Source organism: Mobula hypostoma, chromosome 1 (assembly GCF_963921235.1).
Source record: "Mobula hypostoma chromosome 1, sMobHyp1.1, whole genome shotgun sequence".
In the NCBI taxonomy this organism is placed as follows: Eukaryota; Metazoa; Chordata; class Chondrichthyes; order Myliobatiformes; family Myliobatidae; genus Mobula; species Mobula hypostoma.
Genome location: NC_086097.1, coordinates 18,103,746 through 18,175,834, shown reverse-complemented (window position 1 = coordinate 18,175,834; position 72,089 = coordinate 18,103,746).

The following is a 72,089-nucleotide window of genomic DNA, read 5'->3' as shown; positions in this document are numbered from 1 at the left end:
GGGGAGGATAAGAAAAAAGGATCATCCATAATTGAATGGCAGAGCAGACTCGATGGGATGGGCCAGATGGCCTAATTCTGGTCTTATGGAACACCTGTAGTTACCAGTAGACAACCAGAAAAGTTTCCCTTTATTTCCACTCTTTGCCTCCTGCCAATCAGCCAAAGCTCTATCCATGCTAGTATCCTTCCTGTAATACCATGGGTTCTTAACTTGTTAATCAACCTAATCTGTGGCACATTATCAAAGGCCTTCTGAAAATCCAAGTACATAACATCCATCAATTCTACTTTGTCTATCCTGCTTGTTATTTCTTCAAAGAATTTCAACAGATTTGTCAGGGAAGATTTTTCCTCGAGGAAACTATGCTGACTTCAGCCTATTTTATCATTTAAGAATACCAGCTCACTGAGTTTAAATTGATTAAACACACTAGATTAGCTCTGAATATCAAAGACAGGCATTGATACACTTTTTAGTGACTGTGGGAAGTTCTTACGTTGCAGTCACTCTAGGATCCAAACCTGGTGTTGAATGCTTCAACCTACTGTTCAAAGTTCAAAATAAATTTATTATCAAAGTACGGACTCTATTTATCAGCATATCAAAGTCAAAGTCTGTCCCGAGCCTTGTGGCCCATCAGGCCGGTGCTTATGTCAGTTTCTGTGGCATGATTTATCAGCATATACCACGCTGAGATTCATTTCCTTGAAGGCATTTACACAGAAATAAAGAAATACTATAGAATTTATGAAAACTATAAATAACGATCAATATGTAAAGGAAGACAAATTGTGCAAATAATAAAAAAGTAAATATATAATGCTGAGGACATGAGTTGTAGAGTCCTTGAATGAGAGTCTGTATTTTGCATGCATCCCTCAATCCCATTGCACAATACTGCAGAAAGTAGCTATATGATAGAAAAATTATCAGTTTGAATTGTGTAAAACATTGAGTAAAGTTCTGGTTGCCTCCATCTCAGGAGGCTTTTGAAAGGGTACAAAAGAGGTTTAGCATGAGACCGTGTGGGTAGAAGCAATTGAGTTTAATTTGGCATTGTGTTTGACAAGCAAAGATGCAAGCAAAGGGGTCGCCGTTTAAAGTCCTGGTAGTGCTAAATGGCGACTCCTTCGCTTGCATCTTCAGAAACAGCTCTATTTCTATCTTTGATATCTCTTTTTTTTCAAGTTTCTTTTGAAGACCCTTATGTGGAGTTACACTCTGGCTTTGGTTTATTGAGGGAATAGGACCTGCTCTCAGGGCCTCATGATCAGCCGCTTTTTGATATCCCAAGGACACGGCCTGGAAGACTAACTCGCCGTCAGGGTGCCAGATTTTCATGGCTGTGGAGGCAGACTAATTCTAGGCCAGTGCCCTAGACTGAGGTGTCGGGGGAGAACACGGAACATCGGGAGCAGCAGGTTAGCTGCTGTCTGTGTGTCCAGAGACTGGAACTCCCTGAGCACTGAGCTCGGAAAAAGCGACACAACAAACTTTTAACACCATAAATCAGCAAATTGTTTGTTATGTCTCCCCTCTCGCTGTGAAATGGGGACATCTCTTTTTCCCTTATTAGGGAGAGAGATAGCCTGTGGTATATCGAATTACAAATAGTCTTTGGTGTACCGCAAGTCTGTGTCTTTATTGATGCTTTGCTGCACTTTTGAGTACTCAGTGGAGGGCGCCGTTGTTTTTTTTGCTGGTGGGGTTGCGGGGGGGGGTCGTTGCCTTGCTGCTGCTTGTACGTGGGAGGGGGGAGCTGGCAGGCCTTTGGGGTTCTAATGTTTAACTATCATTCATTCTTTGGGGCACTCCTCTGTTTTCGTGGATGTTTGGGAAAAAAAAGGAATTTCAGGATGTATATTGTATACATTTCTCTGACGTTAAATGTACCTAGTGAACCCACTGAACCTATTGCCAAAGACATTGTGGGCCGAAGGGAATGGTCCTGTGCTGTACTGTTCCATGCTCTTTGTTCCTGAAGTCCACAAGGCCATCAGTTCTACCATTGCAGCACTGGGTAAGTTACCTGCTTAGGAGGCCTCCTGTGAAATGGCAGCAAACTCGGCTGAGGTTCGATCAATTTAGGTGCCAAGCCGAATCGGAAAGGTTGGGGACGGACCGAATCGAGGTGTGGGCATCCTGGCCCCACAGCATATCAAAGCGACTGAACCCGATATGGGCGATGACTCAGGTACTGGGCCAGATTGAAAAGGCCAGGGTGTCAGGTCCCGAGGTGAGGGATGGGCCGGTTCAGCTCACTGCTCCACACTTACTCAGCTCTGCACTGAAGTATGGGTCTCGGACTCTCCTTGCAGGCTTCAGTTAAGAACACCATTTGCCTACCGTCATTGTTTGCATGATTTTGTTTCTGTCTACGCATTGGATGTTCGACGGTCTTTTTTTATATGGGTTCTTCTGGATTTCTTTGCTTCTTGGCTGCCCAAATAGGAGAAAAATCTCAAGATTGAATAATGTATACATACTTTGATAGTAAATGTACTTTGAACTTGAACTTTAAATTCCCGCCGCTGTCTGTAAGGAGTTTGTACGTTATGCCCGTGGCTGCATGTGTTTTTTCCGGGTGCTCTGGTTTCCGCCCACAATCCAAAAATACACAGATTAGTGTTAATAAGTTGTGGGCACACTTCGTGGTGCTGAAAGCATAGCAGCACTTATGGGCTTCCCCCAGTACATCCTCGTACAGTGTTGATCATTGGATCAAATGACACATTGCAATTTATGTTTCAGAGTTTTGATGTACATGTGACAATTAAAGCTAATCTTTAATCTACCTCTTTAAAGTAGGCCACTTGTCTCCTCAAACCTGCACCCTGCCATTCAACATAATCATGGCCAATCAGCTCCAAGCATCAATTGCTCTTTGGTGCCACTTTCCCCATCACCCTCAAGTCCCTAATTTTCCAAAAATATGTAAGCCTCCTCTTTATGCTTTGCCCTCCATGGGGCGGAGAACTCCTAGTCTAAGGGCAGGCATTAACTGGGGTTTTGAACACCAGACTGACAGCATTGCCTGCTCATTCACGTGAAGCTTCTGTTCTCTACATAATTCAGTAGAGGTAGTGTCATCACTCGAGTCGGGTATGATGTTTTCCTGAACGGTTGTTTGTTGGTGCATCTTCAGTTGGCTGTGGAGGCCAATCCAGGATCCACATCATCCGGGATGTTAGCATGCATTCCCTTAATGGAGAACACATGTATGTGATTTATTTTCAATATGGGGAGGCTGGTGCAGGTGCAGCCACCACACAGTGCACAGTTCAGAGCCAGGATTCAGGGGCATGGAATGCAAGATGTTTGGGACCCTTCACTATTGCAGCCTTCCTCTGCCTTCACTGCCATTGCGATATGTCATCATCTTCCACCAGCTCCATTGGTGAGGTCTTGGTTGGATCACTCTTCATCTGGAACCTCCCGCTTGACCTTACTGCCTTGGATGCCCTACCAGAAGCTTAGTGACATACAGCTAAACTCCAGGCTGCATCGCTTTCAGCATCTCAAGAACTCTCCCGTCTCTGCAACACGACAGCATAACCATCCTTGGAGAATTCAGAAGGTCTTTAATGACACACGTATCTGTGCTCTCCCTGATGCAGAATCCAATGCAACATGCACCACATCCATGCCCTATTTGGGCACCATTTTGATGGCCACACAGAATCCACTGTACCCAAATGAATAATGCAGACTTAACAGCAATTCGCTGAGTCACATCATTATCAACTGAAATGGATTTTTCCGCAGAGATTTCATCAGAATTAACTATGGCTGGAAAACCGGCAAGACCAATCAATTTTCTGACAGTGGTTTAGTTCCACAATAAAGTCTGAATCTGTATGTTGTATGTTGTATTTTTACACTAACGAAGAACATAGCACAGGAACAGGCCCTTCATCCTATGATATTTGTACAGAACGCAATGCTAAACTTTTAAACATGCTGAACGTTTGAACTTTGAAATTACCCTAAATCTATTTTGCGTGTACATTGCCCATATCCCTCCATTTCTTGCCACTATCGCATCTTCTTCTACTACTACTCCCTGACAGCCTGTTCTAGGCACCTACCATTCTCTGTGTGAAAAAAAACCTGCCCCACACATCTTTGAACTCAAACTTAGAATACATGTCCCCTAGGGCTTGACATCTCTACCTTGGAGAAAAAAAGATCCTGACTATCTAAGCCGCTCACAATTTTACAAACTTCTATCAAGTCTCTCCTCAGCCTCTGGCACTCTGGAGAAAACAATAGAAGCGTGTCCAGACTTTTAGGTTTCACCTTCTAACCCAGGCAGCATCCTAGTGAACCTTTTCTACATTCTTTCCAAAGCCTCCATATTTTTCCTGTAATGGGGTGGCAGGAATTCCACACAATACATGTGCGGCCTAACTGAAGTTTTATTGAGCTAAGGAGAGATTAAAAATGATTAGCTTTATTTGTCGCATGTACATTGAAATTTGGAATGGTGAAAATGTGTCATTTGTGTCAAAGCCCGACACAGTGCAAGGATGTGCTGGGGGCAGCCCGCAAGTGTTACCGTGCTTCAGGCACCAATATAACATGCCCACAATTTAAGACCCCTAACCCGTACAGCCGCTAAGCTACAGTGCCACCCTGTAGCATGAGGCCCTTACTCTTATGATCAATGCCCCAACCAATGAAGGCAAGATGCCATATGCCTTCTAAACCATGTTACCCACTTGTGTGGCCACTTTCAGTGACTTTTGGACCCCAACATCCCTCTATACGTCAATACTAATAACGGTCCTGTCATAACTGTATACTTTCCCCTTGCATTAGATTTCCCAAATTGCAACAATTCACACCTTCTCAGATTCAACCAAATCAGCCATTTCACCACCATATCTGTAATTGATCTATATACTGCTTCATCCATTAACAGCCCTCTGGAAAGGAAAGGTATGTGGCATCCGGAATTTTCCATTTAGCGGGAAATTTCCTTCCACGCGGCTCTGACGTATTGGGAAATCATGTACGAGGAACAGTACAGCAGTGGTTTGCCATTACCTTCTGCCGGGTGAGTTTTTTTAAAATATATCACCAGCTCTTAACCCAGCACAGATGGAGAGCGTGCAAGGGTGCTGGCTGGATTCGAACTTGGGACCTCTCGCCCCGAAGTCCAGCACTGATACCACTGCACCTCTACAGCATCTAAAACTCCACAAATTTTATGTCGTCTGTGGAGGGGTGAACAATTCCACTCACCACAACAGGCCTGCAGCACAGCATAACAATCCTTGGCCGATACAAATCATTCCTAGCAGTGAGTAAAGTCTGTCAGTGTGAAATAAAATTATAATTCACAACTGCTGAAGCACTTATTAATGTTTGAATTATTAATGCTCATTTATTTCAATAGTCAAAATGAGTGCTGTCAGATGTGAATGCTGAGCCAGATCAGATTGACCATAAATAATTCAGTATCAGGTTTGCTACAATCAACCAAAGTATTAACAAGGGGCTCAAAGGCAGATTGTTTATTTTTGATTCCTGAAATTAACTCCACAGCTACAGTATCTAGTCCCTTTGATTACTGTTTGGAGGACATTGGGGGATGACTTATTTACTTTACTTATAGGGATGTCTACTTAAGTCCCTTCTCATAACACTTTTTTGAAGATTACTTGATTATTAACTTAATTGTGAATCTGAGTAGGTTTCCAATTAAACCTTTAAACCAATACAATTTATCATTTTACTCCAGAATGTGAGGAGGGATTAAATGACTACTGTGGAGAGAAGATGCAGGTTTCAGCCCGAAACGTCAACTGTACTCTTTTCCTAGAAGCTGCCTGGCCTGCTGAGCTCCACCGAGATGCAGCACAGAGCGCCATAGGAAGTCATTCCTGCCTGTGGCCATCAAACTTTACAACTCCTCCCTTGGAGGGTCAGACACCCCGAGCCAATAGGCTGGTCCTGGACTTATTTCATAATTTACTGGCATAATTTACATATTACTATTTAACTATTTATGGTTCTATTGCTATTTATTATTTATGGTGCAACTGTAACGAAAACCAATTTCCCCCAGGATCAATAAAGTATGACTATGACTATGCTATGACTATGAGTTCCTCCAGTATTTTGTGTGTGTTGCTTGGATTTCCAGCAACTGCAGATTTTCTCTTGTTTGTGCTTTCTTCTGTTGGACACGAGTCAGGAATTTCCTTAAACCTATACAATGATCTTAGTAAACTTCTAATCCTGGAAGTTTCAAACACAAGAGATTCTGCAGATGCTGGACACAGAGGGGGGAGACTGAGGACCATGCTGTTATGGGATTTCCTGTTAGCCACACTTTCCATTCTCATTTCAGCGTGTTGGTCCATGGTCTCACGTTTAGACCACACTCAAGTTGGAGGTGCAAAACCTCATATTCTGCCTGTGTAGCCTTCAACTTGATGCATGAACATCAATTTCTCTAACTTCCGATAACTCCTCTTCCCCTTCAGTCTTTTTCTATTCCACATTCTGTCTCACCTCTTACCCCTTCTCTTCTCTTCACCTGCCCATCACCTCCCTCTAGTGTCCCACCTCCTTCCCTTTCTCCCATGCTCCAATGTCCTCTCCTATCAGATAACTTCTTTTTCAACATTCACCTAATCCAGCTATCACCTCCCAGCTTCTTTCTTCATCTCCCCTCCCCTACCTACCTTACCCCTCTCCTGGTCTCCCCTGCCAGCTTCTACTCCTTCCCCTCCTCCTCCTTTTTATTCTGGCTTCTGCTCCTTTCCTTCCCAGTCCTGGCGAAGGGCCTGAAACATCAATTGTTTATTCCTTTCAGAATCAGGTTTATTATCACCAGCATGTGTCATGAAATTTGTTCACTTAGCAGCCGGCAGTTCAATCCAATACATAATATAGAAGAAAAAGATGAAAATAAATAAGTACATCAATTATTGTATATGTATATTGCATAGATTAAAAATCATACAAAAACAGAAATAATACACATTAAAAAAGTGAGATAGTATTCATGGGTTCAATGTCCATTTAGGAATCGGATGGCAGAGCCGTGAAGCTGTTCCTGAATCTGAGTGTGTGCCTTCAGGCTTCTGTACCTCCTGCTTGATGGTAACAGTGAGAAAAGGGCATGCCCTGGGTGCTGGAGGTCCTTAGTAATGGATGCTGCCTTTCTGAGACACTGCTTCTTGAAGATGTCCTGGGTACATTGTAGAACAGTACCCAAGATGGAGCTGACTAAACTTACAACCCTCTGCAGCTTCTTTCGGTCCTGTGCAGTAGCCTCCCCCCCACCCCTCCCTCCCTGTACCAGACAGTGATGCAGCCTGTCAGAATGCTCTCCACCATACATCTATGGAAGTTTTTGAGTGCTTTTGTTGACATCCCAAACCTCTTCAAACTCCTAATGGAGCATAGTCACTGTCTTGACTCCTTTATAGCTGCATCGATATGTTGGGACTGGGTTAGGTCCTCAGAGATCTTGATACCCAGGAACTTGAAACTGCTCGCTCTCTCTCCACTTCTGATCCCTCTATGAGGATTGGTATGTGTTCCTTCATCTTAACCTTCCTGAAGTCCACAATCAGCTCTTTTGTCTTACTGACGTTGAATGCCAGGTTGTTGCTGTGACACCACTCCACTAGTTGGTATATCTCACTCCTGTACGCCCTCTCATCTCCATCTGAGATTCTACCAACCATGGTTGTATCATCAGCAAATTTATAGAGGTATTTGAACTATGCCTAGCTACACAGTCATGGGTAGAGAGAGAGAGTAGAGCAGTGGGCTAAGCACACACCCCTGAGGTGCACCAGTGTTGATCGTCAGCAAGGAGGAGATATTATCACCAATCTGCACAGATTGTGGTCTTCCGGTTATAAAGTCGAGAATCCAATTGCAGAGGGAGGTTCAGAGGCTCAGGTTCTGTAACTTACCAATCAGGATTGTAACTTATCCTCAGGTTCTGTAACTTATCAATCAGGATTGTGTGAATGATGGTGTCATTCCATAAATACTGCCTGACCTGCTGAGATCCTCCAGTGCTTTGTGTGTGTTCCCCATAAAACAGAAGGCACCTGAAAGCTTAGTGTTCAATGAGAAAGTGGTCTGAAGGAAAAGCTTGACCAGAACATGGAATAATCAGTGAAGTAGATAGACTGCAGCCATCAGCATTGCTGAGAAAGACTACAATGCTGTGAGACAGGAGCATCAAGAATAATCATAAGACCATAAGACACAGGAGCAGAATTAGGCCATTTGGCCCATTAAGCCTGCTCCACCATTCAATCATAGCTGATCCCTTTTTTTTTATCCCTCCTCAGCCCCATTCCCCAGCCTTCCTCCCATAACCTTAGCTGTTGTGTCCAATCAAGAACCTATCAGTCTCTGCCTTAAATACACCCAACGACCTGGCCTCCACAGCTGCCTGTGGTAATAACTTCCATAAACTCACCACCCTCTAACTAAAGAAATTTCTCCGCATCTCTGTTTTAAATCTTTGTTCTATCCTGAGGCTGTGCCCTCTTGTTCTAGACTCCCCCACCACAGGCAACATCCTTTCCACATCTACTCTGTCTAGGCCTTTCAACATTTGAAAGGTTTCAGTGTGATCCCCAGTCATCCATCTAAATTCCAGAGAGTACAGACCCAGACCCAGACCCATCAAACAAACATGGTCATGGATTAGACTATGATCTCCCACGATATACGATATGGCATGTAATGAACAGTGATCAAAAGCAAGAAGGCACTTGTTTAAGGAAGAAGGTAGAGGAAGGAATTTGAAAGGGATTTTTGAGGTGAAGTGTTTTACATAGAGAGTGCTTGACATCTGGAACTCACTGTCAAGGGAGATGGTGTAGTCAGATACAATCACTACGTTTAAGGCATTTAAATATGCAAGGTCTAGAAGGATACAGACTTACTGCAGGATGGGCATAGATGGGTAAAAAGGTCAGCATGGATATAATGGGCTGAAGAGCCTGTTTCCATTTTGTAAAAGTCTGTTGTGCAATGACTTTAATCTCTCACAAAAGAAAACATCTCCATAATAAATCCAAAAGACTATAAAACCATAACATATAGGAGCAGAACTAGGCCATTCAGCCCATTGAGTCTGCTCTGCCATTCCATCATTTTCGCTCTTAACCATATTCTCCTGCCTTCTCCCCGTATCCTTTCATGCCCTGACTAATAAAGAACCTACCAACCTCCGCTTTAAATATATCCAATGACTTGACCTCCACAGTCATCAGTAGCAATGAATTCCATAAACTCCTGCCAAATCCTGCCAAAACCCTTGTAACCTTATGTGTTCAATAATATCACTTTCCTCTTGTGCTTGACACAACGTCAGGATATCTCAGAGTAGTCTACAGATTTCTGATAGGCGACTATTCACAGACAGTAATGATAGATGTAATAACATGGCAGGGAGCAAGGAACAATGTAATAATCAGCAGATTATTTATTTCGAGTGAAGGAAGAAAAGAACGTGCAGTTCATGCAATTTTTGTGGAAAGAGAAATAGAATTAATGTTCCAGCATTTCCAGTTCTAATTTTAGATTTCAAACATCTGTGGCTCTTTTTAAAAAATTTCCATCTATTTTTAGTGATGTTGATTGGGAATTAAATACTGACTAGGAAATTTAACTATCTCTCTCTGAATTTTTTTGAAAACCGTGCCATGGCATCTTTTTCATCTACCTGCCTGATGCTGTCTCATTTCAAAGACAGAGCTTCCAACACAATGGCACTTGAAAGTCAAAATGGAGTTTATTGTCATATGTACAAGTACATGTAGATATTGAAGAGCTCACTTGCTGCAACATCACAGGCACATAGCATCGTCTAAGCAGCAGTCACAGGGAAAAATATAAATTAAACAGATTGTACTGGACAACAAAGATTTTGCTTCATGAATACTTTTGGGTGTATCTTACGGATTTTGGGCTGCTGATTATGAAAATCAGCTTGAAATTTCTCTATTGCACCCTATTGTTTTGAAATCACTGATATTTGTTACTTCAATTTCTAATTCAAGTCAATTAAAATGTTGCTCACAATGTAAATGTAAGCTGAATTTTTTTTCTATCTTGTCCAAGCATACCTGGGTATGCTTAGGCAGAGCGATTGCTGCATGGCAGGCAGGCTTTAGAAAGACTATAAATTTCCGTGAAGAGTTTCAATTTTTGAGACAGATGTTTCCCAGAATAACTGATGCTAAGATTAAGGAAGGCATTTTTATTGGTTCACAAATCAAACCATCAGTGACGGGCAATTCAAAGAACTTCTAGTGGGACCGGAGAAAATCACATGGAAGACATTCAAGGCTATTGTTGAAAATTTTCTTGGCAGCTGCAGAGCACCAGACTAGGTGCAGATGTTTGACAATATGCCTTAAGCATACAAAACCATGAAGTGCAACATGTCACTAAAGATTCATTTTCTGCATTCCCATTTAGATGACTTCCCTGTAACCTTTGGCACTGTCAATGACGAAAATGGTGAAAGGTTTCACTAGGACATTACTGACATGGAGAAATGGTATCAGCGCAACTGGAATCCATCAATGCTGGCTGATTATTGTTGGCACTTAAGCGAGAAGCCTCAAACACTGAGTACAAATGAAAATCATCATCAAAACATTTTTAGCTTAGTTATACCATTGCAAAGCATCTGCACCGTTATGCAATTAAACACATTATATTCAATAACAGTTCATTTCTTGATTCTCCGAACTCCTAGGTATTACAAGTAGGTTGAAATTGTATTTGTGATGAACTTCAAGCTGTCTATCAGAAGCAAAAAGAAAAAGCTGTGGAAGCAACACTTATGAAAATGTGTTGTCCATTGTTAAACAGTTTTTACAAGAAAGAAGGCAATTAGAATAAAACAAAGTCCATTTTAGTGCAAATGGTCAGAACGTTGCTAAAGTCCAATCATTAGAGTTCTTCTGGTTAGTTCAAGAATCAAATGGTTGAAGTATCTGTTCTTGAACTTGGTGGTGTGAGACTTTAAAACTCCTGCCTGATGGTAGGAGTCTAAAGTGCCACACCACCAAGATGATTGGCTTGAATACTGAGGATCTTTAAGGATGCATGTTGCCTTCTTGAGGCAGAGAGTCCTGTTGGTTCTACTGCTGGTTTAGAATATAAGCCTAAATTATCAGTCTTTGAAGAGGTACTTGAAGCCACAAACATCCAGAGGGCGAGTGTACTTACAAATGTGGCTGAAACTCCAATGCAGAAAAGAGAAATGGACTTTTTTTTATGGGATAATACAATGGATTGGTTTTATTAAAGTGGAAATCAAAAACATTTTCCATTGATGAAACAGAAGAATTTTGATGCAGTGATGCGGTGCCAAGGGACTGCAGCATTGCAAATAGGCTAATGAGAAAGTGAGTGAAATCTCTATAGATTGGATCTGCTTCCCAATGCAATTTGTTGCCATCTTGTTCACTGATTTAAAATAAGTTTTGAGAGAGATATACAGTATATGGAAGAAGATTTGAATGTAATGTACTACCTTGGCAGGTGCAGAATTGTAAATTGTTGTCTTAGTTTCAGCTATTGCTAGTTTCAGAATTAACAGTATTTTTCACTCTAACCTGGTTTGAAAAGATGTAAAGTAGATGCTGAAGAATTTGACCAAATGATGAATTTGAAAATAAAGTGTACAACTTTTAATTACTATTGAAGCAGGAATGTGACAACCACACAGAGAAGTTACTTAGTCCTTCCTCCAAGTTTACTTTAATACAATCGTTTGCCCTCTTCTGTTATTATGTGCATACATGATAACGAACTTCAGTGCTCAGTGTGCAAAGCAGAAGTGACATTGGGACATTGTGTTCAGGTCAAGCTAAATCCATGACTGGAGTGTCCTGTAAATAAATATGTTAGTGTTTTTACCCATGCTGTTTGCCTTTATTAAGAACAAACATAGTAAATGTACTAGCAGTGATTAAGAAAAAGACGCTAGTTCTGACAGAGAGAAGCTGCCACCCAAAGAGCACCTTGTGCCCAAAGCTGCCGTTGTTCACTGAATTCACCAGGAGAGATTCAGCTGAGAGCCCCGAATAGATAACTTAAGTCCTCCCGGACCTATGCAGTTTACCGACAATCTAACTGATAACTGGAAATGCTTCAAACCATGATTCTGTATATACTTAGCAACGACCAGAGCTGGCAGGGCAGAGGAAAATTTTAAATTGTCTATCTTTCTACACATAAATGGTGAAAATGTTTTCGACATCTACAACAGCTTTCAGTTTGATGAGACAATCTTGACATTGGACATTCTGATGAAAATATTTGAGTATTTTTTCTCCAAGTAAAAACATCACATTTGCAAGTTCTTTTCCTGTGACCAGAAACAAGGTGTTAGCTTCGACCAATACTTCGCAGAGCTACCCACTCTGAGTAAGTGCTGTGAGTTTGAGATTTGAGAGACTCACCAGTTAGAGACAAAATAATTTGCAGAACTTTAAATAATGAGCTCAGAGAACGATTGGTCTGTGAAAAAGGTTTAACGCTGGAAAAGGCTGTGAATGTGTAGGACAGCAGAAACCACAAGAGCACAAGCCAAGGAGCTGCACAGCGCTGACCCAACAGTGCTTGCTGTGAAAACGGAGGGGCAGAGCACAGGGTGTTTCCCAAAGCAAAGAGATAGGCTCAAAGAGCAAATACAGCAAATGAGGAGGTAGGCACGTCCCAAAGAAGTGTATTGCTTGTGGAACATCCTGCCACTAGTGTGGGAAGAAGAATCATTTTGCAAAGTGTTGCAAAGCTGGGGCTGCCAAGAGAAAGATACACAAGGTTGCTAAGGCAATGGAGGACGTTTTTCTAGATTCTCTACAGACCGCTGGTGCTGGTTGGACAAAACAGATTGTCCCAGTAACTCTGAATGAGACAGTAATTCCATTCAAGATTGACACCAGAACCCAGGTAAAAATGTTGTCTGCGGATGATTACAAGACTCCAAAACTAAAGAGCAAGATGTACCCAGCTAAGTTAACAGTGACAGACTTTATTGGAGAAAATGTTGCAGTAAAAGAGGGCTGTGTAGTGACTTTCAAGCATAAGGGGCAGCACCTAAAGGCACAGCTACTGATTGTTGAAAAGCAAATACAGCCAATATTCGGTCTGAGTGCACGTGGAAAGCTTAACCTGGTGAAAAGAGTTTTCATTGTGGCCTCACAGTCCAAAGATAACCACACTTCCCTCATGGAAGAGTACACAGATGTCGCTGAGGGGCTTGGATGTTTACCCGGGGTACACAAGATTTATATAGATGAGACAGTGGTTCTTGTTGTCCATGCATGCAGGAAAATTCTGTTTGCACTTGGAGACAATCTCAAACAAGAAGGAGCACACATGTAATGGATAAACATCAGATTGGGTGAGTTCCCTGGTCATCGTGCAAAAAGAGATGGAGCATTGTTGACATGTTTACACCCAAGAGATCTCAATAAACCCATCGAGAGAGAACACTTTAAATTGCCAGTGTGGGAGGAGGTCATGTCCTGGTTTGCAGGTGCTGAGTGGTTTAGCAAACACAACGCATCATCTGAATTTTGTCAGATGAAGCTTGATGAGGCAGTTTTAAGACTGCATACTTTTAGCACACCAGAGAGAAGATAATTGCTTTCTTCGTATACTGTGCCTGAACTCTGTCATAAATCTATCAACACAATATTTGAGGGCGTGCCTGGTGTCGAGACCATGATGGATGACATCATCTGGGGGCAGGTCCACCAATGACATGAAGAACATGATCCACGACTGAGACAGATGCTGAACACGACACAGAAGGTCAATTTGAAATTCAATAAAGAGAATTGTGAATTTGGTGTTAAGACATGACTTTCATAGGAGATGACATATCGAAGAGGTAGTGACGCCTGACCCAAGGAAGACATCAGCCATTGGGAAGATGGAGAGGCCCCAGAACAAAGAGGAAGTGAGACGTTCCTGGAGATGGTGACTTACCTATGGGATTTGGACTATGGGAGTAACGGATTTGTGGCTAAATTTGTCGATGATACAAAGATATGTGGAGGGGCAGGTAGTGTTGAGGAAACAGAGAACCTGCAGAGAGACTTGCAGAGTTTAGGGGAATGGGCAAAGAAGTGGCAAATGAAATACAATGTTGGAAAGTGTATGGTCATGCATTTTGGTGGAAGAAATAAATGGGCAGACTATTATTTAGATGGGGAGAGAATTCAAAATGCAGAGATGCAAAGGGACTTGGGAGTCCTCGTGCAGGATACCCTTAAAGTTAACCTCCAGGTTGAGTCAGTGGTGAAGAAGGTGAATGCAATGTTGGCACTTATTTCTAGAGGTGTAGAATATAAGAGCAGGGATGTGATGTTGAGGCTCTATAAAGCACTCGTAGACCACACTTGGAGTATTGTGTGCAGTTTGGGCTTCTTATTTTAGAAAAGATATACTGACATTGGAGAGGGTTCCAAAAAGTTTCACGAGAATGATTCCAGGAATGAAAGGGTTACTGTATGAGGAACATTTGGCAGCTCTTGGGCTGTTTTCCCAGGAGTTCAGGAGAATGAGGAGGAAATCTCAGAAACATTTTGAATATTAAAAGGCCTGAACAGATTAGATATGGCAAAGTTATTTCCCATGGTAGGGGAGTTAGGACAAGAGGGCATGACTTCAGGATTGAAGGACATCCATTTAGAACTGAGATGTGGAGAAATTACTTTAGTCAGAGGGTGGTAAGTTTGTGGAATTTGTTGCCACGAGCGGCTGTGGGGGCCAAGTCATTGGATGCATTTAAGGCAGAGATAACTAGGGCATCAAAGGGTTTGGGGAGACGGCAGAGGAGTGGGGATGACTGGAAGAATTAGATCAGTCCACGATTGAATAGCGGAGCTAACCACTATATCTTTTGGTCCTATCTTACCTGGCTAAGTTCATCCCTCAACTGTCTGTTGTGTCAGCACCACTTAGGTCACTCCTTGAGCAGGAAATGAGTGGATTTGGTCTCACGAGCAAGAAATGTGTTTCCTGAGCCTGAGAAGAATCCTAACTGAAGAGCCCGTGCTGAAGGTTTATGATCCAGAAAAGTGTTCTAGGATCTTGGCTAACAACAGGAATTCTGCAGATGCTGGAAATTCAAGCAACACACAAAGTTGCTGGTGAACGCAGCAGGCCAGGCAGCATCTCTAGGAGGAGGTACAGTCGACGTTTCAGGCTGAGACCCTTCGTCAGGACTAACTGAAGGACGAGTTAGTAAGAGACTTGAAAGTGGGAGGGGGAGGGGGAGATCCAAAATGATAGGAGAAGACAGGATGGGGAGGGATGGAGCCAAGAGCTGGACAGGTGATTGGCAAAGGGGATACGAGGGGATCATGGGACAGGAGATCCGGGGAGAAAGACAGGGGCGGGGGGGGAGAACCCAGAGGATGGGCAAGGGGTATATTCAGAGGGACAGAGGGAGAAAAAGGAGAGTGAGAGAAAGAATGTGTGTATAAAAATAAATAACGGATGGGGTACGAGGGGGAGGTGGGGCATTAGCGGAAGTTAGAGAAGTCAATGTTCATGCCATCAGGTTGGAGACTTATCCTTGTAAGCGGAACAAGTGCTACACACGCCCTTACACTTCCTCCCTTACCACCATTCAGGGCCCCAGACATTCCTTCCAGGTGAGGCGACACTTCACCTGTGAGTCGACTGGGGTGATATACTGCGTCCGGTGCTCCCGATGTGGCCTTCTATATATTGGCGAGACCCGACGCAGACTGGGAGACCGCTTTGCTGAACACCTACGCTCTGTCCGCCAGAGAAAGCAGGATCTCACAGTGGCCACACATTTTAATTCCACATCCCATTCTGACACGTCTATCCACGGCCTCCTCTACTGTAAAGATGAAGCCACACTCAGGTTGGAGGAACAACACCTTATATTCCGTCTGGGTAACCTCCAACCTGATGGCATGAACATCGACTTCTCTAACTTCCGCTAAGGCCCCACCTCCCCCTCGTACCCCATCCGTTATTTATTTTTATACACACATTCTTTCACTCTCCTTTTTCACCCTCTGTCCCTCTGACTATACCCCTTGCCCATTCTCTGGGTTTCCCCCTCCCTTTTCTTTCTCCCTGGGCCTCCTGTCCCATGATCCTCTCATATCCCTTTTGCCTATCACCTGTCCAGCTCTTGGCTCCATCCCTCCCCTCCTGTCTTCTCCTATCATTTTGGATTTCCCCCTCCCCCTCCCCCTTTCAAATCTCTTACTAACTCTTCCTTCAGTTAGTCCTGACGAAGGGTCTCAGCCTGAAACGTCGGCTGTACCTCCTCCTAGAGATGCTGCCTGGCCTGCTGTGTTCACCAGCAACTTTGATGTGTGTTGCTAGGATCTTGGCTGATGTGTCCTAGTGTGGCCTTGGAGCAGTACTACTGCAGCAGCATGATGATGACACATGGCAATCTGTGGCTGAAGCATCTAGGGCTTTAACAAATATGGAAGCTAACTATGCACAGACAAAGAAAGCTTCTTGATTCATACAAAAAGTTCCAATGGTACATATATGGACAAGCTTTTGAAGTGGAGACAGACCATAAACCACTGAAAAACTATCCCTCAAGGATACAGCTCATGTTGATAAGGCTTCAGAAATATGACAGGCAGATGAACTACACACCAGGAAAATATACATGTTTACTGCTGATGCATTGCCTCGAGCAGTCAACGAGAAAGGAGAGTGACCAAGAGATTGATGTTGACATACAAGCCTATGTTGACATGATTGTCACCTGCATTCCAGTATCTCCTGAGAGAACAGAGAAGATGAGGACAACTGCAGGGACAGATGAAACAATGAAAGTACTCAGACAATTCAGAAAGCATGGCCAGCAATTAAGAATAACTGTCCAATGTGTATTTGAGATTACTGGGCATGCAAAGCTGAACTGTCAGTGGTCAAAGAAATGGTCTTCAAAGGCAACAGATTTGTGATCCAGGTTTTGCTAAGCAAGGAAATGATCCCATGACGGGCATCTTGGTGAGGAGAAATGTAAACAAAGAGCTCATGAACTGATGTACTGGCCAAGAATGAACCAAGACATCAGCCGGACCATTGCTTCATGTGAAATATGCCTTACTTACAGACCTAAGCAGCAAGCTGAACTGCTTACACCACACCCTGTACCAGACAAGCCACAAAGTTGGAGTGGATTTGTTTGAATGTAATGGAAAGAGTCATATTGCTCTAACAGACTACTTTTCAAATTACCTGGAAGTTGCAACACTGCAATCAACATCCAGCAAAGCATTTATCACTTTGCTGAAAGTTGTGTTTGTGAGGCATGTGAAGTGGAATCAGACAATGGTCCACAGCTGTGAATTTGAGTCCTTTGCCAGCGATTGGGGATTCGACTTATAACTTCCAGCCCACATCACCCAAGATCTAAGGTAGTGAAGGGTGTCACAAAGAAAGCAAGATGGACGAGAGGACTTCCACAAACATCTGATGACTTACAGAAGTGTGCTACTGTAGAATGGCCTTTCACCAGCTCAGATGACGATGGGTCAACGTATACAAGCTAACCTTACAGTGCACAAAAACCTGTTCAAACCTAAAGGAGCGCACAAGGTCAAAATGATTAAAGAAAGGGGGAAAAAAACGAACAGTATAATGACAAGATTTCAAAATGCCTACCAGCCCTGAAACCTAGAGACTGAATGCAAATCAGAGATCACAATTCCGGCAATGGCCCATGCAAAGGTATGTGCAAGAGGAAGTTGCTCCACATTCCTTTATTAAAGACAAACATAAAACCTCCAATCTTCTCCTGGATGCATTGGATTTTTGACCAATTTTTTTATTCAGCCATCTGTAACTTAGCCAATACACAATACAATCATTCATATTTGTTTTGACAACAAATCCATATATTACCCTGGACATCACTTTCATGTCTGAAAGTGCACTCACTTGCTACCTAAATGCATATTTACAGTAAATTTTTGTATATAATTGTGTACATAAGTTATGTTTTCCTTATTAATGCTGCATAGATAATTTTTTGCCTGCAATGCTTCTCCAAGTTAGTTTTTCATTGCAGCTGTGTAAAACCCCTTTTACTGGGCATCTCTAGAAATGTGGCTTATTAGCCCCCCACTAACAGCCACTGAACTCTGCAGCGAGAACCCAACTTGTGTGTATACAACTTCAGTCCCACAAAATCTGTGAGGTTCGGAAGCCTTGCCCACCCAAACCCCGGTTTGTGTGACTGCTGTGTGATATACTGCCCCTGGCAATCGCCCATCAGCAGGAAGTAACAAATTGTACACTGCATCTAATTATAAAGGAGTATATTTAAGAATGTTAACTTAAGCAAACAGTTATTAAAGGAAGGAATGAAAAAAACCAAAAAGGGCCCATTATACTTAAACACCACAGTGCACATGTGATAGTTTAAATCTTTCAGAAGCCATTGATTTTGATGTACACACTGCACCAGCTCCCATGCCTGGTAAAAGTTTCACATTTCCAGAGACCCCTCTTGGGCTCTATTGGATCACACATTCCTGCCCAATCAAATCTTACAGCCAGTTCTATTGAGCTCCTTCTCTCTCCATCTCCCGCCAAAAAAGACCTCGACTTACCTCGGTGTTGGTCACAAAAACTGCTATGCCAGCGTTCTCTAGTACGTTCTCCCATTTCCACTCTCCTGATTGGATAACACATCCCTCATCATCAATGGTAAGCCAAGCACTGCCAGCAGAACACACTGCTTCTACAGAAAGACCATTACATGGAGTCCCTACAACACCAGCAGTAAAACCTTTACCAGGTGCTTATGCTTATAACAATGAACTTAACTTTGACTTTGGCATTAGCAACAGGAATAGCAATAGGAAGTGGTAGCCTTGAATGATATTTGAGCGGAATCATATCGCAGCTACCATCGGACATGGGGTACATAAGCCTGAAGTCCCACATCACAAGGTCCAAGAACAGCTACTTCCCAGCAACCATTCAGCTCATGAACAACCTGGCTAAACCCGAGCCACCATGGTTTAACAACACTATGACCTCAATGCACTAAAAGTACCTTGTTTTTGTTCCAATTGTGTTTCCTTGTAAAAAGTGTGAATAATACATATGACTAGTTTATGTTTTCAATCCTTCAGTCCTTGTTTTTTTTTATGTTTTAGATGGCTGAGAACTGACTCCAACCCAGAGAGAAGAGCGAAAGAGAGAAGTGAGGATAAACAGGTACCTTTACTTGGTCCCACTGCTCTACCTGGTGTTCTTCTAAACTCTAGAAGAGAGGTTCTCAACTTTTTTTTTTAAATGCCATGGACCCCCTTTGGCAGTCCGGTGGACCCCTTCTCAGAATAATGAAATTAAATAGATCAAATTATATACACAGGATTGCAACAAAACCAATTATATTGAAATAGAGCTATCAAATTATTTTTAAAACATACTTGTGATATAGTAATATATGTGCCTCATGGGCACGTGGCCAAGTGGTTAAGGCATTGGACTAGCGACCTGAAGGTCATGAGTTCGAGCCCCAGCCAAGGCAACATGTTGTGTCCTTTAGCAAGGCACTTAATCACACATTGCTCTGCGACGACACTGGTGCCAAGCTGTATGGGTCCTAATGCCCTTCCCTTGGACAACATTGGTGTCGTGGAGAGGGGAGACTTGCAGCATGGGCAACTGCCAGTCTTCCATACAACCTTGCCCAGGCCTGCGCCCTGGAGAGTGAAGACTTTCCAGGCGCAGATCCATGATCTCGCAAGACTAACGGATGCCTTAAATATATGTGCTTCTTTATTAACACATTAAATAACAAATACATTTAAAACTATACATTTAAAATATAGGTAAGTTAAAATTAAATTTTATTTCTTCAAAGGCATATCAGTGGGAAGGCTGTTGCTTAACTTGAATAAGAACATTAAACTGTTGGTGGTCTTTGACAAAGCAGCACATGTCATATTGGACATCTGATCAATTTTGATTTTTTGCTTTAATGGTTACGTGTAGAAAATCCTGATTCACAGATATATGGTGTTGCAAATTCGATTAAAGCTTCCATAGATCACTTTACAAGTCAAGGATAGGCTTCTCTCAAGGAACACCAGAATTCTCCAAAGCTTTTTGAGCTAAATTCCATTTGCTGTAAGCTGTATCCTAAGATCAATGAGTTCATCTTTGGCTGGATCAGCATTTGATACATAGTTTATATTCGAAAGAAAAGGATTGCAGATCCATGGTTCAATTTTAATGCCATCAAAATGGAAATAACTTTTGAAAGATTTCTGAAGTGTTTCCAGTGTTTGCAGATGTCTCTCTTCAAAGAAACTGACAGATAAGTTTGTATCTCAACTCCATCTTGTTTAAGTATTTCCTGCAGCATTTGAAAGTTTGCAAAGATGTTGGCCTCTACTTGCTTCTTTCATATCAGTAGCTTAGCCAAGAAAGCTTGTAATTTTTCAGTAGCATCCATAATGGTGACTTCAGAACCTTGAACTGAAAGATTTATTTCATTCATATAGTTAAATATATCTGCCAGGTAAGTCAACTCATGAATAGAGTCTTTTATTTCAAACTGTTCTAAGAGTAGATCTTTTTTTTCCAGAAAAAGGGAAACTTCTGTCCTTAGTTCAAACAAGTGCTTCAAGGTTTGTCCTCTTGCATGCCAGCAAACATGTGTGGTAGAGAAGTACTTCATATTCTGCACCCATTTTTTGACAAAGTCTTTTTAAAATGCAATTATTCAGAGAATGAAACATAGAAAACCTACAGCACAATACAGGCCCTTCGGCCCACAAAGTTGTGCCGAACATGTCCCTACGTTAGAAATTACTAGGCTTACCTATAGCCCTCTATTTTTCTAATGCTTCTAATATAGTTGATGACTTTTACAGCTGTTGACAAAATTTCTTTCCAGTTTGTTGGAAGAGCCTTGTTGCCTGTGCATGTCATGTTAAAAAAACAATGAGTGACAATGATGTGAGGAGCTTCCTTTTTCACTAAAAGTACAAAACCTGCAGTATTACGAAGCATCGGAGGAACTCCATCTGTGCAAACAGTATGAAGGTTTTCTTTCCAGTCAAAGATTTGTTTGGCAAAAAAAAATCCTTTTACCATTTCCAAAACTTCAACAGTCTTTGTAGTTTCCAAAAGAGACTCACAAACTAAGTTTTCCTTGATGGCATCAGCAAGTGCATAATGATCAAAAACAAGGAGCTGACTACATTGAGAGATGTCTGTAGTTTCATCCAGTTGCACACTGAATGGGAATTGCAAGGCTGCCAATTCCTCAATGACCTGCTTCAAAATGTTAAAAGAAATATCAACTATTCTGGAACGTATCACATCACTTTAATGGGGAACCACTTTCCAGTTTCTTCCTCAGTTCCTCATAAATCAACTTGACTATTTCCTGTGCACATAACTTTACTCAAGTGTGGGCCTTCCTTTGTTTGAAAATCCAGTAAGCAACTTTAAAGGATGTTTCTGAAAAAAAAATGGGTTTTGTGAAATGGTAAATCCAAGTTTAGGAAGTGTCTCAACTTTTTCCATCATACTTCCTTTTTTTTTGACTCGTCAACTTAAACTGGGTCTGCAAAAAGTATAAAATATTGTTACGTGCCTCAAGAAGATCTGGTTTTTCTTGTGAGAATGATGTAATGGTCTTTTGGAGGTCACCTGACGTAATTTTCCCGCCGATGTGAGGTCACATGACGACATGTGCACCACGGGTATATAAAGGGAAGATCACAGATGACGCAGGTAGTTTTTAAGATTTTAGATTTCCAGGTAGAGCGCACTGTCTCCCCGTTTCTGTTGTGTATTTGTTTTTTTGACGCAGTTTCATTTTTAAAACGGTTGTTACGTTCTGTTGCAAGATACAATATCATTGGACTGGAAATTTTTGCTAGATGTGCTGATTTACCCTATTCCAGCAGTAGAAGGGAGCGTGAAGACTTTATCGAAGTACAGGACCCGAAGGATTGAGAGGAGTCGGCATCGTTCGGCAGCTTAACAAAGGATCGACCTTATTGAGTCTTTGTTGAAGGAGTGGCGACCTGCATCGAGGATAACTCTTGCCAAAAGAGAAAAGAGTTCGTGCAAAGGTTTGCTCTCTCAAAGAAATTAAGGTCAGTTGTTTAAAACCGTTTATTTACTGCATCGTGAATCCTTTGGACAGAACCTGCAGGAAAGTCGCGTCTATGAAGAAATACTTCTCCAGAGAAGTCTCTCCCAATTGAACGTATAAATCTGTTGGACTTTCGAATTTACCATTTTAAGAACTATATCTGACTTTATCGCCTTAAAAACTGTTCTCGCATTTAACGCTTTAAGATCCAGTGCCAAGTGACGATTTGTTGAACGGCTGCATAATGGTTAACTTCCGGTTAAGGTCTTCATTTGTTTTTTTTCTCATCGTTTATCTGTGTTTAATAAATGTTTGGTTGTTTTTATATAACCTGTCTTGATTGATATTCATTGTTGCTGGTTACGTAACAATATATAAACCTAAAATAAAATATTTGACTCAACTGAGCAGAAACATGTTAAGATACACCGAGTTGGCCGTGGACACTAAGCAGTGTGGATGGAAGGTGCAGAGTTTCCCAGTAGCGGTTGGCTGCAGAGGAGTTGTGGCTATTTCCATGGTCAGATTGCTGAAGGGATTAGGAGTCTGAGGCCAGGGCCGGGGCAAGCTATAAAAGGAATCTTCGGAGGCAGCTGAGTGAAGCAGTCACTGGTTATGTATGAAGAGGAGTGATGGCAGCTGGGCCCTAAAATGTCCTATGGGTGGCCAGATGTGAAGAGGGGTGCACCTGGGATACCAGGTCGCACTGTTGAGCCCTCTGGAGATGTAAACATAGAAAATGTTGTGGGCTTAAGTTGACGAAACATCTAAGAAGGGGAGTGCCCACCTGATGACCCCTAGGAAGCATCTGCTACCCACCTCAAGATCTCTATGCTATGACCCAAGTTAGGATCTGCTTATCAAAAGGATTGAAACATCTAGTGCTACGAGCTTGAACTTTGAAACTCAACATTTTCATATTGATTTTAAGTAACTTGTTTGATAAGGAGTTATGTGGTGGCATCCGTTAGTCTCGCGAGACCATGGATCTACGCCTGGAAAGTCTTGCTTCAGACGGTGTTAGAGCGGTGTGTTGTGGCTGTAGAGTCCCACACAAGCGATGTACATAAAGGAAGTATGTAGAGAAAAACAAAAAAATAGAAAGAACCTTTGCTGCTCACCAAACTTACAACGCTTACAACAGCTATAATCAGAATCAGGTTTATTATAACCGGCATGTGTCGTGAAATTTGTTAATGTAGCAGCAGCAGTTCAATGCAATACATAATATAGAAAAAATAATAAGTAAATCAATTACAGTATATGTATATTGAATAGACAAAATCATGCAAAAAAAAACAGAAAATAATATATATTAAAAAAGTGAGGTAGTGTTCAAGGGTTCAATGTCCATTTAGGAATCGGATGGCAGAGGGGTAGAACCTGTTCCTGAATCACTGAGTGTGTGCCTTCAGCCTTCTGCATCTCTTGTCTGAAGGTAACAGTGAGAAAAGTTCATGCCCTGGGTGCTGGAGGTCCTTAATAATGGACACTGCCTTTCTGAGACACCGCTCCTTGAAGATGTCCTGGGCTACTTTGTAGACTAGTGCCCAACATGGAGCCCACTCAATTACAACCCCCTGAAGCTTCTTTCAGTCCTGTGCAGTAGCCCCCACCCCATACCAGACAGTGATGCAGCCTTAAAGTAATAAAATGTTACCTTAAATAACATACTTCAGCAGTTATCCCAACTGTCAAACATGTTTGAACTTCCCTGTTTCACACTCAGTGTGCATGCCTATCAGTATTACAAAGGGCTGTGTGGCATTTTGGAGAGTTAAGAATTCTCAATTGAATGGTCCAGTTTTGCAAAACTTTAACAAACAATAAAAGTGACTCACCTCCTACACGTTGATCAACAAGCAACTGGAGATAGAGAATGATGGAGAACAACGCAGATGTCTGGGTCACAAATGAGAGGACACACTTCACTGTTTGGTGGCTGAATGATAGGCTGTCCTATAGTTGGCCACCTGCATCATTCAAGGGTCTGCAGACAGGAGAACTGCGATCACGTTCAATCTAGCAGCAGGTCTAATAATTAGCATAATTCTGAAATAGTGATAAGGGTGCCATAAAGGACATTTTGAGGTACTTTTAATCACTGTAATATGATATGAAAATATCTGTGATTTCTATTGGTGACTAAGTCACAGGTACTACTAATACTACTGTGGTTTGTTGCCTAGATTCATAATTGAAGGAAATGCTAAATTTAAGTTAGAGGTTAGTGAAAATAAAGATGTAAATGTTTTTCCGTCCAAGTTCACAGATTCCCTGGAACCTATCCACAGAATCCCAAGGGCCTATGGACACCAGGTTAAGAACCCCTGCTCTGGAGAAGGCAGATCCATGATTCTTTCAGGCACTCATGTTAGGAACCAGAACACCATTGATTGAAATTGATCATTGGGAACGATTAGAGGAGGGGTTAAGAAAAGATTATTTCATTCAAGTGACTGGAGCTCAGTGACTGACAGGCTAATGGAGAAAGAAATCAGCATCATAATTAAAATGCAACTGAAAAGCCAGAACCTGCAGGGCCTTGACTACAGAAGACCTGGGAAGTGAGATAGACCTAAAGTTCATTTTGGCATCATAAAAATAATGGCTGAATTGCCTTCTTCAGAGGCATAAATTTCTATCATTGTATGCTCCCTGTTACTGGATAGGATTCCCATTGAATATAGAAGATGGTCACTTCAGTGTATCAAGTCTGCATTCTCACCCAGCCATCCTATTTTCAAACATATTTTCTCTGAGACTTATTTTCTTCAAATTGTCATCTCCCAGATTCCACCATTCATCACACACTAGAAGCAAGTTACAATTAACCTACAAACGCAGACTTCTTTGAGATGTAGAAGCAGGAAACCTACAGCGCAATACAGCCCCTTCGGCCCAAAATGCTGTGCTGAACATGTACTTACTTGAGAAATTACTTAGGGTTACCCATAGCCCTCTATTTTTCTAAGCTCCATGTACCTATCTAAGAGTGTCTTAAAAGACCCTATTGTATTTGCCTCCACCACTGTCGCCGGCAGCCCATTCCACATACTCACCACTCTCTGCGTAAAAAATTTACCCCGACATCTCCTCTGTACCTGTTTCCAAGCACCTTAAAACTGTGCCCTCTCATGTTAGCCATTTCAGCTCTGGAATAAAGCCTCTGACTATCCACACAATCAACATCTCTCATCATCTTATAACCCTTTATCAGGTCACCTCTCATCTTACGTCACTCCAAGGAGAAAAGGCCAAGTTTGCTCAACCTATTAGAACCTCAGAACACTACAGCACAGAAAACAGGCCATTCGGCCCTTCTAGTCTGTGCTGAAACTTTAATCTGCTAGTGCCATTGACCTGCACCCAGTCCATAACCCTCCAGACCTCTCCCATCCATGTATCTATCCAATTTATTCTTAAACTTGAGAGTGAGCCCACATTTATCATGTTAGATGGCAGCTCGTTCCACACTCCTACCACTCTGAGTGAAGTTTCCCTTAAACCTTTCCCCTATCATCCTAAAGCCATGTCCTCTCATATTTATCTCTCCTAATCTAAGTGGAAAGAGCCTACTCGCATTTATTCTGTCTATACCCCTTAATTTTGTAAACCTCTATCAAATCCCCCTTCATTCTTCTACACTCCAAGGAATAAAGTCCTAACCTGTCCAATCTTTCCCTGTAACTCAACTCCTGAAGACCCGGCAACATCCTAGTAAATCTTCTCTGCACTCTTTCAATCTTACTGATATCCTTCCTATAGTTAGGTGACCAGAACTGCACACAATACTCCAAATTTGGCCTCACCAATGTCTTATACAACCTCACCATAACATCCATACTCAATACTTTGATTTATGAATGCCAGGATTCCAAAAGTCTTCTTTACAATGCTGTCTACCTGTGACGCCATTTTCAGAGAATTATGTATCTGAACTCCCAGATCTCTTTGTTCCTCCGCACTCCTCAGTGCCCTACCATTTGCTGTGTATGCCCTACCTTGATTTGTCCTTCCAAAATGCAACACCTCACACTTGCCTGTATTAAATTCCATCTGCCATTTTTTTTCCCAGTTTTCCAGTTGGTCCCAATCCCTCTGCAAGCTTTGAAAGCCTTCCTCGCTGTCCATAATGCCTCCAATCTTAGTGTCATCAGCAAACTTGCTGATCCAATTTACTACATTGTTATCTAGATCATTGATATAGACAACAAACAACAATGGTCCCAGCACAGATCCCTGAGGCACACCACTAGTCACAGGCCTCCAGTCTGAGAAGCAATCATCCACTACCACTCTCTGCCTTCTCCCACACAGCCAATTTTGAAACCAGTTTACTTTACTTTGTCACCAAACAATTGATTCTAGAGCATACAATCATCACAGCGATATTTGATTCTGCGCTTCGCGCTCCCTGGATTACAAATCAATAGTAAATATTAAAAATTTAAATTATAAATCATAAATATAAAATAGAAAAGGGAAAGTAAGGTATGCGAAAAAAAAACGAGAGGCAGGTCCGGATATTTGGAGGGTATGGCCCAGATCCGGGTCAGGATCCATCCAGCAGTCTTATCACAGCTGGAAAGAAGCTGTTCCCAAATCTGGCTGTATGAGTCTTCAAGCTCCTGAGCCTTCTCCCGGAGGGAAGAGGAATGAAAAGTGTGTTGACTGGGTGGGTCGTGTCCTTGATTATCCTGGCAGCACTGCTCCGACAGCGTGCGGTGTAAAGTGAGTCCACGGACGGAAGATTGGTTTGTGTGATGTGCTGTGTTCATGATCTTCTGCAGCTTCTTCCGGTCTTGGACAGGACAACTTCCATACCAGGTTGTGATGCACTCTAGAAGAATGCTTTCTATGGTGCATCAATAAAAATTTGAGAGGGTTTTAGGGGACAGGCCAGATTTCTTCAGCTTTCTCAGGAAGGAAAGGCGCTGGTGGGCCTTCTTGGCAGTGGACTCTGCTTGGTTGGACAAAGTCAGGTCATTTGTGATATTGAATCCAGTTTACTACCTCTCCATGGATACCTAGTGTCTGAACCTTCTGAACTAACCTCCCGTGTGGGACCTTTTCAAAGGTCTTATTAAAGTCCGTGTAGACAACATCCACAGCCTTTCCTTCGTCTACTTTCTTGGTAACCTCCTTGAAAAAAATCGACAAGATTCGTTAAACATGATCTACCGCACACAAAGCCATGCTGACCATCCTTAATCAGCCCTTGGCTGTCCAAATACTTGTATGTCTGATCTCTCAGAGCACCTTCCAATAATTTACCTACTACTGATGTCAAGCTCACCAGCCTGTAATTACCTGGTTTACTATTGGAGCCTTTCTTAAACAACGGAACATGAGCTACCTTCCAATTCTCTGGCACCACACCTGTGGCTAAGGACATTTTAAATATTTCTGCCAGGGCCCCTGCAATTTCTACACTAGTCTCTCTCAAGATCCAAGGAAATATCATGTCAGGCCCGGGGGACTTATCTACCTTTATTCACTGTAAGGCAGCAAGCACCTCCTCCTCTTTAATCTCTGTATGTTCCATGACACCACTGCTTGTTTCCCTTCCTTCCATATACGCTATGCCAGTTTCCTGAGTAAATACTGATGCAAAAGAACTGTTTAAGATCTCCCCCATCTCGTGAGGCTTCACACATAGACGACCACGCTGATCTTCTAGGTGACCAATTTTGTCCCTTACTATCCTTTTACTCTTAATATACTTGGAGAAACCCTTCGGGTTTACCTTCACATTATCTGCCAAAGCAACCTCATGTCTTCTTTTTGCCTTCCTGATTTCCTTCTTTAGTATTTTCTTACATTTTCTATACTCTTCAAGTACCTCATTTGTTCTTTATTGCCTATACCTGCTATACACCTCTCTCTTTTTCTTAACCAAATATCCCTTGAAAACCAAGGTTCCCTATGCCTGTTAACTTTGCCTTTAATCCTGGCAGGAACATGCAAACTCTGCACTCTCAAAATTTCACCTTTGAAGCCTTTCCACTTACTGAACATATCCTTGCCAGAAAACAATTTATCCCAATCCACTCTTCCTAGATCCTTTCTCATTTCCACAAAATTGGCCCTTCTCCAATTTAGAACCTCAACTTGAGAACCAGACCTATCCTTATCTATAATTAACTTGAAACTAATGACATTATGGTCACTGGACCCAAAATATTTGCCTACACATACTTCTGTCATCTGACCTGTCTAGTTCCCTAATAGGAGATCAAGTATTGCATCCTCTCTCGTAGGTACCTCTACATATTGATTTAGAAAACTTTCCTGAACATATTTAACAAACTCCAAGCCATCTAGCCCTTTCAAAGTGTGGGAGTCCCAGTCAATATGTGGAAAGTTAAAATCCCCTACTATTACAACTTTGTCTTTTTTGCATCGGTCTGCTCTCTCTCTACAGGTTTGCTCCTCCAATTCTCTGACTATTGAGCGGTCGATAATACAACCCTATTAATGTGGTCACACCTTTCCTGTTCCTCAGCTCCACCCATATAAAGTGAGTCCACAGACGGAAGATTGGTTTGTGTGATGTGCTGCGCCGTGTTCACGATCTTCTGCAGCTTCTTTTGGTCTTGGACAGGACAACTTCCATACCAGGTTGTGATGCACCCTAGAAGAATGCTTTCCATGGTGCATCTATAAAAATTAGTGAGGGTTTTAGGGGACAGGCCAAATTTCTTTAGTTTTCTCAGGAAGTAAAGGCGCTGGTGGTCCTTCTTGGCAGTGAACTCTGCTTGGTGGGACCAAGTCAGGTCATTTGTGATCCATTTGCGCACCACTGATGTAAATTGGGTCATGCGGTCCACTATTCCTTCTGAAGTCAACAACCAATTCCTTCATCTTGCTGACGTTGAGGGATAGGTTATTGTCTTCACACCATGCCACCAGGTTCTTAATTTCCTCTCTGTACTCAAACTCATCATTACCCGAGATACGGCCTACAATTGTTGTGTCATCAGCAAACTGATTTAGTTGCATTATCTTCCTATTTCTAGCCTCACTAGCACATGGCACTGATAGCAATCCTGAGATTGCAACCCTGGAGGTCTTGTCCTTCAACTTTTCAGCTAACTCCCTAAACTCTTTGCAGGACCTCCTCCTCCTTCCTATCCACGTCATTGGTCCCTACGTAGACCACAACATCTGGCTGCTCACCCGCCCTCCTGAGAATACCAAGAACTCGATCCGAGATATGGCGGACCCTGGCACTAGGGAGGCAGCAGACCATCCAGGATTCTCAATCTCTCCCACAGAACCTCTTATCTGTTCCCCTAACTATCGAATCCCCTATCACTACTGCTCTCCTCTTTTCCATCCTTCCCTTCTGAGCTGAGGGTCCAGTCTCGGTGCCAGAGACGCGACCACTACAACTTGTCCCTGGTAGGTTGTCCCCACCAACTGTATTCAAAAGGGTATACTTATTGTTGATGGGAACAGCCACAGGGGTGCTCTGCTCTTTCTGTCTATTCCCCTTCCCTCTCCTGACAGTCACCCAGCTACCTGCCTTCTGACTTTTAGGGGTGACTGTCTCCCTGAAACTCCTGTCTATTTCTGCCTCATGAATGATCCAAACTTCATCCAGCTCCAGCTCCTGTTCCCCCAAATCGGTTTGTTAGGAGATGCAGCTGGATGCACCTTTTACAGGTGTAGTCATCAGGCCAATTGTGCTGTCCCTGACTTTCCACATCCTGCATATGGAGCACTCAGCCGCCCTAACTGCTGCCTCCATTACCTACTCCTAAGTTAATTAAATTAATTAAAGGTACTTACCCAGCCTTACCTCACTGGGAGCAAGCTCGTCCGCAACCTCTGCTCGCCAAAGCCTCAATGCTCCACTCGTACCCTGAGCCATTCACACACTGGCCACCCCTCTTCTTCTTCCATAGGCTACAAACTAACCCTTTCCAAACTACTAGGCTCCTCCACGCCAGAGTCCCCACCCACTCAATCAACGGCCCCAACTGGCAGTCTGGCCCAACACCCAGCCCTCCACAGGATGTATAATTAATTATAGAACTTCAAGGAACTCAAATTCTCAAATACAACCTAGTCTCACATATAAACTGAATAATAGACTCTTCAATCAGATGTTGATTCTCTTGATGGCCAAAGATTTAATAGAAAACCAAAATAAATTTAAGCCAGATAGCCTCTTGAACAACATGCTTCTTTCAATTTTGTATCGATTACAGCTCAGCAAAACATGTTGGACTGTTTCTGGACTACCACAGTCACATAATCCAGTAGGATGTTTTCCTATTATCTTTAAATAATAGTTTAGCCCACAATGCCCCAACCTAAGTCTTGTAAATTTCACCATATCTCTACGACTTAAAAGGTAACAGTCTGAGACCTTTTTAACTAGTGGGTGACTAGAAAAATAATGCCTGCCCCTTAATTCATTCTTCCAATCCTCCTGCCACTTCTTCTCTATACTTTTTTTAATCTTACTTCTCAATTCTGCTCTGCCTAGGGGAACTCTAATTTCTACCTGCCCGCTCTGCAAGGAAGATTTTGCAATGCCATCCACAATTTCATTTCCCTCCACCCCAGCATGCCCAGGTATCCATGAAAATCTAACTGCACAACCCATCTTCCCTACTCTAAACAATACTAAGAGAATCTCAATAACTATGTCAGGACAAGATTTTGATTTACTCCCTTTTATAGCCTCTAAGACAGCAGCAGAATCCGAACAGATGATAACCCTACATGGTCGAGAGTCTTCTATCCACCACAAGGCCCAGAGGATTGCTAATAATTCTGTTGCAAAGACAGAAACACCATCTGAAGCCCAGTGACCAATCTTAACTCCAAGTTGAGACACGTACATCCCAAATCCTGCCCTACTGCTCTCTGGGTCCACTGAGCCATCAGTAAAAATCTTCAGATAAGATCCTCATTTATTATTTAAATATTCATTTGTGATCAACGCTGATGAAATTGCACTGTTTCCTTGAAGCTGAAAAAGGAGGAATAGGTCTACTTCTGGTTCTAGAAAAAGCCAAAAAGGGACAGGTGGCAAGCAAATTTGGTCAACTATGTCTTCCTCAGTCAGTTTCAATTTCACAGCCCAGTTATTAACCCAATCTAAAAATGGGTATCTTAATTTTACCTTGGCGCTCCAACTTCCCCTGCAAAAGACACTTTGGTGGACAGCTGTTACTGAATCCATTTAGTTTTGCCCAATACTGCAGGCCCAACTGAATTCGTCTTAAATGCAGAGGAACTTCTCCCATCTCCACACATAATGCCGGGGCTGATACTGTTCTAAAAGCTCTGCAACAGAGTCTAAGTGCTTTGGACTGCACAGTGTCTAGTTTTCCAAGCACTGCCGTAGCAGCAGAACCATAAGCAATACAACCATAATCTATAACTGATCTAATCATAGCTAGACATATTAAGTACAAAGTTTCCCACCCTGCTCCACAGTCGCATCCAACAATACTTCTCATAATATTTAAAACTTTCTCACACTTTCCAATTGTTTTATCTATATGAACCCTCCAAGTAAGTCTTTCATCAAACCAGACACCTAAAAACTTGAATACCTTGACTTTTTCTAGTGGAGAATCACATAGACAATTCACAATCAGGAATCTTTCTTCTAAAGCCAAAAATCATATTTGGACTTAGAAGCAGAAATCCTGAAACCCCATTTATTAGCCCAGTTTTTAACTGATCTTAAAAAGCCTTTTGTACCTGACTTAATATATACTTGATGTTTCTTCCTCCTTTCCAGATTGCACCATCGTCTGCAAACAATGATTTACCAAATCCTGTCCCTACCTGATCAAAGATATCATTTATCATGACATTAAAAAGAACTGTACTAATGACACTTCCTTGAGCAGTACCATTACCTATTTTAACTGACTTGGAGCTTATTCCGCCTATTCTTACTTGAATTGTCCTTTCCTTAAGGAAATCTTTGATCCAATTAAACTTTCTACCTCTAATTCCCACATCATAGAGTTTAATTAATAAGCCATCCTTCCATGGTGAGTCATATGCTCTTTCAGTATCTAGAAATACACTTACCATTACTTCTCTATTTTGAAACACTTCATTAATATCATGATCTAAAAGGGCAACAGATTCCATTGTTGGTCTTCCAGTTCTAAAACAATTATGATAGGCAGCAAAATGTCCCTTATTTTCCAAAAAATAAACAAGTCTGTTGGTGACCATTCGTTCCATAATTTTACAAAGCACTGACGTTAAAGCTATAGGTCGATACGAGCTAGGACTAGACGCATCCTTACCTGGCTTTAAAGCTGGAACTACCACCGCATGCTTCCAGTCTACTGGTAATTTTCCTTCTTTCCACACTGAATTAAACAACGCTAGAATTTCTATTAATACAGAGTCATCTAAATGCTTAAGCAATTCATAACACAGTCCATCCCTACCAGAGCTGTTTGAACCTGATTGGACGGCTTCCTGCAATTCCTGAAGGGAGAAAAACAAATTTATGGAGCTATTATCATCCAAACTCCTGTCCAATTTCCAACTTTCCTTTAACATAATTTCCTTTCTCAAATCACCTAACTCTCCAGAACTGTGTAACGCTTGGAACACCTCTACAAACATATCAACCTTTTCCTTATTGGTTACAGCTTCAATATCTCCTTCCAGCAAAGCTGGGATAAATGGTTTCCTATATATCCCTGACATTCTGTGAATGATCGTCCATAGCTGCTTTATAGGTGTCTCAGGGCTCCACAAAATCTTCTCCAACTATCCCTCTTTGCATTTTTAATTACTCTCCTTGCTACTGCTCTTTCCTGTTTATACTCCATAACATTATCTAACACTGGGTACTTTCTTAATGTTCTGTAAGCTCTATTTCAGTTTCTTACTGCTATATCACAATTTTTATTCCACCATGGAACTAGTGCTCGAGCCTTAGGAACATTCCGTAGCAGAATCGTCAACTGAGCAACTTTATGAATTATAGAACAGAGGGATTCATTCCAATCATCTATAGAGCCCTCGCTATTAATCTCTTCTATTATATCCACAGCTTTCTCCTGGTACTCATCCCAATGGGCTAAAAAAAAATTATACCTAGCAGACCTCTCCTCAACTTCTACTATCAAGTTTCTACCAAATCTACATAATATAAGATAGTGATCACTTCCTAGCGTGCATCTGTCCATAACATCCCATTCCCCAACGCTAGCTAAGTTTGAGGAAGTGATAGATAAGTCTAAATGACTACAATTATTCTTTATAATATTAAACCTTGTAGGCCTTACATCATTTAGCAGTACCATTTTGTATTTATCTAGAAACTCCTCTACTACCACTCCATTACTATCTTTACTTTCACTACCCCATATAGGATTATGGGCATTGAAATCTCCAACCCAGATTACTGGGGATCTTACTTTATTCATAATTTCATCTAAATCTGATAACATCATATTACTTGGATTATAAAAGTTAATCAAAGTTATTCGACCACAAGAGCTCCAAACCTTCACAGCCACAATTTCAAGGTTAGATTTAAAATCAAGTCTTCTAAACTGGAGTCCTGTTTTTATGAAAGTTGCACACCCTCCACCAGATTTACCCATTCTGTGAGCTCTCAAACTATCATATCCGGGGATCACAAAATCTAAATGAGGCTTTAACCATGTCTCCTGTATACAGATCAAATCAGGCTTGTCTTTAAAAGTTCCAACAAATCTTTTTAATTCTTGACCATTTGCAGATAAACCTCTTGCATTCCATTGTAATATTAAAGACATCCAAATACTAATTATTGGCCTCTTCATCCACATAAAGTTCCTCCGTACTCTCTGATCCTGACAACTGGGAAGTACTCAGTGATTGTTTGCCTGTCAGATACTCATGTAATTTTTCCGGCAAAATCTGTTTTATATCAAGGAATCTCTCTGCAGCTCCAACAACTACTTTTATCATATCCGACCTCTTAGCTGTAGTTTTAGCCCCGACCAGTACATCAACAATAAACGCCAAAAAAAGACTCTTTAGTCATCAACATGCCTGAAGGAACCATAGTTGGAGAACTCAGAATGAACTGACTCCCCATCATTCCAATCTTTTCTTTACTTATCCTTTGCTCTCTATCAACTTTCTTTACTGCCTCAGCATATGATATTTTTTGCTGGATACTAACATCCTGAGTCTGCTTTGCCTTACTAAAATACTCACATCCTCTGAATGCCACTATATGGTCCCCTCCACAGTTATTGCATTTAGGCACCGCTGCTTTACATGCTTTAATATCATGATCCTCTCCACATTTCATACATCTTCTTTTACCTCGACATGAACCAGCAACATGTCCAAATGTCTGGCAATCATAGCAGCGTAAGGGAGGCTTTATGTATTCTCTAACTTGATAATACATGCACCCAAGATAGACTCTAGTTGGAAGAACATCACCTGCAAAAACCAGAAGAACAGGAGAATCCCAATTACCACCTTCTCTCAATTTTAATCATTTGGCTTCAATCACTCAACCACCTTCAATATTGTCCAAAATTTCCTTTTCAGTCATGCCAGACCAAATACCATACACTACCCCCTTAATTCCCTTCCTTTCTTTCAGAGTAATACACTCCACTTTCACAACCAATTTTCCCACCATTTTAGCACTGTTATATTGGTCAATATCTTTGCAACAAATTTTCAGCAATCCAGTAGACAAAACCTTGGCCTGGAATCCTTTACCTATTTGGTTCTCTGATGCTGCTGCCACTGTCAAAGGATTAAGGGCTCTAAATCCTCCTTCCCCTTCCTTCTGACCTTTAATTTTATACAGAACTATAAATTCCTCCAATTCACCCATTTTCCTCAATTTGTTGTCCCCCATTACTTCAGATCTTTCACTTGATGCACCCCTTTTTTGGCTACCCTTACTTCTGGAGTATTCCAGTCTCCCACCCTCCTCCTTCAATCTCAACCCCCCCTCTCCCTTTTGCAGCCATAGGCTACAAACTAACCCTTTCCAAACTACTAGGCTCCTCCACACCAAAGTCCCCACCCACTCAATCAATGGCCCCAAATGGCAGTCTGGCCCAACACCCAACCCTCCACAGGATGTATAATTGATTATAGAACTTCAAGGAACTCAAATTCTCAAATACAACCTAGTCTCACATATAATCTGAATAATACTCTTCAATCAGATGTTGATTCTCTTCCTGGCCAAACAAAGATTTAAATAGACAATAGGTGCAGGAATAGGCCATTCAGCCCTTCGAGCCAGCACCACCATTCACTGTGATCATGGCTGATCATCCACAATCAGTATCCAGTTCCTGCCTTATCCCCATAACCTTTGATTCCGCTATCTTTAAGAGCTCTATCCATCTCTTTCTTGAAAGCATCCAGAGACTTGGCCTCCACAGCCTTCTGGGGCAGAGCATTCCATATATCCACCACTCTCTGGGTGAAAAAGTTTTTCCTCAACTCCGTTCTAAATGGCCTACCCCTTATTCTTAAACTGTGGCCTCTGGTTCTGGACTCACCCATCAGCGGGAACATGCTTCCTGCCTCCAGCGTGTCCAATCCCTTAATAATCTTATGTTTCAATAAGATCCTCTCTCAGCCTTCTAAATTCCAAAGTATACAAGCCCAGTCGCTCCAATCTTTCAACATATGACAGTCCCGCCATCCCAGGAATTAACTTTGTGAACCTAAGCTGCACTCCCTCAATAGCAAGAATGTCCTTCCTCAAATTTGGAGACCAAAACTGCACACAGTACTCCAGGTGTGGTCTCACCAGGGCCCTGTACAGCTGCAGAAGGACCTCTTTACTCTTATACTCAATTCCCCTTGTTATGAAGGCCAGCATGCCATTAGCTTTCTTCACAGCCTGCTGTACTTGCATGCTTGTTTTCAGTGACTGATGTACAAGAACACTTAGATCTCATTGTACTTCCCATTTTCTTAACCTGACTCCATTTAGATAATAATCTGCCTTCCTGTTCTTACCACCAAAGTGGATAACCTCACATTTATCCACATTAAACTGCATCTGCCATGCATCTTCCCACTCACCCAGCCTGTCCAAGTCACCCTGCATTCTCATAACATCCTCCTCACATTTCACCACTTTTCACACTGCCACCCAGCTTTGTGTCATCGGCAAATTTGCTAATGTTACTTTTAATTCCCTCATCTAAATTATTAATGTATATTGAAAACAGCTGCGGTCCCAGCACTGAACCCTGCGGTACCCCACTGGTCACCGCCTGCCATTCCGAAAGGGACTCGTTAATCGCTACTCTTTGTTTTCTGTCAGCCAGCCAATTTTCAATCCATGTCAGTACTCTGCCTCCAATACCATGTGCCCTAATTTTGCCCACTAATCTCCTATGTGGGACTTTATCAAAGGCTTTCTGAAAGTCCAGGTACACTACATCCACTGGCTCTCCCTTGTCCATTTTCAGAGTTACATCCTCAAAAAATTCCAGATTAGTCAAGCACGATTTCCCCTTCGTAAATCTATGCTGACTTGGACCAATCCTGTTACTGCTATCCAGATGTGTCGTAATTTCATCTTTTATAATTGACTCCAGCATCTTTCCCACCACCGGCATCAGGCTAACCGGTCTATAGTTCCTTTTTCTCTCTTCCTCCCTTCTTGAAGAGAGGGACAACATTAACCACCCTCCAATCCACAGGAACTGATCCTGAATCTATAGAACATTGGAAAATGATTACCAATGCGTCCACGATTTCTAAAGCCACCTCCTTAAGTACCCTGGGATGCAGACCATCAGGTCCCGGGAACTTATCAGCCTTCAGACCCAACAGTCTATCCAACACCATTTCCTGCCTAATATAAATTTCCTTCAGTTCATCCATTACCCTAGGTCCTTTGGCCACTCTTATATCTGGGAGATTGTTTGTGTCTTCCCTAGTGAAGACAGATCCAAAGTACCTGTTCAATTCGTCTGCCATTTCCTTATTCCCCATAATAAATTCACCCGTTTGTCTTCAAGGGGCCAATTTTGGTCTTAACTATTTTTTTCCTTTTCACATACCTAAAGAAGCTTTTACTATCCTCCTTTATATTCTTGGCTAGTTTACCCTTGTACCTCATTTTTTCTCCGCATATTGCCTTTTTAGTTACCTTCTGTTGCTCTTTAAAAGTTTCCCAATCCTCCGGCTTCCCACTCATCTTTGCTATGTTATACTACTTCTCTTTTATTTTTATACTGTCCATTACTTCCCTTGTCAGCCATGGCCTCCCCTTACTCCCCTTAGAATCTTTCTTCCTCTTTGGAACGAACTGATCCTGCACCTTCCGCATTATTCCCAGAAACATTTGCCATTGCTGTTCCACTGTCATCCCTGCTAGGGTATTGTTCCATTGAACTTTGGCCAGCTCCTCCCTCATAGCACCATAGTTCCCTTTGTTAAACTGTAATACTGACACTTCCAAGTTTCCCTTCTCCCTCTCAAATTGTAGATTAAAGCTCATCATATTATGGTCACCACCTCCTAATGGCTCCTTTACCTCAAGGTCCCTGATCAAATCCAGTTCATTGCACAACACTAAATCTAGAATTGCATTCTCTCTGGTAGGCTCCAGTACAAGCTGTTCTAAGAATCCATCTCGGAGGGACGCCACAAACTCCCTTTCTTGGGGTCCAGCACCAACCTGATTCCTCCAGTCTACCTGCATGTTGAAATCCCCCATAACAACTGTAGCATTACCTTCGCTACATGCCAATTTTAACTCTTGATTCAACTTACACCCTACATCCAGACTACTATTTAGAAAACCAAAATAAATTTAAGCCATATAGCCTCTTGAACAACATGCTTCTTTCAATTTTGTATCGATTACAGCTCAACAAAACACGCTGGACTGTCTCTGAACTACCACAGTCACATAATCCAGTAGAACTGGCCACTCCTCTGTCTGTCTGTCTTTCTTGTTTTACGGTGGTCGGCATCCAGCTTAATGGTGCATTACCGCCACCCTCTGCTCCGGAATGTGCACTAGACATATAATCTAAATCCCTTCACCCAATCTCGCTCACGCACGCGCACACACACACACATACACCCCTACACTTTACCCTCCCATCTTTGACCATCCTAGTATCCTATTCCTGTTTATCCTTCATATCCTATAAAAAACCCCTGTACCCCTTAAGAACACTAAAAATACCCGGACCTGTGCTCTCTCACCCATGCCCAGCAACCCTTTTAATATGAATTCCTACACCCCCAACTCCCTTAGTTTAATTCTCATCATCTCTCTCTGTATCCCATACTTCCTGCAACACAAAACTACATGTTCTACTGACTCCTCTTCCTGACATTCCTCACACAATCCTGTCTGGTGTTTCCCTACCATTTTCAATGTTTTGTTTAATGCACAATGCCCCAGCCTTAACCTAGTCCACACAGTTTCCTCTCTTCTGTTTCCATTACCTACTCTTGTACCTGCAACACTTTTTTGTATTTGATATAAATGCCTCCCTTTTCCCTCCCTGTCCCATCTTTCTTGCCACATTCGGTTGACTATTTCCCAGATTACACACTTAACCTCTGCTTTACTGATACTAATGTGCATTTCTACATTCTCTTTCTTTAATACCCTCTTTGCCAACTCATCCACCCTCTCATTCCCCTTCACCCCTACATGTGCTGGAACCCATAGAAATTTTACCTGACCTCCCTGATTTGCAATTCTTGTAACTAACTGAAGGACTTCATAAAGTACATCTTGCCGACTGTTTGTGTGAAAAGGCCTTAAACTTGCTAGAACTGAGGATGAATCTGAACATATCAATGCTTTGACTTGTCTGGCTTTCTGCACCCATTGCAACGCAACCAACACTGCCAGCATCTCCACTGTAAACACCCCTAACTTATTAGATGTTCTTCTGCTGATTCCAATTTCTTTTGCTGGAATAACCATCCCAAACCCTGTACTTTTCCATCACATGGCAGTTAAATGCATTTACCAAATCTGTTTTATATCTTCCCTTCCTTTTTACCTCTAACAAATGCCAGTCTATGTCAGGCCATACAAGCTTCCATGGAGCTACAACCAGATAAACTACTGAAGGACTTATCCTTAGATCAAACACTCCACATTCTTTCGCGATATCATTCCCTACCTGACTAAAAGTATCCCTCTGAAACCTCCCATTTTCCCAGCACTCCTGCAACACTCCTTTAGCAGGGTGAGAATCATTATGCCCCTGCAAGTTAGCCCAGTAGTTTGCCATCAGTTGCATCCTTCTTAGTTCCAAAGGCATTATTCTCATTTCTACCTGTAGGGCTGACACTGGTGACGTTTTAAAAGCCCCACTGCACACTCTCAAGGCCTGAGCCTGAATCACATCCAGTTTCCTTATAAGAGACCTAGCTGCTGATCCATGTGCTATATTTCCATAGTCCAACAGATCTCACTAAAGCCACATATATTCTCTTCAATGCTGAACAACTTGCTCCCCATTCCCTACCAGTCAAACATCTCATCACATTTATTACTTTACATTTCTCCTCAACTTTCCTGATATGGTCTGCCCATGTTAATCATGAATCAAATACAACTCCCAGAAATTTAAATGATGCAACCCTTTCTAATTCAACCCCATACATCCTTAACTTCTTCCCTACCTCAACTCTTTTCCTAGTAAAAAATACAGTTTGAGTTTTTTCTACTGAAAATCTACATCCCCAATCATAACCCCACTCCACCACTTCATCAATTGCTTCTTGTAGTTTCCTGATTATATGGTCCATGTTCCTGCCTCTTTTCCACAAGGCCCCATCATCCGCAAACAGTGACCTACCTATATCCACTGGTACCTTTGTGAAGACATCATTGATCATAATGATGAAAAGTAACGGGCTAATCACACTACCTTGAGGTGTGCCATTTTCCACTATGTACTGTTTTGATAATTCTGATCCAATCCGAACTTGAATTTTTCTACCAGACAAAAAATCTTTAATCCAATTAAAAACTCTCCCACCAACCCCCATCTTGTGCAGTTTAATTAATAATCCTTCCTTCCACATCATATCATAGGCTTTTTCAATGTCAAAGAACACTGCCACTACTGACTCTCTATTTGCCTGGGCCTTCATTATTTCAGTCTCTAACATAATCACTGAGTCCATGGAATTCCTTCCCTTTCTAAAACCACTCTGATAACTTGCCAGCATTCCCCTTTTCTCAAGCTCATATGATAACCTTTCTGTTATCATCCTTTCCATTATCTTACATATACTTGATGTTAATGCAATTGGTCTGTAGCTAGTGGGTTTTGACGGATCCTTGCCAGGCTTCCTTATTGGAATTACTACTGCTTCTTTCCATGCACTTGGTAATCTTCCCTCCTCCCACACTCTGTTATAAAAATGCAGCAACTTCAAGAGCGCTCCTTCTCCTAGATTTTTTAGCATCACAGAGCATATCAGATCTTTCCCTGGGGAGGTTGGTCTCAATCTCTTTATTGCTCTCGCCATTTCTGCTAATGTAAACGGATCATCAATTATATCATCTGTTCCTTCCCTCCTGTTTAATACACCTGGGTGTTGGCTCATTATTCTTTCCCTTCTCCTTCTCCCTTCTTCAGACAGATTTTCTGAACTGTGTATCAGTACAAATGACTTGGCCATGACCTCAGCCTTATCCCTACTGGAGACTGCAGTTTCCTCCTCAGATATCATTACTGGATATTCCTATTCCCTTTTATCTCCTCCCATCCTCTTAATCATTCCCCACATCTCTCCCACAGGTGTTGTTCTTCCCACCTTGTCGCAAAAACTCCTCCAACTTGCCCTTTTAGCTTGACGTATAGTTCTTCTCACCACTGCCTGTGCTTTCTTATATTGAACCAAATGTTGCATATTATGGGTTCTTTTAACTAGCCTGAATGCTCTATTTCTGTTTTTTTACAGCCTGACAACATTCCTCTGTCCACCATGGTACCAGTTTTCTATTCATCCTATTTTTACTCCTAGGTATAGATCCTTCTGCTGCCATGATAATTGCTGAAGTCACCTGACTGTTTAATTCATCTACATTTCCAGAAATATCAATCTTTGTCAACCCTTCTTCACTCAACTTCTGGAACTTACCCCAATCAGCTTTTTCAAACACCCACTTTGGGGTTCCGCCACCTGGTCTTACTTCAACTCTTTCACCCACTGAACATAAAACTGGGTAGTGATCACTGCCTACTGTTGAAGCAGTCCAAACTCCCCAGTTACTAATGCCAGCCAAGGTATTAGACACTAACATAATATCTAACACTGACTCAGTTCCTGTTGTTATATCTATCCTTGTGCCGCTACCATCATTCATACACACCAAATCCCTTTCTTCCATCAAATCTTCAATTACCTTTCCATTTGGATCTGTAATCTGATCCCCCCCATATTGTGCTATGAGCACTGAAATCTGCACACCACACTACTTTATGTCTGTTTTGTCCTTGTATCTTTAATAGGCTGTCCAAATCCAACCTTTTACATGGATTGTAGTAGTTAATTATAACCACTCCCTCCCCTCTCTCCCACACTTCCACTATGTATTCCTGATCATCTCCTTTCTCCAGTACCCTATATGGTATACCTTGCTTGATTAACATAGCACAACCCCCTCCTCTCCCTAGATTTCTATCTTTCCTTATCATTGTATACCCATATACCACAAAGTCTAAAGTTGGTTTCAACCAAGTTTCCTGAATACACACTACATCCGGTTTTACAACCATTTCTTTAATAAAGTGCTTGAATTCCTGGCTATTGGCCAGTAAGCTCCTTGCATTCCATTGTAAAAGAATCACCATAATTAGTATTAACCAACACATGACACTTCCTGGCTTGACTGATTACTGAGATTCTCCCTCACTTCCTCCCATGTCAGTCCTACTAACCCTAAATGGTTTACTGCTGCTTTTACCACCAGCTGAATTTTGTCACTTTTTGACTTTACCTCAGCCGTACTATTAATCACTCCTGCAATGAATGTTACTAGAGCCTTTTTGTCTACATAAATCCTGTCATTTGTTCTTTGTTGCATCTCTTGTATCCCTATTGCTCCCTGTTCATTAGGAACATTATTCTGTTCTCTTGACATTCTTACAGCTTCTGCATAAGTGATCTTTCTTTTCACTCTTATTTCTTGAATTTTAGTCTCCCGTCTCACAACCTCACACCCACTATATGCAACATTATGAGCTCCTCCACAATTGCAGCATTTTGGTTGAACTCCTGTCCCGCACTTTCCACATTCATGATCACCCCCACATCTAGCACATCTCCTCTGCCTTTTACAGTTTTTAGCCACGTGTCCAAACCTTTGACAATTATAGCACCTCAGTGGCTTTGGCACATACACCCTTACTGGGTAACTCATGAAACCCAGGAACACCTTCCTTGGCACTCTTTCTTCTTCAAATTCAATCAATACTGATTCACTTTCCTTTTTCACTCCCTCCTTTGTTGTTTTCAGTCTTTGAACATTCATTACTTTCCCTCCTTTGATATTCCTCTTTATCTCCTCCATATTTATACTCATTGGTATCCCCATGATCACTCCTTTACAACAACTGTTTTGTGCTCCCACCCTCCCAGTGTATTCCACCTTGCATTTTCCTATCTCTTTTAGCTTGAGTGCTTTCTCAAGTTGTTCCTCATTCACACATCTTACCAATAAGTTGCCATCAAAGGACTTTTGCAAATACTATTTCTCCTATCTTATTTGTCAGAGTTGTTGTTAGCACAAATGGGTTAATTTTCTTCATATGTCCCTGAGCCTTCTCATTAAACCTAATTATGACAACACCTCCTCTCTGAGCTTGTTCATCTTCCTCACTTTCAGAGCTTTCTCCACTATCATTTCTTATTCTTTTATTCCCTTTGTCTTGGTTTTTATTCATCCAACCCCTCACTACCTCCTCATTCCCTTTATTTTTCCCTTCACAATAATCCACCTCTCCCCAGCTGCCTACCTCTGGTCCCAAGTCTCTATCCCTCTCCTTTTCCACTTTCTTTCCCTCAATCCCACCTCTTATCTTGTCCACCATTACCAGACCCACACAAACCCCTCCCAGCAATTTCCATTCCTTCCCCACTCTCTTTCCCTCCACAGGTTCCAAAACACACTCACACATCAAGCAAAACACAACCAGCTTCCAGTCAAGCCAACTCCCAACTCAACCTGGCCACTCCTCTTCAGTTACCCCTGCTTTTATTTGTCCCTGCCAGTTATCTCAAGTACTCAACTAATCCTCTAATCGACTAATCAACATTCTGTTTAACCCTTCAGTTGCCCTCCACGCTCCTTTTAAAGTACACTCACCTCAGCTCCTCAGCTACTTCCCAGCACTCAGCGCTCTCCTGAGCCCCTCGCTCCTCCTCCACGATCACACCGTGATTCTCACAAGGCATTCTCCTCAGTCCAGGCAACATCTTTGTAATTCTCTTCTGCACCCTTTTTATAGTCTCCGCATCCTTCCTGTAACGAGGTGACCAGAACTGAGCACAGTAGTCCAAGTGGGGTCTGACCAGGGTCCTCTATAACTGTAACATTACCTCTCAGCTCTTGAACTCAATCCCATGGTTGATGAAGGCTATCTGTCTTCTTAAGCACACAGTCAACCTGTGCAACAGCTTTGAGCGTCCTATGGACTCAGACCCCAAGATCCCTCTGATCCTCCACACTGCCAAGAGTCTTACCATTAATACTATATTCTGCCATCATATTTGACCTATCAAAATGAACCACCTCATACTTATCTGTGTTGAACTCCATCTGCCTCTTCTCAGCCCAGTTTTGCATCCTATCAATGTCCCGTTGCAACCTCTGACAGCTCTCCACACTATTCACAACACACCCAAGATGTGGGAGGAAACCAGAGCACCCAAAGGAAATCCATGCATCCACAGCAACAAGAAGTAAATTTATCACAGAGAACACCTGTGGGCTGGATTGAACCCACGACAGTGAAGGTGCGAGGCAGCAGCTGTGCCTCCCTGTTCAAATTCTATATCTACCTGATAGATACACTGGAGGCTGCAGTAAGACAAAGGACAACAGACAATAGGTGCAGGAGTAGGCCATTCGGCCCTTTGAGCCAGCACCACCATTCACTGTGATCATGGCTGATCATCCACAATCAGTACCCTTTTCCTGCCTTCTCCCCATATCCCTTCACTCTGCTATCTTTAAGAGCGCTATCTAACTCTTTTTTGAAGGAATCCAGAGAATTGGCCTCCACTGCCTTCTGAGGCAGAGCATTCCACAGAACCACAACCCTCTGTGTGAAAAAGTTTTTCCTCAACTCCATTCTAAATGGTCTACCCCTTATTCTTAAACTGTGGCCTCTGGTTCTGGACTCCCCCAACATCGGGAACATGTTTCCTGCCTCTAGCGTGTCCAATCCCTTAATAATCTTATATGTTTCAATCAAATCCCCTCTCATCCTTCTAAATTCCAGTGTATACAACCACAGTTGCTCCAATCTTTCAACATATGACAGTCCCGCCATCCTGGAATTTACCTCGTGAACCTACGCTACACTCCCTCAATAGCTAGAATGTCCTTCCTCAAATCTGGAGATTAAAACTGTACACAATATTCCAGGTGTGGTCTCACCAGGGCCCTGTACAACTGCAGAAGGACCTCTTTGCTCCCATACTTAATTCCCCTTGTTATGAAGGCCAACATGCCATTAGCTTTCTTCACTGCCTGCTGTACCTGCATGCTTACTTTCAGTGACTGATGAAAAAGGACACCTAGATCTCGTTGTACTTCCCCTTTTCCTAACTTGACACCATTCAGATAGTAATCTGCCTTCCTGTTCTTACCACCAAAGTGGATAACCTCACACTTATCCACATTAAACTGCATCTGCCATGCATCTGCCCACTCACCCAACCTGTCCAAGTCACCCCGCATTCTCATAACATCCTCCTCACATTTCACGCTGTCACCCAGCTATGTGTCATCTGCAAATTTGCTAATGTTACTTCTAATCCCTTCATCTAAATCATTAATATATATTGTAAATAGCTGCGGTCCCAGTACCGAGCCTTGCGGTACCCCACTAGTCAATGCCTGCCATTCTGAAAAGGACCCATTAATCCCTACTCTTTATTTCCTGTCTGCCAACCAATTTTCTATCCATGTCAGTACCCAACCCCCAATACCATGTGCTCTAATTTTACACACTAACCTCCCATGTGGGACCTTATCAAAGGCTTTCTGAAAGTCCAGGCACACTATATCCACTGGCTTTCCCATGTCCATTTTCATAGTCACATTCTCAAAAAATTCCAGAAGATTAGTCAAGCATGATTTCCCCTTCGTAAATCCATGCTGACTCGGACCTATCCTGCCACTGCTATCCAAATATGCCACTATTAGATCTTTTATAATTGATTCCAGCATCTTCCCCACCACTGATGTCAGACTCACCAGTCTATAATTGCCTGTTTTCTCTCTCCCTCCTTTCTTAAAAAGTGGAATAACATTAACTACCCTCCAATCCGCAGGAACTGATCCTGAATCTATAGAACATTGGAAAGTGATTACAATGTGTCCACGATTTCTAGAGCCAGCTCCTTATGGAAAATCTTGGCAATTCTGGACAATGTTTCTCACCCTCTTCATGCCACTTTGGCTAAACAGAGGAGTACTTTTAGTAAAAGACTAAGACAGCTGTGCTGCTCCAAAGTGCGCCAGGTGAGGTCATTCTTGCCCTCAGCCATTAGGCTCTATAATGAGTCAACCTAGAGCTGGGGAAGTGATGACCCCTCTTGTTAGACTCTTTGAGATGACTTATATTTTTATTCTTTCTTACTTCTCTTCTAGTATTTATATCTGTGTACTCGTAATGCTACTGTGACACTGCAATTTCCTTTGCAGTCAATAAAGTATCTATCTATAGAAAAGACAGGACCACATTTTAATGTCTCATCTACTGGAAGTCAAATTTTGGCAGGACATATAGAATATGAGGTACAAGCCAATATCCTACTGAAAGTGGGAATGCAAATAAACATGGTTGTGAAGAAAACTTTGGGTATGCTTGGTTTCATAAACTGAGGTACTGAGTATAAGACCTTAAGGTCAGAGTGGCACAAGAGATTACATCCTCTTGGTCCCCTCCTCTTTCCCTTTCTCCTATTGTCCACTCTCCTCTCCTATCAGATTCTTTCATCTCCAGCCCTTTCTCTTGCCCTTGCCCTTTCCCATCCACCGAACTTCACCTATCATCTCTTGACACCACCCCCCCCCCCGGCACCTTTTTATTCTGGCATCTTCCCCTCTCCTTCTCAGTCCTGATGAGGGGTCTCAGGCCCAATGTTGACTGTTGACTCTGTTCCATTGATGCTGCCTGACCTGCTGAGATTCACCAGGATGTTGCCTGGAATGGAGGGCTGTGCTTATAAGGATAGGTTGGATAGGCTGAGTTTATTTGCACCAAACTGCAAGATGCTGAGAGGTGATCTGATAGAGGATTATAAAATTATGACTGACATTGACAGGAAAAATAGTCAGCATGACTGTCCCATGGTAAGGGAGTCTACAATTAGAGTGCACAGGTTTAAGGTGAACAGGGTGAAATTTAAAGGAGATCTAAAGAATGGGTTTTCAGTACAAAATGTAGAGAATATCTGGAACAAGTTGCCAAAGGAGACAGTAGAGGCAGATACAATTCCAATATCTAAAAGGCATCTGGACGGGTATTTGAATTGGAAAGATGTTGAAAGAAACAGGCCTAATGTGGAAAATGGGATCAGTGTAGGAAGGCAATGCAGCCAACATGGCTGAGGAAGACCATAGGGGTCCATTTCTGGGCTGTGATTCTATGATCTACAATACTGTGCAAAAGTCTTAGGTGTATATATATATATATATATTTATATACCATCGCGAGTTTGGACGTCTGGCAGGAGCAAAGAATGTTGGGAATGGCAAGGGTGGGGTGCCACGTGGGGGGTGTGGGAGAGGTGGCAGAGATGGAGTGCCAGGGATAGGGGTGGTGATGCACTATCAGTTACTCCAAAAGTCTGGAAGTAGAGTAAATACTGAAAGGCTTTTATTAGCAGTAAAATGTGACCTCGACCATGCTGAGTATCTGCCCCTGGACTGAGGGAGGAGCAATGGCACAATCGCCTTTATTCAGGGGTCTGTGGGAGGAGCCACAGGAGCAGTCAGCAGAGGGGCGTGTCCAGACAGGTAACCCAGTTACAACATATATATATATATATGGTTTACCACAGGTGGGGGAGGTGGTGACATGTGTACAAACACACCCAGCCCTGAGACACCAGGCAAAGCCATTTGATTCCAAACATTTGGTTTATTGGTCATTACAAAATGTCCCTCTGGTGTTTCCCTCTTCCTTCCCCTTTTCCCAACCATAATTCCCCTCTCCCTGCTGCCTTCCCACTCTCAGTCCACGATAGAGACCCATGTCAGAATCAGGTATATCATCACTCACATATGTTGTGAAATTTGTTTTTTTTGTTGCAGCAGTATAGTGCAATAAATAAAATTACTACAGAACTGAGTAAAAGTGTTAGCTACTCTAGCTATAGATATGTATCTAAGAGTTTTGCACAGTATACCACAAGTATGAGAATACTACAAATCTGCATAGCAAGAGAAAGCATCACACTTGTGCAGTAAGTAATTTTGCATTGTAATCTAACAAGGTGATTTAATTTGTGTAGGACCTAAACTTAAGCTCTATGATCCCAGGATTGTTAAAACCACTGTTCCATTCTTTGGTGTGGTGTTAAAATGACTATTTAAAAAAAGGAGCATACTGCAGGTATAAATCTATTCACAATGTCATTAGGCATTTCTGCTTAAATGGTGCTCAATAATGTATCGGTTAAACCAGTTTGAGTTTATATTCCCAGAATTATTGTCATAATATTGTGTCAGATTCTACACTTAATGGCATTTGAAGCACGTTGATTGATCACTCATAGCGTAACAGAAACCATAGTTGGCAAGCAGCAAGAGTTAAAAAGAAACTATGCTACTATATTTAATCATGTTCCAAGAATATCATAGTGAGGATCTTACTTCAATGGTAAAATCAACACAGTTTCCCTCAGCCTCTGAATTACCGAGGCCTCTAATCAAACGAAGATAATGTAAGATCTGAAATTTATATTCTGACTGATGGGCATTCATCAAGCAAATAATCTCATTAATACTCCCCATCAACCACTCGGTCAATAATTTCCATCTTGTTATATAACTTCATGAAGAAAAAAAGATCATTATCAACTTTTAATTGGGTTGTTTCTGAAGTGCAAATGAATGCAGGTTGCAGAGAGAGAGCAAAATATTTCCACAGAGTTTTCTTAGTATCATTCCTTATTACTGTGCACAGGACCTCACTATAATAAAGTACACGATAACAAGGCCAAGGAGAAATACAATAGCAGATTTTAATTAGCAGATTATTAAATAAGAGTAGATATCCATTCAAGTTTCCCAGGAGATTGTCCACAAAGGAGTATGATAATTAAATCTGTTCAAGTGTAGAGCTTTAATAACATTAGTGGACAAAGATATATATAAATGAGTGTTCCTGCAAGAAAAAATGTTTTTTTCTATTTCTTTTCCCTTAAATTTAATTAGTTCCAATGGGAAAGAATCCAAATGTAATCAATATGAGAATAAATAACTATGCTAATGGTTATGGCACTCCATTCTTTTCGGATTTGGGTCAGGCAATGAGTTATGATGCAATCCTCTCTGTTTAAATGCTGTGCGATGCAATCGTTTATGGCCACATGCATAGCTGTCAGATACTCTGCATTTCAGTAGGCTATGGCACTGTCATAACCCAGGATACAGTATTACATAATATCTTCTATTCCCCACTCTAGCCTTTTACCTCTTCTTACCGGCCTATTACCTTCCCTTGGGTCCCCTCCTCCCTCCCTTTCTCCCACAGTCCAAGCTGCTCTCCTATCAGACTCCCTCTTCTCCAACCCTTTACCTCTCCCACACACCTGGCTTCATCTATCACCTTCCAGCTAGCTTCCTTCCCCTCCCCACACCTTTTTAATCTGCCATCTTCCCCCTTCCTTTCCAGTCCTGAAGAAGGGTCTCGGCCCAAAAGGTGACCGTTTATTCACTTCCATAGAGGCTGCCTAACCTGCTGAGTTCCTCCAGTATTTTGTGTGTGTTGCTTTGGATTTCCAGTATCTGCAGAATGTCTTCTGCTTGTTACCATCAGACCATAAGACCATAAGATATAGGAGCAGAAGTAGGCCATTCAGCCCATCGAGTCTGTTCCGCCATTCAGTCATGGGCTGATCCAATTCTTCCGGTCTTCCCCACTCCCCTGCCTACTCCCCATACCCTGTAATACCATTGGTTATGATACTACTCATTCTCTTGGGAATCTGCATTCTATTGGGGTTATGGCACTATCCTTAGGGCTCAGATAGGTAGAGCGTGTTACGTCACTAGGGTGCCATGGTAACGTAGCACTTAGTGCAACACTATTACAGCCCAGGGCATTCCTTAGTTCAAAGTTCAACCGCAATGCATCCTGTAAGGAGTTTGTACAAACCCTCCGTGAGCACGTGGATTTCCCCTGTGTGCTCTGATTTCCGCCCACAGCCCAAAGACATATCAGTGAGTAGATTAATTGGTCATTATAAATTGTCCCTGAGATTAGACTAGGGTTAAATAAGTGGTTTGCTGCCCGGTGCGGCTCGTTGGGCTTGAAGGGCCCGTTCTGCGCTGCGTCTCTAAATAAATAAATGCATAAAATAATGATCCACCCTCCTGGGAAGTTGTCAATGGGTTATGCCACTGTTCATATACCTGAGATTCTACATAATAGAGTGGGTTACAGCACTGTCCGTGTCTCTAGGAGACTATGTATTTCAATGATTTATGACACTAACCTCACACCTGACATACCACATAATACAAAGGGTTACAGTCCTGCCCATGTTCCTGGGTTGGCACGGTAGTGTAGTTGTTAGCACAACAGTTTACATATCAGCAACCCAGGTTCAATTCCAGCTGCTGTCTGTAAGGAGTTTGTACATTCTCCCCGTGACCGTGTGGGTTTCCACCTGGTGCTCCGGTTTCCTTCTGCAGTCCAAAGATGTACTGTTGATAGGGTAATTGGTCATTGTAAATTGTCCTGAGATTAGGCTAGGACTGAATCAGGGATTTCTGGGTGGTGCTGCTCGAAGGGCTGGTACAGCCTATTCTGCACAGTATCACAATAAACAAAACACTTTTTTTGGGGTAATTGCACTCTCAACCACCCCGTGATGTTGTGCAATGCAGTGTGTTATGGTACAAGTCTTTCTCTCTTACACAACACAGTGAATTACAGGATTGTCCCTTCTCATCTGAGTGGGTAAAAGATGTTGTTGTTAATCGCGAGCTATGGTCTGGAAAATAGTCGCTCAAACAGCTGTGGAAGCAGAATCAATCGTCATTTTTAAAAGGTAATTTTGCAGATACATGCAAGGGAATAATATTGCGGAGCTTGTGTGAAGGAGCAAGGTTGTTGCATAGACAATGCAATGGTGTAGCAGTCAAATCAAATCAGCAGGGATTGTGCTGGCCAGCTTGCAAGTGTCGCATGTTTCTGGTACTCACGTAACATGCACACAACGCATTAGCTCGAACCGGGTGTTTTTGGAAAGTGGGAGCACCCGGACGAAACCCACAAAGCTACAAACTCCTGACAGGCAGTGGCTGGAATTTTCAAAAAGGCAGCGTCCAATAATAAGGATCTCCATCACTCAAAATGGCGACATCAATAAGAATCCCCATCACCCAGCACATGCCTTCTTCTCATTGATGCCATCAGGGAGGAGGGACAGAAGCCTGAAGGCACATAGTCAAAGATTCAGGAACAGCTTCTTCCCCTCTGCCAGATATACACTTACTGTAATTTAAAGTTTTTATTATTTTGGGTAACTTAGAATCCGAATCAGGTTTAATATCATTGGCATACGTCATGAAATTTATTGTTACCCAGCAGCAGTACATGTGATATATAATAATAATAAAAAAACTTTAAATTAGTAAGTATATATACACTAGAACTGTAAAGCAATGTTCTAACTGCTATGTTGCAGGGCTGCAGTGGGTTTATGGCATTATCCTTGAGCTCCGAATATTACATATATAATGTAGTGGATTACATTTCTATCCACACTCCTGGGTAGTTGATTTATGAATAACTTCATCTGCTAATGCTATTAATGTTAATGGACAAACAACCTACCCTAAGGTGTACTTAGAATCAGAATCAGAATCAAGTCTAATATCACTGGCATATGTTGTGAAATTGTTATCTGGCAGCAGTACATTTTAATACGTAATAATAAATACTGTAAATTACAGTCGAAGTATATATATATTTAAAAGGTTAAATTAAATAATTAATGCAAAAAGAGAGAAAAAAAGTAGTGAGATAATGTTCATGGGTTCAATGTCCATTCAGAAATCAAATGGCAGAGTGGAGGAAGCTGTTCCTGAATCAGTGAGTATGTGTCTTCAGGCTTCTGTACCTCATCCCTGATGCTGGCAATGAGAAGAGGGCATGTCCTAGGTGATAGGGGCCTTTAATGAGAGATGAGAGATCACCTCTTGAAGATGTCCTAGATGCTGGGCGGGCTCGTGCCGATGCTGGAGCTGACAGAGTTCACAATTCTCGTGCAGTAGCCATCCCACAAACCAGACGGTGAGGTAACCAATATAGAATGCTTTCCGCAGTTCAGCTGTAGCCATTGTGAGTGTCTTTGGAAGCACACCCAATCTCCTCAAACTGCTAATGAAACGTAGTGTTATGACTTCTTTGTAACTCCTTCGATATGTTATGCCAAAGACAGATCCTCAGAGATGGTGACGCCCAGGAACATGAAATTGCTCACTCTTTCCTCTTCTGATCTCTCGATGTTCCCTCATCTTACCCTTTCTGAAGTCCACAATCAGCTCTTTTTTACTTGCTGTGCTGAGTGCGAGGTTGTTGCTGCTATACCAATTAACAAGCTGATATATCTCACTCATTACCATCTGAAATTCTGGCAACAATCGCTGTGTCATAAACAAATTTATCCATGGCATTTGAGTTGTGCCTAGCCATACAGTCATAGGTGTAGAGATAGGAGAGCAATGGGCTGGGCACGCATATTTGAGGTGTGCCAGTTTTGATTATCAGCAAGGTGGAGGTATTATTTCCAATCCACACAGACTGTGAGGAAATAAAGGATGCAGTTCCAGATGGAGGTACAGAGGGCAGGTTCTGGAGCTTTTTGATCAGAACTGTAGGAATGATTGTGTAGGTTATTTGTAACTTACAGTATTTTTAGTGTAGGCTATTGAAAAAGAATCAAAGTGAAGTTGATGGGCACCTGTGAGAGAAAGAATAGGTTGACAAGGGGCGATTTCTGTCCTTGGAGATAGCATGAAATTAACAGGCTGAATGGCCTCCTTCCACAACTTTATAAAGATTAGCATAAGAAATGGAGAGCTCTTTCCCTGAACCTTGGATGAAAATATATGACGAATGATAAGTAAGTTTGCAGATGAACCTAAAATAATTGGTGTCATAGACCGTGAACTTTCAAGAAAGAGTACCACAACCTTGTCCAGGTTTGGAGGCCTGCATACGCCAGTGACCCAGAGAGCAACGTTGGCTGGAATCAGGACTTTACGCTTTGGCTCTTGGTAGGGTCACCCATGCCAAACAGGTCAAAGGGTAGTGGCCACCAGTCTTTCAGGTTCAAAGGTTCACCTCAGGACTAACTACCCTGACTGGTAGAACAAAATTGTACGGAAACAGCAATAAAGAATCATTCTACATCTGAGTCCAATGGTATTCCTGAGTTTCCACCCGGGACTTGCATGACCGTAGTGAAAACCCAGAGAAAGCTATTGACATGATGAAGGAAGTCTTGAACACCACCGGAGACAGAGACCCTTCATTGCTGCCCTAAATACCAGTGGCATAATGGACAGTAAGTAATAAAAAAAGACAGTGAAGAATATCAGGAATTAGCAGGCTTGATTTACCTAAACTAAAAACAGTGCAATTGCAACAGTGTAGAAACAATGGCCCTCCACTGATTCTGTCAACACTTTCTGCCGCCTCGGCATAATCAACGACCACTCACACCCTGGTCATTCTCTCTTCTCCACACCCCCCTCCCCCAACATCCATCAAGCAGAAGATACAAAGGCATGAGGACATGTACCAACAGGCTCAGTGTCAGCTTCTGTCCTGCTATTCTACAACTCCTGAATGGACCTCCTGTACAATAAAGAGCTCCTGATCATAGCTCATGAATTATAACTGCACTGCAATTTCTTTCTACAACTCTAACAATATATCCTGCATTCTGTTATAGTTTTTCCTTTTGGTTCGGTTTCAGTCTCTTTCATTTATCACACATTAATGTGTTGTTGACATTAACAGCCAACTTGTCATGTATTCGTGTATATTTTGACTCTTACGGGTTGCCGTCAAGCTTCCCTGTGTCTTAACATAATGATGTAATGTGAGAGAGCATTCTGGGAGGAGGATTTACAAGTAAACTAAAGCGTGCACATTTTGTTCCTCATCCCTCTGTCTCTCGTGTGTGTCATTCATGGCCACCCAGCTTCCTGATACTACAAGCATAACAACTGGTGACGACGTGACAACTTCTATCATGATTTCGATTGTTTGCTCCCTTCGGCAAGGAAAGTGTAATGTGGGTGTGAAAAAAGAGGACGCCACAGGCAATGAAAGCAAAGCAGTGCAGCAAGGGTGGTGAGTGAAGAACCGAGGAGAGACAACGAGAACAGGACAGTTAAATAAAACAAATAAGAGAGGCAGAGAGAGAGAGGGATAAGATCAGTTAACTTTTCTGGAATGTGATTGTGCCTGAAAATGGTAATAGTGTTTGGAGGTATGGGGCCGTGACAAAACAACAGATAAATGGAGTCCATATATTGAAAGATTTGACTATTTTTCACTGGCAAATCAAATTTCAGATGATATTCGTATTCTAACATTCCTGACTGTGAGGGATGCAAAAACACTTAATTTATTATGCAGTCTACTGCAACCTGCCAAGCCTGGTGATAAGCCTTATGAAGACATAGTTAAGGTCTTAAAGGACCACTGTACATCTAAAGCCTTTGATTATAGCTGAGAGGTTTAGTTTTCATAAAACGAATTAAGGGGAAGGTGAACAACAGGAATTCTGCAGATGCTGGAAATTCAAGCAACATACATCAAAGTTGCTGGTGAACGCAGCAGGCCAGGCAGCATCTATAGGAAGAGGTACAGTCGACGTTTCAGGCCGAGACCCTTCGTCAGGACTAACTGAAGGAAGAGTGAGTAAGGGATTTGAAAGCTGGAGGGGGAGGGGGAGATGCAAAATGATAGGAGAAGACAGGAGGGGGAGGGATGGAGCCGAGAGCTGGACAGGTGATAGGCAGAAGGGGATACGAGAGGATCATGGGACAGGAGGTCCGGGAAGAAAGACGGGGGGGGTGACCCAGAGGATGGGCAAGAGGTATATTCAGAGGGACAGAGGGAGAAAAAGGAGAGTGAGAGAAAGAATGTGTGCATTAAAAAGAGTAACAGATGGGGTACGAGGGGGAGGTGGGGCCTAGCGGAAGTTAGAGAAGTCAATGTTCATGCCATCAGGTTGGAGGCTACCCAGACGGAATATAAGGTGTTGTTCCTCCAACCTGAGTGTGGCTTCATCTTTACAGTAGAGGAGGCCGTGGATAGACATGTCAGAATGGGAATGGGATGTGGAATTAAAATGTGTGGCCACTGGGAGATCCTGCTTTCTCGGGCGGACAGAGCGTAGATGTTCAGCAAAGCGGTCTCCCAGTCTGCGTCGGGTCTCACCAATATATAAAAGGCCACATCGGGAGCACCGGACGCAGTATATCACCCCAGTCGACTCACAGGTGAAGTGATGCCTCACCTGGAAGGACTGTTTGGGGCCCTGAATGGTGGTAAGGGAGGAAGTGTAAGGGCATGTGTAGCACTTGTTCCGCTTACACGGATAAGTGCCAGGAGGGAGATCAGTGGGGAGGGATGGGGGGGACGAATGGACAAGGGAGTTGTGTAGGGAGCGATCCCTGCGGAATGCAGAGAGAGGCGGGGAGGGAAAGATATGCTTAGTGGTGGGATCCCGTTGGAGGTGGCGGAAGTTACGGAGAATAATATGTTGGACCCGGAGGCTGGTGGGGTGGTAGGTGAGGACCAGGGGCTGAACACTTTCATTTCAGCAGTCGCTGAATGACATGTTTTGTGATAGAATCATACATGGTCTACGTAGTGAGGCAATTCAGAAACACTTGCTTACAGAAGACAGACTAATGTTACACAAGGCATTTGAGATTAGTGTGTCTATGGAGATGGCAGCTAAAGAAGCACAACTATTACGTGCGTCTTCCCAAGTTCATAAAGTTCCTGCTGACTTTAACAATAAGACACCTATTTGCAATCAGTGTTACCGTTATGGCAAAACTAGGTATTCATCAAGAGGATGCTGGGTAAGGATTTAGATTGCTAAAGCTGTGGCAAAAAGGGACATATTGAACGTGCCCGGAAAAGTAAAAAGACACCATCAACCAGTGACACTGTAACAAAGAAAAATGATTTTCGGGAGAAACATGTAAAAAGGAAACGTGAACAAGATGGAGCACACTGAGAGTGGACTGAGCGACTCCCTCTCTGTGGTTGAAGAAGCTTTGCAGGTTTTATCTGTGATCGGACACAAAGAAAGCTATTGGGTGATCCCATGGTTGGATGGGGCCACAATGAGGATGCAGGTGCACACAGGTGTTGCAGTACTGCTGCTGTCAGAGACAGTTTACAGGCAGAAATTGCAGCATCTCACCCCAGACAGGACAAGGTTGACTATGAAGACCTACACTGGTGAAGTTGTTCCAGTGAGGGGAGTAGTATATGTTAAAGTGGAGATTGACGAACAGAGGAAGAAACTTCCACTGTACAATGTTAAAGGTAGTTATTCAGCACATCCCACTGCTCATGGCTGGAGCAGCTTAAACTCAAATGGCACAAAGTGCACTTGATTGGTGGGAGCACTGGTCTGCAAAAGGTATGGAAGAAACACACAAAGTATTCAACAGAGAACTGGGCAGTATGAAAGGAATCACCATTAAGCTGGCTGTTAAGCCTCACACAACACCCAAATGCAAGCTTCTCATGCCCTCAAACCCAACCAAAGACAGAGGCTGAATTGGAAAGACTGGTCCAGAGTCAGGTATTGGAACCAGCATGTGTAAATAAATAGGCAACTCCAGAGGATCCTATAATAAAAAGAAATGGGTCTTTAAGGTCTTGTGGAAATGTCAAGGTAACCATTAACCTGGTTGTTACAGCTGAATAATACCCTCTTCCCCTCATTGATGACCTTTTTGCAGGATAGGCCAGAGGACAGACATTTGGCAAGACTGACATGTGTCAAGCATACTTGCAGATGCATGTGGAGGCAGAGTCTTTGGAGCTGTTGACCATCATGACTCGCAAAGGAATGTCTAGGTACTGAAGGCTTCTGCTTGGCATCACCTCAGTTCCCGCACCTTTTCAGCAAACAATGGATCTGAGCGGGTTGACAGGGTTATGATGCTATTTGGATGACTTACTCACCAGTGGGAAACATGGGCGTGAGCACCTACAAAATGTGGGTGCTACGCTACAAAGACTCGAGGAATGTGGGCTAGGGCTCCGGAAAGAAAAATGTAAGTTCTTTCGACCTTTGATTGAATATTTGGGCCATGTGATTGACAACTCAAGGCTTCCCAAGGACCAAAACAGGTGAAGGCAATTGGGAGGTACCGTCACCATCGAGTGTAAGACAATTAATATCTTTTTTGGGTCTACTAAAATACCACACAAAGTTTGTTCCTAACCTAGGTAGCAACTGAAACCACTTCATGAGTTTTTTAAATCAATTGCATCAAGGACATGAAGCAAAGCAGAAAGACACTATGTTCAGATTGAGCAGGAAGCACTCACAATTGTGCTTGGAGTTAAGAAATTCCATCAATTCCTCTTTGTTTGACGATTTACACCATTAACCCTTAATGTCAATTTTTGCTCCACCTGTGGGCATTCCTGCCCTGGCTGCTAGTTGAATGTAACATTGGGCTCTGTTACTATCTGCACATCAGTACGATACACTGTGAAATACAGGAGGTCCGAGCACCATTTTGAATGCTGATGGACTATCCAGACTTCCCTTAGTTGTTACAACTCTTGGGCAATCCCTGAAAGAGATATTTTACTTTAAGGAAGAATCTACAGCTCTGGCAACTGCTGCGTAAGTCAGAAGTACACACATACTGACCCTGTTCTATCCAAAGTGGTGGACGTGGTAACTCCTGAATGGAAAGGTTCAAATAGACTCTTCTCGGCTTTCCAGCAGCGTACAAATATCATCCCGATGAAGATAGCAGAGTTTGTCATCGAACCTTCAGTTATAATCGATACCTGTACCTGGCTGGAAGCATGAGAAGAGTTTATTTATCAACTACACCGAGAATAAACTGGACCCTTGTTTTAAGGTTCATTTATTATCAAAGTATGTCTGCAGTATACAACTCTGAGATTCTTCTTCTCCAAATAGCCATGAAAGGAAGAAAACCACAGAAGCCAGTTCAAAGAGAAACAGCAAACGGACCCTCCCGGCACAAAAAAGAATGACATCATGATCATCAACCCCACTCCCCAAACTCCCCTCCCCTGCACAAAAACATACCAAGAACAATCAAAAGGCAGGTAGTCAGTGCTGAGCTCTCGTTCAACTTCCGCATTCACCTCGAATAATGGAGGCCTTCATTAGCTAAGTAGAGTCAAACACTGGCTTGCATCCCATCTTGTAGCTTCTTTGCCACGAAGATGTTCGAGCTCACACTTGCTTCCCAGAATCTTCTCGGTGACAGCAAAGCGCAGGATTATTCAATCGATCTCCAAACTCCAAATCGCAGGCTCTAACAGTTCCGGAAACACATTTAAGATGAAAATGATATGTAAGAGAAATGAAATAAACAGCTTTGAGGTCAATCCAGAAGATGTTGACCGAGGGACGGTTGCATGCAGGCACCATCTCGATCTGTACTCAAAACCTTACCATGCTCGATGGAGGGCGCTCGCAGTCCAAGCAGGATGTCTACTCTGGGGCTATCGTTTTGTCGTTCCTCCACTGTTCAGAAAGCAAGTGGTTGACCAGCTACGTGCATAAAATAAATCAAACACAGCTGCAGTACCGTGCAGAGTCTTAGGCACATGTATATAGCTACTGTGCCTAAGACTTTTGTACAGTACTGTATTTGTCAATATGGAGCCGAGAGCAAGCTTGTAAAACTGGATGCTGGGAATGGCGAGTGTGGAGTGCCATGGGAGCAGTGTGGGGCAGGTGGCAGAGGAGCACCAGGGCCAGGGGTGGTGCAGACTCAGACACAGCCAGCCCCAAGGTCATTTGATTCTAAGCAATTGGTTTATTGATCATTACAGAATGTCTCCCTGATGTTTCCCAGTACCTCCCCTCTCTCTTCCCCTTTTCCTAACCACGATTCCCCTCTTCCTACCCCCTTCCCACTCTCGGTCGACAATAGAGACCCATATCAGAATCAAGTTTATCTTCACCCACATGTCGTGAAATTTGTTTATGTTTTGCAGCAGCAGTACAGTGCAATACATAAATTACAACAGTACTGTACACCCTAGCTATATATAGATTTCTGCACAGTACTGTACTTCTGATGGGCAGAACCAGACGCAACCATTGAAGAGAAAGCCAAAGCATATGCACATTGTCAGCAAGTAAGAAATGTTCCTCATCTTGCTTCTTTACATCCATGAGAATGGCCTGAAGAACCATGGCCGAGGATTCACATAGAACTTGCAGGACCTTTAGAAGGCCACATGTTCTTTGTCTTAGTAAACGCACACAGAAAATGGCCTGAAGTTGCCATCATGAAGAGCACCATAATCTGAAAAATGCATTGAGGAGCTACGTTCCATCTTTAGCTGTTTTGAGCTTCCTTAACAGCTTGTAAGTGACAAAGACCCACAACTCCTGTCTGATGAGTTTAAGGCATTTATGGAAGCAGATAGTAATGAGCCCATCAAGTCAGCATCATATTATCCAGCCGCTAATGGCCTTGCTGAACAATTCGTACAAACAATGAAACAAGCCCCCAAAGATTCAGTGGGAAGCGAAACCCTCAAGCAGCGTCTCAGTGTTTTCTTACTGATGTACTGAAACATGTGTCACAACACCAAAGTGGCTCCTGCCACTACACTGAAGAAAAAATGGCTTTGCACCTGGCTTAACGTGTTTGGACCCCCAGACACAAAGTAGATTGTGCAAAATGAATAGAAAAGCCAAGCAGAAAGACATGCTAAAGCAACGTACAGATGTCTCACAGCAAGACTTGCCCAGAACTACATCTCTGGAACAAAGTGGATACCTGTGACACTGTTGGCTCAAGTTGGTCCTGTATCACACACAGTGGAAACTAGTAACCACAACATCTGGAGAAGTCATCTTGCCCATTTCTGCAGCTCCTGAAAACCAACACAAGCTGAATAATCCAGATCCATTTGTAGAGATGGGGCAGGGTTCTGAGACAACGACTACAGAACCTCCGTTCAGATCAAGTGACACAGTCAGAGCTCCTTCATCACCTGTGCTTTCTGAGGTGCCCCCTGTTGACAACGTAGTACCCAAGCCCAGTTCTATACGTACACCACCAAGAGATAAAATCACTTTGGCATCATCCCCAGGCTGTCGGTACTCTCACAGGAACAGGCAGCCTCCAAACAGATTGAATCTCTAGTTTAGTGACTAACTCTCAGCACATGGGACAGAATAATCCCCAGGGTTATGTCTACAAATGGAGGCAGACTGTCCTCTTCCCTCGTTTAGAGAAAAAAATGTTTTTTGTTGTTGGTTGAATTTGATGATTACTCCATTGAATATTAATAGTTCAGCAGCTGGTCTGTGAAGGGGGAGAAATCTTTAAAGTAAGGGGGGAAGGGATATGATATGTATTCATATATATTTTGACCCTTACGAGTTGCCATCAAGCTTCCCTGTGTGTTATGTACAGAACATAATGACGTAATAAGAGAGGGAATAAAGCGTGCACACTTTGTTCCTTATCCCTCTGTTTCTCATGTGTGTTATTCAAGGCCACCCAGCTTCCTCATACCACAAATGTAACACTAAAGATGTGCTGGAGGTAGCCCAGAAATGTCACCATGCATTCCAGCACCGACATAATAATGCTCATAATGTTCAGCAGAACAGCAGCAACAAAACACCAACAACAAAACAAGGCCCTTACCTTCCTCTCGATCATCCTCCCCCACCCCACACACACACACACACACACACACACACACACACACACACACACACAAACACACACACACACACACTCCTCTCCTCCAATTCCAGCAGAGGCCTGCCAGCTTCTAGCCTCCACTGGACTTCTGGTCTCTCAGAAAATAGGCCTCCGACTTCCCCAGTAGACATACAGACCCAGAGCTTCGAATATTGAACTTCCAGATTTTCAGTCGACATTTGGGCTTCGCTCTTTAGTATCAGCCCCAGACCCGAAATCCAGGCCTCAAACTCGCTGATGACAGGAGCCCAAGCTCCAGGTCTGGAACTCTGGACCTGCTGTCTTGCATACCGAGGGGTTGCCAGCTACCGGGCCTCCTGCATGCCCAGACTTCTGATCTCATTGATACTGTGGTGGACTTGCTGACTGGGTGTCAGAGCGGGAGGGTATAGCAGCCCTCATCCTTGCTAGTCTTCATCCGCAGCGCTTGCCACTGTCCTGACATCCATTGCTGGCCTATGAATGTGGAATATGAAGCAAAGGCTTCAACTCCATCTGACATCTAACTCCCCACATCCCTGTCCCTAAACTCTATCCTGGCCCCCGACTCCCCTCTGTCCCCCAAAACAATCCTGATATATTTATGCATAGAATCACCTGCCTGGATAGCATGTAAACTGTATTTTGATACATTAATGTAATTAAGCGATACAACACAGCAACAGGCCATTTTGGCCAAACCATCCCATGCCGCTCAATTGTACCCATGGGATCAATTTTCCTGCTCACCTGTACGTCTTTGGAACATGGGAGGAAACCGGAGCACCTGACGAAAGCCCATGTGGTTGCGAAGAGAATGTACAAACTCCTTACAGACAACGTTCTGAATTGAACCTGGGTCAGTAACAGCATAATGCTAACTGCTACACTACCTTGTAAAAATAATAGCCAATCACCATTTTTCTGTGGAGCAAGGAACATAGTTCATGTCACAAACAAGAGGAAATCTGCAGATGCTGGAAATCCGAGCAACAGACACAAAATGCTGGAGGACCTCAACAGGCCGAGCAGCATCTAGGAAAAGGGTACAGTCACCATTTTGGGCCAAAACCCATTGGCAGGACTGGAGGAAAAAAAGCTGAAGAGTAGATTTAAAAGGTGGGGGGGGGAGAAAAACACAGGATGATAGGTGAAAGCTGAAGGGGGACGGATGGTGTAAAGAGCTGGGAAGTTGATTGGTAAAAGAGACAGAAGGCCATGGAAGAGAGAAAGCGGGTGGGAGCAGGCAAGGAGATAAGGTGGGAAAGGGAAAAGGGAATGGGAAATGGTGAAGGGATTGTGGTGGGGGCATTACTGGAAGTTTGAGAAATTGATGTTCATGTCATCAGGTTGGATGCTACCCAAACAGAATATAGGGTGTTGTTCCTCCAACCTGAGTGTGGCTTCATCATAACAGTGGAGGAGGCCATGAATGAACATATCGGAATAGGAATGGGAAATGGAATTAAAATGGGTGGCCACTAGGAGATCCTACTATGGAGTGTAGGTGCTCTGTGAAGCAGCCTCTCAATCTATGTCGGGTCTCACCGATATACAGGAGGCCACACCGAGCACCGGACACAGTATATGACCACGAAAGACTCACAGGTGAAGTGTCACCTCACCTGGAAGGACTGTTTAGGGCCCTGAATGATAGTGAAGGAGGAGGTGTAGGGGCAGGTGTAGCACTTGGATGGAGGAATTGAGAGAAGGGGATGGTGTTTTTACAAATAACAGGGTGGGAAGAGGTATAGTCCAGGTAGCTGTGAAAGTCCATGGGTTTATAATAGACATCAGTGGACAGGTAAACCCATGGATCCTCACAGCTACCTGGACTATACCTCTTCCCACCCTGTTACTTGTAAAAATGCCATCCTCTTCTCTCAATTCCTCCACCTCCGCCACATCTGTTCTCAAGATGAAGCTTTTCATTCTAGAACAAAGGCAATGTTCTCCTTTTTCAAAGAAAGGGGCTTCCCTTCCTCCACCATCAACGCTGTCCTCCACCACATCTCTTCCATTTCACATGCTCTCGCTCTTACCCCATCTTCCCGCCACCCAACCAGGGATACGGTTCCTCTTATCCTCACCTACCACCTCACCAGCCTGCGTGTCCAGCACATAGCTCTCCAAAACTTACGCCATCTCCAGCGGGATCCCACCACCAAGCACATCTTCCCCTTCGCCCCCACTTTCTGTTTTCTACAGGGATCACTCCCTACGCGACTCCCTTGTCCATTTGTCCCTCCTCACTAATCTCCCTCTTGGCACTTATCCTTGCAAGTGGAACAAGTGCTACACCTGCCCCTACATCTCCTCCCTCACTACCATTCAGGGCCCTAAACAGTCCTTCCAGGTGAGGGAACACTTCACCTGTGAGTCTGTTGGGGCCATACACTGTGTCCGGTGCTCGGTGTGATCTCTTGTATATTGGTGAGACCCGACATAGATTGGGAGACAGCTTCGCCGAGCACCTATGCTCCATCCGCCAGATAAAGCGGGATCTCCCAGTGGCCTCCCATTTTAATTCCACTTCCCATTTCCGTTCCAATACGTCCATCCACGGCCTCCTCCACTGTCGTGATGAGGCCACATTTAGGTTGGAGGAGCAACACCTTATATTCCATTTGGGTAGCCTCCAACCTGATGGTATGAACATTGATTTCTCAAACTTCCAGGAATGCCCTCTACCTTCACCATATCCCATCCCCTTTTCCCTCTCTCACCTTATCTCCTTGCCCACCCATCACCTCCTCACCCCTTTTCTTTCTTTCATAGCCACCTGTCTCTTTCGCCAATCAACTTCTCAGCTCTTTATTTCATCCCTCCCCTTCTGGTTTCACCTATCACCTTTGTTTCTCTCTCCCCTCCCCCACTTTTTAAATCTACTCCTCAGCTTTTTTTTTCTCCAGTCCTGCCGAAGGGTTTCAACTCTTTTCCTAGGTGCTGCCTGGTTTGCTGAGTTCCTCCAGCATTTTGTGTGTGTAACACCGTTCATGTTCTAAGTCAATGGCCTTTTCTCAGAAACCCGGCTCTCCTCACCAGAGATACTGCCTGACCTGGTGAGTGTTTTCTACTGCATTTCAGATAACCAGCATTTGCAATGTTTTGCTTGCAGCTTGAACTTGCATTAGCTCTTACATTATTGAACTACAGCTGGTGTCTCTAGCCACTGTACAGCACTACTGATGTTGGGTGACCTCTGCAGTCATGGAAGTGAGCATGGTTATATGCCTCCTGCGTTTCAGTCAATCTGCCAGTGCTAATGGTACTTTTCCAGCCACCACAAAGCTACCTAGTCTAATGCAATGTGCTTATCCCTATTTGTGTTTAATTGCAATCCTTGGGACTTATGAGGATTTGACAGTAATATGCAGCCAAGTAAATTATATGATCCACACGGTTGCCAGCAATACCGAAGGCAATTGTGCCTGGTGCTTGAGTGAATCAGATTGCAGTGTCGTGTCCAATTTTGCTGAATTCAGGTGTTTATTTGGTGCGCAGTTGGCCTTTTCTGCTTCATCATATTTCACATTCATCTGACAATCTTGGCTGTTCTTTTTTACGACAAACATCTGAACGAAAAACATTCAGTACCATCCCAAATAAATATTAAAAATAGGAAAGAGAAAAACATAAATTGACCAAAAGTGAAATTGAACTGGCAAAATGTCATTTCAAAAGGTAGATTGGCCAACTACGTAAACATATTTATATGCTAATTCTTTTCTCTCAGAAACTGTTCAGAAACAAATGTAGATCCTATGACAGATAACTATGAAGCTCTGTTGATATACAAACCAGAAACTCTGATAAAAAGGAATTGCCCAGCCCACCTAACCTGCAGAGCCGGGGGAAGGTTGATGCCCCAGACTGTCTGTTGTGTTCCAGGAGACGAACCTTGGAGCACATCCTGAGTTGCTGCCCGAAAGCTCTTGGAGAGGGCTGATACCACTGGAGACATGCTCAGGTGTTGAGGACTCTCACAGAGGCAATGTTCTTAAGAATCAGTAACAGCAAAAGAGCTCAACCCTGCAATCGAACCGCCACCTTTGTGACAGCTGGAGGACAATCAGAAGCAAGAGCAAAGACACCCACAGGGATTCTGGCATCCGCTCCCAACTGGCAGCTCATGACTGGCCTGAAGAAACTACTGAAGTCCCCATAGCACAATGGGAAGTTCACCTTGAGACCAGACATCCTGTTGGTCTCAGAGACAGCAAACCACATCATCTTACTGGAGCTGACAGCGCCATGGGAGAAGAGTCTGGAAGAGCCCCAAGAGAGGAAGCTTGCCGGATACGAGGAACTGGTCAGTGACGGTCGAAGGCAGGGATGGAAGGCAAAGTGCATGCCCATTGATGTGGACTGCTGGGGCTTCATTGGATGGTCTCTTCACAGAGCCCTCAGCGCATTGGGTATCGCTGGTACAAGGAGTCAGAGAGCCATTGGCAGATCACCGAGGCAGCAGAGAAAGTCTCTTCCCCATCCATTATTTATATACACACATTCTTTCTCTCACTCTCCTTTTTCTCCCTCTGTCCCTCTGACTATACCCCTTGCCCATCCTCTGGGTTTCCCCCCACTTTTCCTTCTCCCTGGGCCTCCTGTCCCATGATCCTCTCATATCCCCTTTGCCAATCAACTGTCCAGCTCTTGGCTTCATCCCTCCCCCTCCTGTCTTCCCCTATCATTTTGGATCTCCCCCTCCCCCTCCCACTTTTAAATCTCTTACTAGCTCTTTCTTCAGTTAGTCCTGACGAAGGGTCTCGGCCTGAAACGTCGACTGCACCTCTTCCTAGAGATGCTGCCTAGCCTGCTGCGTTCACCAGCAACTTTGATGTGTGTTGCTTGAATTTCCAGCATCTGCAGAATCCCTCGTGTTTGCAAGAGAAAGTCTCCAGATGGCTCTAGATGAAGAGAACAACTCCATGGGGATCTGTACCACACAATCGCGGAACACAAGTCATGGCTTCATCAACCACGGCTGGGTCGCCTGGGTGAGGATGTCTGATGTTAGAAGATCAAAAACACCCGATGACCCCAGGATGCATCACTGATCAGAGCATCGTGACATGTCTTCTTCAAAAAAAGGGAAGTCCACTGAAATAATTATCCAAGTAACAGCAGGTTAGCAATGCAATCTGCACTCAGAAAAACAAGATAGCTTTTGTTGGATCCCAAGATCAAAGACCATTCTTGCAGCAATGTTGCATTACACTGGACCAGAATTTCCTCGGATTACTCCAGTCATTGCAGCCAGGAGTACTTCTTTTGGAGTTTGGCATCTGATTTCAAAATGCAACCTAAAGTAATAGTAGATTAACGTCAGTCTCCTGGACAGGTATCTATAAACTATTCTTTCCGTTCATATCTCTCTTTTCCCTCAGGTCCAATGACCTTGGTGTAATTGACAAAGGGTAATTGGCTGTCAGAAAGATTCCCAGGGTAATGATGGGAATGTTGCAGGTACTGTAGCCTCTCCAAATGGTGTTGGTTAATAGTTTAGGGTTCAAATCCCGCAATAGTAACTTGGGGGGAGGAGTGGAGCAATTCACCATCTTTAAATATGGACTAAAAATCTAGTTTCAGCATTAGTGAGCACAAAAGTATTCTGCAGATGTTAAACCCCATACAATTTAGGGAACAAGGCTGTGTTTGACTACACTCTGAAATGGCTACTCAGTTCGGAGGCAAATCAAAAAGGGAAGTAAATGCTGGCTGGGCCAGTGCCATTCACATCCACATCCTTCTCACTGAATAAGTGGATGACAGATAAATCCACAGAGGAAGTGCAAGGTCCGGACAACATCATTCCTGTCCAATCTTTAGTTCTGTTTTCAGTCCAGATGATGCACCACAACCTTGTACCGAGGCCGAGAATTTGCTCCAATTCCAAGACAATCTATATTGTCAATGGTACCTGCAGAACTAGATATAAAAGACCAGGCCACACAAACCCTTCGCCCCACTAGAACTACATAAAGGGATAATCAATGATATTGGGAACTGGCTGAATTCTTCTCGTAATGGCTCTACAATTATTTGTAAACCTCTAGAACTGCTTCAGTTCACAGAAATCCAGAGGAAGTGGTGCAGCAGATACTGAAGGACTCTTCCTGACTTTAACAAGCATAAGATTATACAGGATGGGTAGATATTTCTCAGCCCCACTTAATCTGCACTGAGCAGCAAATCATTTGTACTAATCCATTACTTATGACTCCCTCATTCCAAGCAACTCCCCTTGGATTTTACGCACTATGGATCAAAGTTCAAAGTTCAAAGTGCATTTATTATCCAAGTTTGTATACTTTATACAACCTTGAGATTCATCTTGTTGCAGGCAATAACAAAACAATGAATCCCAACAGAACCCATGGAAATAAAAGATTGTCAGTGTCCAGAGGAAAAAAAAGCAAATCATGAAAACAATAAAAGTAAGCAAATAACATTCAGAACAGAAGCTCACAAAAGTGAGTCCACAGACATGAAGCTAGTCAAAACCGAACCAGCAGCTAGTTATTTGTAGCCACAGCCTCAATTCAGTGCAGAGATGAGTAAACCTTGCTGAGCACCTGGCCCAGCCCTGTCCTCCGGCCCCGACACCCTAATCTTTTCAGTCTGGCCCATCGCTTAAATCGACCTAATCGAGACTCGAGCCTGGGACCTGCCACATTGATTTGGTCCATACCCCCCTTTCCAAACAAAGTTCAAAAAGTTAGAAGTAAATTTTATTATCAGAGTACATATTTGTCACCACATACAAAAATGAGATTCTTTTTCTGCAGGCATATTCAGCAATTCTATAGAATAGTGACTATAACAGGATCAATGAAAGATCAATTAGAGTGCAAAAGACAACAAACTGTGCAACAAGCCATGGATGAACCAGGAGGTATGTCAGCTGCTGAAGGCTAGATCTATGGCATTCAAGTCTGGCGACCCAGGCCTGTACCAAACAACCAGGTATGATTTGCAGAGGGCTACTTCAAGGGCGAAGAGGCAATTTCAAACGAGGTTGGAGGCGACATTGGAGGCATGGCCACTCTGGCTGGGTCCTACAAGGCGAAACCCAATAGCATGAATAGCAGAAATGCTTCACTACCAGATGAACTCAATGTCTTCTATGTCCACTTTGAAAGGGAGAGCACAACTACAGCTGTGAAGATCCCTGCTGCACCTGATGACCCTAAGACAGAGAACATAGGCTGTCTTTAAAGAGGGTGAACCCTGGCAAGGCGGAAGGTCCGGAAGGAGTACCTGGTTAGGCTTTGAAAACCTGTGCCAAACAACTAGTGAGAGTATTCAAGGATATTTTCAACATCTCACTACTATGGGTGGAAGTTTCCACTCACTTCAAAAAGGCAACAATTATATGTGACCAAGAAAAATAATGTGAGCTTCCTTAATGACTATCACCTGGTAACACTCACATCTACAGTGATGAAATGCTTTGAGAGGTTGGTTATGACTAGACTGAACTCCTGCCTCAGCAAGGACCTGGACCCATTGCAATTTGCCTATTGCCACAATAGGTCAATGGCAGATGCAATCTCAATGGCTCTCCACACAGCTTTAGACCACCTGGACAACACAAGTACCTATGTCAGGATGCTGTTCGGTGAATATAGCTTAGCATTTAATCCCATCATTCCTACAATCTTAATTGAGAAGCTGCAGAACCTAGACCTCTGTACCTCCCTCTGCAGTTGGATCCTTAACTTCCTAACCGGAAGACCACAACCTGTGTTGATTGGTGATAACATATCCTCCTAGCTGATGATCAACCTCAGGGGTGCACCTTGTGCACCTCAGGGATGTGTGCTTAGCCCACTGCTCTACTCTCTATATACACATGACTGTGTTGGTAGGCATAGCTCAAATACCATCTATAAATTTGCGGACGATACAACCATTGTTGGTAGAATCTCAGGTGGTGACAAGAGGGCACACAGGAGTGAGATATGCCAGCTAGTGGAGTGGTGCCACAGCAACAACCTGGCACTCAACGTCAGTAAGACGAAAGAGCTGATTGTGGACTTCAGGAAGGGTAAGTCGAAGGAACACATACCAATCCTCATAGAGGGATCAGAAGTGGAGAGAGTGAGCAGCTTCAAGTTCCTGGGTGTCAAGATCTCTGAGGATCTAACTTGGTACCAGCATATCGATAGTTATGAAGAAGGCAAGACAGCGGCTATACTTCATTAGGACTTTGAAGAGATATGGCATGTCAACAAGTACACTCAGAAACTTCTATAAATGTACCATGGAGAGCATTCTGACAGGCTGCATCACTGTCTGGTACGGAGGGGCTACTGCACAGGACCAAAAGCAGCTGCAGAGGGTTGTAAATCTAGTCAGCTCCATCTTGGGTACTAGCCTACAAAGTACCCAGGACAACTTCAGGGTGCAGTGTCTCAGAAAGGCAGCATCCATTATTAAGGACTTCCATCACCCAGGGCATGCCCTTTTCTCATTGTTACCATCAGGTAGGAGGTACAGAAGCCTGAAGACACACACTCAGCAATTCAGGAACAGCTTCTTCCTCTCTGTCATCTGATTCCTAAATGGACATTAAATCCTTGGACACTACCTTACTTTTTAATATACAATATTTCTGCTTTTTGCACAATTTTTAAAACCTATTCAATATACGCATACTGTAATTTATTTATTTATTATTGTTTATTTTATTTTATCTCTTCTATATTACGTATTGCATTGAACTGCTGCTGCTAAGTTAACAAATTTCATGTCACATGCCAGTGATAATAATCCAGATTCTGATTCTGATTCTGAAGTGCAAATATAAATAAATAGCAATAAATAAGGAGGACATGAAATAACAAGATAAAGAGTCTACAATGGCACTTAACAGCAATCCCTTCGAGCTCATTGGCAGAAACAGCTTAATTTCTACATTGCACAAACAAAAGAAAATCTGCAGACACTGGAAATTTGAGCAGCACACAGAAACTGCTGGAGGAATTCAGCAGGCCTGGCAGCGACAATGGAGAATAGTAAACAGTTGACATTTGGGGCTGAGACACTTCATCAGGACTGGAGAAAAAAGATGAAGTCAGAGTGAGAAGGTGGGGAGAGGGGAGGAAGAAATATAAGATGGTAGGCGATAGGTGAAACTGGGAGCAGGGGAGTGGTGAATTAAAGAGCTGGAAAGTCAATTGGTGAAAGAGATAAAAGTCTGGAGAAGGGTGAATTTGATAGGAGAGGACAGAAGGCCATGGAAGAAAGGGAAGGGGGGAGGAGCACCAGAGGGAACTGATGGGCAAGTAAGATGATAAGGTGAGAAAGGGAAATGGGAATGGGGAATGGTGAAGGGGAGGCCATTACTGGAAGTTTGAGAAATCAATGTTCATGCTATCAGGTTCAGAATCAGAATCAGGTTTATTATCACTGGTATGTGACGTGAAATTTGTTAACTTAGCAGCAGCAGTTCAATCCAATACAAAATCTAGCAGAGAGAAAAAAAATGGTAATAATAAATGAAATAAATAATAATAAATAAACAAGTAAATCAATAACGTATATTGAATAGATCAAAAAAGCATGCGAAAACAGAAATACTGTATAATTTTTTAAAAAGTGAGGGAGGGAGGGAACGTCGACTCAGACCATGAGAGGCCTGCGTCTGGCGTTTTCATGCCTTACAAGGCGCAGATTGGAAGTCTGCGTGGACGGCACTCCTTGCACAGACACTAGAGCAATGTGTGGTTAAGTGCCTTGCTCAAGGACACAAACACGTTGCCACAGCTGAGGTTCGAACTTGCAACCTGCAGATCACAAGACGAACGCCTTAACCACTTGGCCACGTGCCCAACACAAAAGTGAGGTGGTGTCCAAAGATTCAATGTCCATTTAGGAATCAGATGGCAGAGGGGTAGAAGCTGTTCCTGAATCGCTGAGTGTGTGCCTTCAGGCTTCTGTACCTCCTGCCTGATGGTAACAGTGAGAAAAGGGCATGCCCTGGGTGCTGGAGGTCCTTAATAATGGACACTGCCTTTCTGAGACACCGCCCCCTAAAGATGTCCTGGGTACTTTGTAGGCTAGTACCCAAGATGGATTTGACTAGATTTACAACCTTCTGCAGTTTCTTTTGGTCCTGTGCAGTAGCCCCTCCATACCAGACAGTGATGCAGCCTGTCAGAATATTCTCCACAGTACATTTATAGAAGTTTTTGAGTGTATTTGTTGACATGCCGAATCTCTTCGAGCTCCTAATAAAGTATAGCTGCTGTCTTGCCTTCTTTATAATTACATCAATATGTTGGGACCAGGTTAGATCCTCAGAGATCTTGACACCCAGGAACTTGAAGCTGCTCACTCTCTCCACTTCTGATCCCTCTATGAGGATTGGTATGTGTTCCTTTATCTTACCCTTCCTGAAGTTCACAATCAGTTCTTTCGTCTTACTGACGTTGAGTGCCAGGTTGTTGCTATGGCACCATTCCACTAGTTGGTATATCTCACTACTGTACACCTTCTCATCACCACCTGAGATTCTACCAACAATAGTTGTATTGTTAGGAAATTTATAGATGGCATTTGAGCAATGCCTAGCTATGCAGTCATGTGTATATAGAGAGTAGAGCAGTGGGCTAAGCACACACCCCTGAGGTGCGCCAATGTTGATCGTCAGCAAGAGGGATATGTTATCACCAATCCGCACAGACTGTGGTCTTCCATTTAGGAAATCGAGGATCCAATTGCAGAAGGAGGTACAAAGGCCCAGGTTCTGCAACTTCCCAATCAGGATTGTGGGAACGATGGTATTAAATGGCAGTAAAGGTCATGGACCAACATAATCCTGCCTCACTACCATTCAATGCCCCAAACAGACCTTCCAGGTGTGTCAACACTTCATCTGTGAGTCCTTTGGGCTCATCTACTGTGTATGGTGCTCCCAGTGTGGCCTCCTGTATTTTGGTGAGACCCAACATAGATTGGGAGACTACTTTGCCGAGTACCTGCATTCTGTCTGCAAGAAAAAGCAGGATTTCCCAGTGGCCACCCATTTTAATTCCACTTCTCATTCCCATTCAAACATGTCAGTCCATGGCCTCCTCTACTGTCGCGATGGGGCCACACTCAGGTTGGAGAAGCAAAACCTTGTATTCTATCTGGGTAGCCTCCAACCTGATGGCACGAACATCACAAACTTCCGGTAATGGCCAACCTCCCCTGCCTCTTCATCATTCCCCATTCACATTTCCCTTTCTCACCTTATCACCTTACCTGCTCATCACCTCCCCCTGGTATTCCTCCCCCTTCCCTTTCTTCCATAGCCTACTGTCCTCTCCTATCAGATTCCCCCTTCTCCAGCCCTTTATCTCTTTCACCACTCAACTTCCCAGCTCTTTTCTTCACCACTCCCCCTCTCCCAGTTTCACCTATCACCTACTACCTTTTATTTCTTCCTCCCCACCCCCACCTACCTTCTTACTTTGACTTCTCATCTTTTTTCTCCAGTGAAAGGTCTCGGCT